The 60,948-nt window shown below is 45.0% G+C and overlaps 2 protein-coding genes and 1 long non-coding RNA gene across 3 annotated transcripts; 2 read left to right on the forward strand and 1 right to left on the reverse strand.

Annotated features, from left to right (window-relative positions):
- The first annotated feature begins 42,190 nt into the window (after positions 1-42,190).
- On the forward strand, positions 42,191-43,263 carry LOC119181215 (uncharacterized). Its single transcript, XR_012888625.1, has 3 exons — positions 42,191-42,330; positions 42,873-43,035; positions 43,147-43,263. It is a non-coding gene; the product is annotated as an uncharacterized LOC119181215 (long non-coding RNA).
- A 1,994-nt stretch (positions 43,264-45,257) lies between these two features.
- On the forward strand, positions 45,258-48,411 carry LOC119180924 (uncharacterized). Its single transcript, XM_037432061.2, has 2 exons — positions 45,258-45,559; positions 47,112-48,411. The coding sequence occupies exons 1-2, from the start codon at positions 45,273-45,275 to the stop codon at positions 47,494-47,496; spliced, it is 672 nt and encodes a 223-aa protein (XP_037287958.1). The 5' UTR covers positions 45,258-45,272; the 3' UTR covers positions 47,497-48,411.
- A 9,191-nt stretch (positions 48,412-57,602) lies between these two features.
- LOC142784507 (uncharacterized) lies at positions 57,603-58,163 on the reverse strand. The gene is made up of 2 exons (XM_075882904.1): positions 57,854-58,163; positions 57,603-57,784 (listed from the first exon to the last, which is right to left on the reverse strand). Exons 1-2 carry the CDS (start codon positions 58,161-58,163, stop codon positions 57,603-57,605), a joined length of 492 nt encoding a protein of 163 aa, XP_075739019.1.
- Between the last annotated feature and the right edge of the window lie 2,785 nt (positions 58,164-60,948).

The raw sequence follows: 60,948 nt of genomic DNA on the forward strand, positions 1-60,948 counted from the left end.
CGACAAGGATGGTGTCAGACCCGATCCTCGCAAAATAGAAGCAGTGAGCTCTTTTAAATTACCACAGTCCGCACGAGAACTTTGCTCATTTGTCGGCCTATGCTCATATTTTCGTCGTTTTGTTCCACGATTTGCGGAGATCGTGTACCCGCTGACAAACATCTTGCGACAGGATGCAACCTTCAACTGGACACCAGAGTGGGACGCCGCATTCTCACAACTTAAGTTTGTATTAACGTCATCACCAATGTTGCGTCACTTATCCATCTTGCCCGACTGAGGTCCACATGGACGTTAGTGGTATCGGTGGAGGCGCGGTGCTTGTACAACGTCATAATGGCGCAGAGCATGTCCTGGCATATGCCAGCCGTTGCCTGAGCAAATCTGAACGCAAACACAGTTACGGAACAGGAATGTCTGGCAGCTGTTTTCGCCATAGAGAAGTTTCTTTGTTATTTTTACGGGAGGACATTTAAGATAATTACCTATCACCATTCATTATGCTGGCTGGTCGGTTTGCGTAACACCTCTGGCCGCCTCCCACGTTGGGCACTGCGACTTCAGGAATACGACTTAACGGTGTCGTACAAGGGTGGCCGTCGTCACGCTGACGCAGACTGCCTCTCCCGGATTCCTCTTGCGGCTACCGACTGCGATGCTGAGAATTTCGACGACTGCCTTGCTGCTGTTACAAGCACGTTCCCCGACGCGGCTGATTTTCAGAGCGAACAACGCAACGATCTCAACTTGGATCCTCTTTTTGCCGCCGCACGTGCCTCCCAACACAGCGGTCGCTTTACGGTCCGAGACAAGTTGCTTTATGAAACTAACTACTCTAGGCCTGGAGCACGTTTTCTTCTAGTTGTCCTCGAGAGCCTTCGCTCCGATGTTCTACGTGCCATGCATGATGATGCGACGTCCGGTCACTTCGGCTTTATACGAACGCTGAACCGCATGCAGGAATGCTTTTACTTGCCCAAGATGTACGAAATGACGAAGCATTACGTCGCTAGCTGTGAGACGTGCCAACGTCACAAGCGCCCGGCCACCACTACACCAGGTACCCAACAGCCATTAACACCACCCAGCACACCTTTTGAACAAGTAAGAATTGACATTATGGGTCCATTTCTGTTATCTAACAATAACAAGCGTTGGATAATCGTCTGCGTAGATCATCGTACGCGGTATGCCGAAACCGCAGTATGCCGAAACCCTCTTTTACCGGTGCATCTGTGGTGGACTTCTTGCTTCACTCCGTGGTCCTTCGCCATGGCCCACCAAGTGTTATTATCAGCGACCGTGGCCGCCAGTTCACTGCTGATGCTGTTGAAAAATTACTACGCATGTACACGACACAGTTCCGTCATTCCACACCGTATCACCCGCAGACGAATGGCCTCGTTGAACGGACAAACAGAACGCTGACCAACATGCTTGCCATGTACGTTTCTTCCAATCACAAGAACTGGGATAAAGTGGTGCCTTTTATCACGTACGCGTACAACACCGCAAAACATGAAACAACGAACTTCAGCCCATTTTATCTGTTGTACGCCAGGTTGCCACTAAGCCCTCTAGGCACTTTCTTACTCTTCATTCTACACAATGACGACTCTGTATGAAACACCCTGTGCCTCGCTGAAGAACCCCGTCAAATCGCTCGTCTTCGTACTCTGGCCTCTGAACGTCGTTCGAAGGAACGATACGACGACCGTCACGAACCGGTTTTATTCGAAAAAGGTGAGTTGGTGTTACTTTGGACACCGCAACGCAAGCGTGGATTGTGTCAAAAGCTTCTGTAACGATATTCAGGCCCATTTGTAGTTTTGGAGCGTCTAAGCCAGCTCACTTGCGTAAAAGCTCGTCTTTTGTCCAATGGTCGACGATCGAGCAAAACGCAGCTCACTCACGTTGCTCGCCTGAAACCTTTCTACCCTCCTTCTGCATCTCAACTCGCCCTCCGAGCTTCCTCTGCTTGCGGGGGAATGTAACACACTAGTAAAAGAGAAGGAGAGGATGACGAAGGGTCTTGGTACGATCGCAGTGTGCTGCCGCAAAGGACCATCGTTCACCTCCTGTAAATAAAACCATCTTATCACAGCTCGCTGTTACAGTATGTCACATCAGATCAAAAGGATTGGGACAGTATTCCACCTTTTATCACATATGCATTCAACACCGCACAGCATGAAACTACCGGCTACAGTCCTTTCTTCTATATGCTCGACCACCTCATCATACCCTCTATACCATCTTCCCGTGTTTGGGCCACCATGATCCCTGCATATCCGAGATCATCTGTCGGGCAGAAGAAGCTAGACGCCTTGCTTATTTGCGCACTCTTGCTTCGAAGACCGCTCGAAGGCACATTTTGACCACCGACGCTGACACGTGACGTACAATCGCGGTGACCTAGTGTTGGTGTGGACACCAACTAGAAAGCGCGGTTTGAGCGAGAAACTGCTAGGGCACTATGAGGGGCGTTATCTTGTTCTAGACCATATCAGTGATTTAGTTTAAAGCATAGCGCGTCTCCATTCGAACGGCCGACGGTCTGCAAAAACTTAACTTGCTCATGTTGGACGTTTGAAGCGCTTTATTCGCCGAGAGACTGTTTGACTCGCCCAGTGGGCTTCGTCTGTGCGGACGGAAATGTTACCACTTAAGTAAGTTAGCTATGTGCACCTGTGTAGCGGGGAACAGGGTGGTGGCAGAAGAAGAGGACGTTCGGTTGATGGCAAGAGCTGGCTGGTGCGCATTGACTGCTGTATACCGTCCAGACGACGGTTACGTCTGCTCTGAATAAACCCCTCTCGTAGACGTAATAATAATAATAATAATATATATATATATATATATATATATATATATATATATATATATATATATATATATATATATATATATATATATATATATATAACGCCGCACTATCTCCGAAACGAGATTTTCCCCGACAGCGCTTAACATAATGCATCCTTATTATTCATACAAGGAACGGTGCCAATTGAACAGCCTGAAAAGGGAGATCGGACGATACTGGGCACTCCCTGAAGGCGACATGAGCCAAGACTCGCGAATATTATTCCACCACTCCTCTCTTTGCTTCAATCTTCCTGTGTATCGCGTTGTCACTTCCGAATGCAAAGCGGGAATGGTATCGCCTCCCCTGTGAGGGCAGAGGGCGCGACCTGACACCGCAGTACCTTCGATCAGAGCTGGCCCGGCGAGCATGCAACAGGTGGAAACCACACCCTCGCTGAGCTTGCGATCGGTGCGCCGGCAGAGCCATGTCGAGCTGCGGAGTACTCCTTTTCTTTCCCTAGACGCGTTGGCGACGTCGTTCTCCTCTCCTATTTTTACGCCCACCACTCGCTCTCTACGGAATGATGTCGCCAACATTCGACAAGCTTAGCTTCGTTCGCAGACGCTAGCGCCCTCTCCAGAGTGCTCACAGAGTCCGCGAAACCTTCCCTTCACTCAATCTCGTTTCTCAACGAAACCCGTTAGGCCCGGAAGAGGTCGCACGGACAATATCGTTCGTGTCATCATTATTCGTTGAGCGATGGAGCTATGTGGAGCTTACGAAAGGAAAGCGGATCGCTGCACACCAAACGATAGCGACAAACATTGGCATTTTCCCCTCCTGTAGTAGCCGCACGTGTGCGTGTGCTAACCAACCAACTGCCGTCGCCGCTGCTTATGGCCGACGTCGTCTTTGCAGCAACCGAGCTACGCTGCTTCCTCGAAGCGCACACACTCGTGCCAAAAGGACTAACAAAGGAAATTGCAAGTAGCGCGTCGTCTCCCAAATGCAAGCTTGTTCCTGTCTTTCTCTTTCATCCATGTCCTCTCGTTTAGCAGCGCCGAGGCGGTGAGGGTGAAAGAAAAGCTAGCCCTGTGGATCGATGCGGGAGAGTGAACGGCGCCTTCCCAAAAAGGAAAAGAGCGCTGGCAGCAGTGAGCTTGTCGACGCCGGACCTTTCAAGAACATTCCGCTTTCTGCCCTGCTGCGTGCGCTTTTCTGGCTGCCATACTCCTCCATACCTGCTTCTTTTCTTCTCCATCCTCATTCTCCTTTCTTTTTTGACGTCAGAATTACAAGCCACCGGCACTGCTCCTTTCATTTGCTTTCTATTTCTTTTTTCCGAAGTATCGCGAGGGCACACGCCGGCTGTTGCAGCGTGGCGAGAGCTCCTGTCTTTTTGCCTGTAGTATTTTTCTACCGTCCCCACTTCGGGAAACGAGCACTGCTGCACGCTACGGCACCGCGAGGTGAGTTTTTTACACGTGTGGCACAGCTGCACGCGAGAGACCGCGGCCTCGGCGTGAGCGCAGCTCCTTAAAATACCATTTATGCGGATCTCTTCTCTATTTTCTTTCTCATCGAGCACTAAAAAGGAAGGGCGTGGGCAAGGACGCCGCCATTTCGCCGGGCTCCTTTTCTTCCTCCTCCTCTTCCGAAGCACGCGCTTGTTCCAGCGAAAGGAGTGATGGAAAATACCGATGCCTTTCTTATAAAAGGCCTTTATATTGGGTTAAGTTCTTTCTCTCTTTTTTTTTGATGCATTCAGAAAAGACGCTTTCGAAATGCGAAACATATCTGTGAGAAGATTGGGTCTGGTTGGCATTCGGCGAGACTCTAAACAGAATCTAGTTTTTATTGTGGCGGAAGGTTGCTGACCATACGGAAGCACGCACAGCTGGTCGTGCAGAATGTGAACTTCAAGCCAGAAGCAGGATCGCGGGTGTGTTTCCTAATATCCACAACAATTTTCAAGAGGAATCGTTCTTATGCAATGCCGCGGGCGTATGTGTATTACGGCGAGCCGTATCTCTTCGGGTCCCCTGCCTATCGCTGCCGTTCGGTTAAGGCTTACGTATGAAGTAGAATTTTGAAGGTAAAACAAAACAACGTAGAAGAAAAACAAAGAGTTGCTCAGTGAATGACGGGACAAAAATTTAGAGGCACGCCGATGTTGGATTAGAAGAAGGCAGCCTGTCTATGAAATCCAAATATTATCAGTCGTATTCTGTACAGCCTATATAGAATATAGAAAATTTACTTTGCTAGGCCGTATATGCATTTGGAAAAAAAATCAACGGTGATACTTGCAGTGAGAGTCTGAGTATTTCGAAATAGAACTTGGACCAAAACTTGTAAGGTGCGATGAAAACCAATATATCTAAGCATACCATAAAATCAGAGTTCCTACAATAAGAACAAACAGATTTGATAAGCATTTGCAACTCCCTCACTTTCTCCCTAACATACTCACTCTTGAACCGAGGTGGGCAAATATAGGTAGAATATTTTTAACTCAATTTTATGTTTGCCGCGAAGTTCAGACAGGCCTCCATGTGCAGTGATGAGTATGGTGAAGTTTTTAGCTCAATGAAGTCTTGTAAAAAAACACAGAAGACTCGTAAAGAAACACAGAAGACTCGGTTGCAGCATTTATAATTTAAAAGCAGCATTCTCGTAATACTGAATAATTGGTCAGCTAGCTGCGATCTCGTAATAGGATCACGTACAGCGTGACGCCAAAGAGGCAAGAAAAAGTGTTCCACACTCGCTGCACTGCAAGCGTTGGCACTGACTGACACTCCCACGTTTGTTGCACACTGTATACCCTATAAAGTTGACGGGGGAAGAACCGCCACCGTAGCGTTAATATAAGGCTGCAGTTTTGAAACCTGCTAGAATCAGGTTATATTGTCGTCCAATTTTCTTTATTCACATTTGCACCACAATTACCTCGTATAGCATCTCCTGTACATTCCTTGGCATTACTGTCTGTTTTCATAACTATTTGTCTAACAAAAAAAAAATTGAGCCCTTAAATGTACACTTTCTTTCTAGCAATTTTCACACACTTTTTGGTAATTGGTACTAATTGGATGTGACCTGGCGTTAAAATCACGCAAAGACCGAAATAGGTGTTTATGGTTTATTTTATTTCATTAAGAAAAGAAAATGACTAATAATTCTTTCTGAATAAATGTGCCTCGAGATTCGCATGCATAACCGAATGAGAAAAAGGCATAATGAAAATTTTGCATAAGTAATGGCAAATGCCCGCATAATAAAATGGCTCATTCCCCACATTCTTCATATTGAACCAGGGTGTAGACAAATTAAATAGAACAATGCTGTGGCGTTTCAACAGGTACACTGTATAATGACTGATGACATGCATATAATTTAGAATGTATTTTGCAGAGGCAGTCAGCAGCTTTTAGGTTTCCAGAATATTTCGAAGGGTGTCGTTTCATCACCATCTCGCAGCTACGAATCCGAAATAAATGACGAGAACTGATATTTAGGCTGGAAATGCATTCACGATAAAAAACAATATTTCAGATGAAAGTACGATTTTCAATGCGCTTGGTGTTTTTGTTCTAAAGAAACGTGTTTCTTTTATTTTTGAGTGTTTACTTTTTTTAGGCCAGGTTAAAACAAGACATACAAATGAATTGCTTTTGGAATTTCTCGCCCTTTAAAAGAAGTGCGATTGAAACAGTTTTGTACCATTTTGTCTCTTTTGAATGCGTAATTCGACAAAACTTTATAGCTAAATCAAGCTTTTCGCGCATCGGCTCCTTGAAAATACTATAAAAATACCGTGCCCCAAAAAGACTACAGTACAGGTGTAATTAGTAAGCCAAAGGAACCACCATTACAAGAGTGTAGGCAATATACGGATGGCCTGGTCAGATTTTTAGCGCATAGATACACCCCACCCCTCCTACGGCAATGATATGCTTCAGATGTCCTCACAGCCCTACCTTCCATTCTAAAGTGCCTAATTGCTCCGAATTCCTTCATATCTGCGGACAACGAGATTCCTCTATGTTGAGCAGGACATTGCTGGAGCCAAATTGCTGACACCTGCAACACATTTTTTTTTACTATGTCGTTTCTTTCGTTTATTTCTCCCGTGAGCTTCGCAACGCCAAGGTTTGCATTTTCTAAATTTCCCCTGACCAAGACATCGCTTATTATTCGATTATTTCGCAATTTTTGTTATTCTTCGTTTTCATTTTAAGCACTAACGCATGGTTGGCTGGACAAAGTTTACGGCAAAGTGGAAATGCGGAATTTTCTTTTTCGTGAAGCTAATCTCGAGGCAAACGTTCCTTACCTTTATTTCCCTGTGAATCTCTCTATTAAATTTATTTTCTCTCTCCCTCTACCTCTTTTTATTTCTCTCAAAAGCATGACGGTGCAGTTCCCGGACAAATCGCTAACGCAATTTCCTGCCGTTGCATTCCTCTTGCAAGTGAACACTGTTATTTCTGTTTCCTTTTTCAATTTATTCGCCAGTGCGTTGCGAACGCTTAGGCTCTTTTCATTTTACTCGGCGTTCACGGATACTCCTCCCTCCCTTATAGCCTTTCTTTCATTCAACGGAAGTGTAGAAATTTTTCCGAGAACAGTCATTTCAAACGCTTTGCTTACGTCGTCCTCTCTCGTGGCCTAGAATTTGTTCACTTGCACCGCCACCATCTGCGTTCGCGTCCTTTCTGTGTGTGCGCTTTGCTGGTACACAGCTAAGGCGGAGAAAGCATAACGGGAATAATGAAAAAAAAACTATTACAAACAGCACTTCGACAGCGAGAGATGTCATCCCCGGTAGAGCTCAAATCTAATTTATCGTGTATGATACGCGAACGTATCTCCACAAAGCTGGTATAACTGGGAAACGTGGTACAAGAAGAGATGGTGGAGGACGTTCTTGTTATTTCTTTATTTCCTGAATGAGTTCAAACTTTGTGTTTTTTTTTCTGAAGTGAAACAGGCTTCGGCGCGTGTTAGCGTGGCTGTGGTTGCAAGTTCCTATTCACTATAACAAGAAAGTCTGCTGAACACGAGAAAAAAATAATGCAGGCCCATAGAGTGCGTCTACATAATAAAGTAATAGTGAATCGTATTCTAGTAATTCTAATAATAAGGCCAAAACCATAAAAGTCCTATCAAGCCCGGAAGCTCACCATTGCTGTCATTATCTTGAACAAAAGCAATGCAGAGAAACACATTGACATGATGTCCTGACTTCAACATGACGTGACATGTGGTTCAACATTGCGACGTCATCATTACACCACAAGACGACTACATCATAGCGCACCATCACCTGGTCTAGAAGGACCAGTCCCGGAGGAACGGGGAAGCTGCGTATGGTGCAAGAATCTTTGAAGGCGAGAGGGGGGGGGGCACGAATATATTCCACTGGGAAGAAAAAAAAAAAGCTTTCGCCATCGAGTCCTTTTGGGCCAATGCATAGGATACTACCAGTCTTTTTGCCATAATATTGAATTTAGCCCTTCATTGTCTAATAATAATGTGCGCTCTTTATTGGCCAGTGCTCCAGAACGGGCCAGAACATTTCTGACTAAGTGACCTATACAAACGTTTTTCGCGGCTGCGCTAAAGAGCTCAATTCACAAAAATTCGGCCTGCGGCGTCGTCATTTATTATCAAAACGTTATCAAAAAGCTACACGAAAACTAAATTATGGTGCCAAAAAATAAACGATAAAAACGTTCTGCGGGAAAAACACCATATGAGCGTAATGCAGTAGAAAGAAATGAAGTAATTAATAAAAAAAAACTCCCGTTGGAGTGGCAGTAAACCTAGGTCATCTGCGTGGCCAGCAGGTCTCCTATACTTGGTATTGCTTAAAACTGCTCCGAAAAAACAACGAGAGCATTAAATGAATGTCATGCAATGGAAGAAGTTTCTCTAATGCACGTAGGATTACGTGGCCGAAGTGTAGAATCAGGCCAGTCGTCAAAACATGGTAATTGTGGGGACTGTTCTTTAAAGGCCCGTGCATTACAGACCACTCCGATATAATTGATCATAATCAGGTGCCAATACACCTACAAAGGGAGCAGCTGCGTAAGTTTCATTGTTGGCTTGCGGACGCGTGGTCGGCCCTTCGATGATTCGCAAAAGGGAGAATCATGGCGTAGCAGGCACTTAAGAACTGTACGTGCAGTAGGCATTCTCTCTTAGCTTGAAACATTCCTTATTACACGCACAGTCGTTCCTTTTCTTACGGCGCGGCTGAGACCTACACCATTAACAAAAGTCAGGCTGACAAGCCAGGACGTCAATGCGCATGGAGCTCCAGTATGATATCTCGTTCTACGCTAGATCACGATGCTCAAGCGTCCTCCATGTTTTTATTCACTGCGTGATGCGTATTCACCATTCATCTGCATACCCGCCTGACGTCGCTATTATCGGGAAACTGCACTTCATCGTAACACAACTACGGTGGCGCATCAGGCTTTCATGCACTCGAGTTGACGCTTATGGCATATATAGCTAACAACTGCGGCTATGCCGTTGCGCTTCTGAGCGCGAGTTAGTGGGTTTGACGCCAGATAACGGTGGCCGTTTTCCGTTGGGAAGGAAATGCAAGAACGTTCGTGCAGTTAGATAAAAGTAGACGTTAGTGATGCCTAAATGGTCAAATTAACTTGGTCAAATAAATGGCCACATTAACCTAAATCTAAGCGCACAGGCGTGAAGAAGCATCCATTGAAAATGCGACCGCCGCGGCTGGTATTCGATCCCGTTGTCATTCTGTTATTAATATTTGTTGCTTGAGAATTTGGAGATGATATTGGCGAGGCGCTATTTATCCCTACTTCTTAGAAAATTTATTGCGCGGTAGAAAATAACGTAACAAAACATGAAAAGCCGGACAAACGTAAGCGCGAGTGAGTTTGTGTTGTGATGAAGAAAGAAAAAGAGAGGCCTAAACTACCAGTCCGTTTGCTGAATAAGCAGATGGCAGTTATCAAAGAGCTACGCCATACGTCGTCAAATATCAGCCTTGGCTTCGCGCAGGGAAACACAGTCAGCATTTTCCAGCCACGTGGTCTGCAGCACTCGTAAAACCGGGAAAACCGGGTCACAATAAATGGGGCAGGGGCCATAACACTGACTTTGTCCGTAGTATCGATTCAATTTGAAGGCGCACTAAGTCTCATTATATATAAACAAATAGTTAAGTTTCTGTAAAGCTTCGGAAAGCTACTAATACTGTTAAAGGAGGCTTGAGTAATAAAAACATAACGTAAATATTAAATATGCAATTGATAAGGTCACCTGCAAATATGCACGCCACCTTCTTGTGACGTGACAAATTTGAACGTTGCCTTATCTGGCCTAACATACATCGATCGATTGAGGTAAACTGCACTGTTCGCTTTCCTTGCTTGTTTTTAAACAGTCAAAATAGAAAAATAAGATAATTTTTTAATGATTGTTGGGTTTTCGCGTCCTAAAAATCCCGCGCACTAAAAAGGTCGACCACCCATACAGAACCGCTTAGCGTACATCGAAATGTGAGCACATGGGCCACCAATACTTTGCCTTCAAACCACTTTAATGGTCTAGTGGCTAAGATACTCAGCTGCTGACCCGAAGGTCGTGGGATCGAATTTCAGCTGAGGTGGCTGCATTTTAAATGGAGGCGAAAGTGCTGTAGGTTCATGTCCACAGATTTGGGTGAACGTTATAGAATTCCAGGTGGTCGAAATTTCGACAGTCCTCCACCACGGTGTCTCTCATAAATATATGGTGGTTTCGGAACTTTAAACCCCACATACAAATCGATCAATCAACATTTTGTCTTCATCGAATTACGGTGGCCACAAACGAGATTTGGTCTGAAGAGCTTTGGGTGAGCAGTCGAGCGCTAACTGCTACTAACGATAAACTACATATCGCAGTGGGTGTGAGGAATGTTTTCATTGAGCCACACAAATGAAACGCAAAGTAGTACTTCTACATCCAAGATATGAAACTAGCCAATATCTCAGAGCCAGGATTTAGTCTTGAGTTTTAAGAGATGGAATCATGGCGTCATCTTATTTAGCTGCGGAGATGATTAGCGCTCATTTAGTTAGAAATTATTGCCTTATAACGAGGGTCTTTAGGAAGCAGCCTTGGCGAGTGATGCAAATACTGGCATGCAATATTCTCCGCAATAATTAGTCTGTCAGTTTGAAGAAATAATTACTTTTTCTTTATTTATTACCTTTAGGTTGCCGATTTCTAATGCACGGCATGAAAAAAATTGGGGGACCCTTAAGCATCGTCTTTAGGAGTTGAATGCGATACTTCAAGAGATACTTCAAGAGAGCACTTGCCTTTACGTGTATTGCGTGCTCCAAGTACCTTGATATGTACCCATTACGTATGCGTTTTGCAGTGAGTGACCTTTCTAGTACGCTTTAAACTATGAAATTATTATGATAGTCCCATTTTCTGACGCCTGATGGCAATCTTCGCTTGTACCACGTCATACTATGGCAGTATTTCTTGTTGTATTGTGAAGCATGTATACAGCACGTGTGTGTTTGTAAAGCAGTAAACTTGTAGTCACTGTACTTCGAAGCAGAGGAAGTTATTTTGATTGTATTGCCTGAACCACAGCCGGGCTAGACTGCACCTGCGCGCACGCGCAGGTGCAGTTCTGACGCGCGCAGAGCAAGTTCTGACCAGCTCTTCAGAGGTTTGACTTCGCCTTAACGAGCTTTCGATTGCACGTCCCGTGAGAGGGAATCGGCCAAACTTATCCCCTTTGGTTTTTTATCTGCGGTAGAATTTATTTTTGCTGATTTTTAAGGAGCCACCAATGACGGTCTCCGGTCCCGTCCAGGGCTCGGCCTGGTCGACCCTGCTGAATCAGTACCACTGGAGTGTTTTCTCAAGAACGGTGTAAACAGTTTGCCTCTCGCGCTTGTGCCCACTGTTGGTGGAGCCATTAGGTTGAGTATAGTGGTTTTGGGACGTTAAATCCCACACATCAGTCATTAGGTTGAGTGAAACGGAGGTGTTTAAAAAATAGCTTCGTAACAAAAGCGGTAATTTTCCGGATATCTCGGAGGCGAGGCAATTCGGCAAGACTGGCATAATATGCAGGTCTTCAAATATGCAATGCTTAACGGACTTACTGGCCTCCACGATATTTGCGTTCAGTGCTGTTAGAGCTTTTATCTCCCCTCATCTTGCTTGCGTGAAGGGCATTGTTCACAGTGTTCCAACTAACAATAGTCCTGAAACATTCATAAAGATGGTCTCTCCGGCTGGCGTGATATCTGTCTGCAGACGCAGCATACCTGCAGGCGATACGCGAGTCCCTACTGAAAGCATGATCGTTACCTTTGCCGGTCTCACACGCCCCTCTAAGCTGAAGGCCTGGCCTTATCTATTCCGTATAGAGGCATTGACACCTTGCCCACTGCAATGTCATAACTGCTGGCAGTTTGGACATAGTGCTAACGCTTGCAGGTCCTCATTGAGATGTGCGAGATGTGGTGGGGCACATGCTGCATCAAAGTGTCAGGTAGACAACTGCAGGTGTTGCCTATGTGATGGAGCACACACAGTCATGGACAATAGCTGCCCTGCTCGTGAACGCGAAACACAATTTCTGGATATAGTGGAGAAGCGCCGTTATTCTCAGTCTGAGGCAACGTCCTTCATTAAAATGCGCGAAGTGGAGTACGCCACTGCTACGTCACGCCACTGTGGGTCCTTTGAAGTGAAGGTTACCTCCGCAATGTTGGTAGCGATAGATAAAGCCATGTCGATGATTTTGGAACGGTTTTTTAACACCTTTGCTGAAGGTCTGATCGACATGCTTGCCGGCAGGTTAAACGGCTTTAGTCCCTATTTCACTGCGCACACTGTCATGGTTCAGGGTGAAGCTGGGCACCTCGACAATGAACAAAACAATCGATGTCAAGAAGATGTCCGCCCAGAAAAGCTCGTCAGCTCTCAGTCGCCGACCCCTGCGGGGTCCAGTGGGTCATCTGGTGACATGAGGCTTGGTAATATCATTCATAAACGACGCAGTGCTCCATTGTCCCCAACCAGTTCACCAATGTCAAAACCTAAAAAAAGGTACTACTGATAGCAACAACGAGCAGGACGTTTTGCGTTCTGCGGTTTAGTCAACTATATAAAGTCCACCATAGCACCTGCATACGTTCTCCAGTGAAATTGTGGTTCCGTACATTCCACTTACACAGATACTTCTTATTTTATACAGCAAACAAATCCTAATATCACTTTACTTCAAGAGTCTTGGCTTTTAGTAAACCAAAAACTTACTCTGAATAATTTTTGAACTTTTGGACTGGATCCGTTAGGTAGAGGTGGTGGATTATTGGTCCAAATCTCTTCGGAAATGTATCATCTTGTTACTGTAACATTTGAACATATTTGTCCGAATTGCGAACTGTTATAAATAGATTGCTTGTGACCGGACTCCTACAAAAGTACGATGATCAATGCGTACTTTTCAAATGAAGTAAGACGCACAGATCACCTAGACTTTATCATCAGAAATTAGTTTTCTAATTCAATTTTATTAGCAGGGAATTTTAACTCGCATCACACTTCTTTGGGGTTTAAAACAGATGAATGTGGCAAACGATTGTATAATTGGTTGCAGGATAATGATTTTCGTTGTCATAACTCTGGACAAGTCACCTTTCTACGTGGAATTAGCTCATCAACATTAGACCTGACTTTTTCGTGTGGCCAGTTTAAAATTTCATCGTGGGAAACGTTTGGTAATGAGACGAGTAGTGATTATATACCGATTACACATGAAATAATGCTGCTACACGTCACCTCTAGTATCCGGTAACAATTGTTCTTCAACTAGAAATATATAAAACTGTTTTAAATTCTCCACTTTCGCGGCTGAGAGGAAGTGTCGGACAGCAACGTGCTGCTTCAGTATTAGCGTGTTTAAGTGACCCTGTTTGGCTGGCAGAGTTTTTTCTTATTGATTGATCTATTGGGATTAACATCCCAAAACCACCATATGATTATGAGAGACGCCGTAGTGGAGTGCTCCGGAAATTTCGATCACCCGAGTTCCTTAACGTGCACCCAAATCTGAGCACATGGGCCTACAACATTACCGCCTTCATCGGAAATGCAGCCGCCGCAGCCGGGTTTCGATCCCATGACCTGCGGGTCAGGAGCGGAGTACCTTATAGCCACTAGACCACCGTGGCGGGGCGAGTTTTCTGTTATGTATGGCAGTGCACCATCCAATTTAGCTTAGTGGAATGAAGATCGTACGCTTGCGTGTAGGTGACGTAAAACTGCTTGGAAACGTTTACCCCACAACCGTACTCCGAAAAACTGGTTTTATAAATTCCACGCGGCACTGTTTAGGCGTACAGTCGCTATAGCTAAAGATAAACACAAATCTGACTTACATTCGCGTTTATCGAAACCTGATAAAAGATTTGCTGTGTACGTATTTCTACGAAACAAAAAAATCGAGACAGGTACCAGCGTATTCGCATTTAGTATGCTGTCTCCTAAAGAGGCAATCAGTTTTTTAAAGGGCATCGCGAAAGGACCTGAAGCGCGTTTTACTTCGTCATGCTTGAGACCTACGGCATTCAAAAGCTCAACATCTTACTTTCGGGTAGGTACTATGGCGGAACTGGCAGATGTCATACTAACTGTAAATCAAGCGGCTCCCTGTCCTGATCGGATTACAAACTCCATGAACAAATTAATATTTAATTTTTATCCCGACGAGCTTTTGATTATTGTTAACTGCTCTTCACAGCACACATACATTCCAAGCGTATGGTAAATTGATCAAGTTGTGTTGCGAAAAAATCACAGCCTCGGATATGTCCCAGACAACATTCGGCCAATTTCGCGTAATTCAAACTTAGTTGAAATAATCGAAAAAATTCTTCATAGCAGGCTCAGTGCATTCATCGCTCGTCACGGTATCCTTTTGCCAAAGCAAGTAGTATTTAGACAGGGGTGCTCTATATGGTACGCGCATGCTCATTTGGAAAGCCGAAAATTCGCCTTGGAAAAGTATTTGGTGAGCTTTCTGCATTAGTCACATTAGATATTGCAAAAGCCTACACAGTACATTGATTTGAAGATTGGTGGACTTCGAGGTACCCAAGTACATAATATCTTGGAATCAAGAGTTTCCCTTTGAGAGACAATTCTTTTGTTGCCACGAAAGAATTACTTCTGCCTCTTATAAGCAAACAAGAGGCATTGTAGAAGGATCAGTTCTTTCATCTCTTATATAAATTATCCTAATATCATCAATTGCAGTACATAGAAATTTTCCTCTTTACGTCTACGCAGATGATATTGCTTTTTTTCTCGTCATCCCGATATATTAATACTATGCATCAAATCTTACAGTCGTACTTGAGGGAGCCTGAGGTATAGCTTGGAGGACTGTTTTTTTCGCTTAGTGTTAGCAAATGTGCTCTACTTGAATTTACTCTATCCACTCCCATATTTCGTTCACTGTATTATCGAAAAGATGCGATTTCACAAATAACGGCATTGAAAAATTGAGGTATTGTTGACGTAGGCAATTTAAATTGGCAGCAACAAATAGACTCAAACACCCGTAAAGCAGAACGCACCCTAGGACAGCTAGGCCTGTTTTTAAATAAAAGTTCAGAGAGGCGCAGGAATACGTTCCTTATCACATGTAAAACTTTACGTAGAATAAAGTCCGGAGTTTGTGCGTTCTGTTTTCCGGAAGTGCTGAGTACCTCTTATATTGCCAGAAAGGCAAGCTGTGTGGCTGTGTCTTGGGCTATCCAGGTGTGTTGAGAACAGCGTGCTTCGTTTGAAAGCTCGAATCATTCCACTTGCAGCAAGATTTCGACAGCTTACTTTGCAAACGTTCTAAAACTCTACGATGCGCCCCTCCCCCGTTCAAAGACAGTTTTCATCAAATCTCCAGTTTCTTTCTTTAAGCGCCCGTGGTGTCGTTATCAAAGACACTATGTCATCATCGTCGAGTCTCTGTTATGAAATCTTCACGTTTCCCTCCAGAATTGAACTCCCCAAACCCCTACGTTCGATCCCAGTTGACTTAGGTTTTAATGACATTTTTTCAAAGAATGCTAAGTTTCTTTCAAAGTATGTTCTGAAGGGCCTCATTTAAGACCATCTCAGTCATTTTCCTTATTACGTAGTAGTTTTGATGGACGCAACGTAAAATCTTCAGAAGGCTGAAGTAGGTATTTTTTCACATCAGCTTGATTCGTCTTTTGCGCTCCGATTGCCTGATTTCACGCCAATTTATATCGCAGAATTCCTGGCTATTTCATTGACTCTTCAAAAACTAAGTTCTCAGCAATAAAAAGTGATTATTATTTCGGATGATTTGTTTGTTTGTACATTTAACGTCCGCAAAGCAGTCTCATCTTCTCAGGATATTTTGGATTCTCGTACCGCGTATAGCCTATCAAAAGTTCGGTTTTTTTTGGGTCACGTGCATGCTGGAATTGCACTAATTGAAGCTGCCGATTCGCTCGCTTCAGCATCTCTGAATCTTCCGGTTGTACTAGTAGCTCCAAATTTTTCGAGTATTACTGCTGAAGTATTCAAACGGCAGTCATTCTTAAAAGTCAGCGAAACATCGCTCCTACAATCTGAGGAATTTCGGCACTTACAATCCACAGGGAACACCACAAAATGCCCTTCCCGTCAATGTGAAGTGACCCTCACAAGCTTTCGCTAAAGAGTTCCTCGGTTAAAATAATATCTCCAGAAATCAGGATTTTCATTAACTAACCTAGGTGCAGTTTGAAATGAACCGAAAACAATAGGTCACTTTCTTCTCACATGTCGCCGCTTCGCCTCAATGCGCCGAATAATTCTTAGAGACCGATTGGTATGCTCGGATTGGCAGTTAATACATTTACACTTTTATTATTTAAAGCCAGTCAGTTGGGTGCGGGCCGCAGTGCTATATTGTTGGCGCTAAATAAATTAATTCAGGTAACCGGAAGGATACGCTGCTAGTGGTAGCACCAGATATATCCAATTCTTTTTCCCCCTCTTCTTTTTTGCTAGTTTGTTTTTTATATTTTGGTTTTTCGAACATTTCTGCCGTTCTCGCATTTTTTTATTTTTTTAAAGGAACGTTATTATTGTTCTTGTCTAATTTCTTTTTTTTAGCAAGCGTTGTGTAAAAAACTAACATTATAATGTACAATGTGGTCAATCCCGTTTGTGGGTATGAGCCAAGATCTTCTAGGCTATAATACAAGACAAGCAGATGCTGGCTGTGGGGTAGAACACCCGCTTTCCACGTAAATGACCCGGGTTCTAGTCGCACTCATACACAAAAAAATACTTCATCATATCACTTGCATCGTTCTCAATTTTCGGTCACGCAAAGATGATAATTTTTTGCTCGCAACCAAAGGCACCGACACTGACGCCAGAATTTCGGAGAAACGAGCTCTTTAACGCTAATGCGTTGAAAATATTCGCGAAGCTTGCACTAGTCGCTCAAAGGTGGAAGCAGCGAAAGTGGACGATTCTGAAGGGTATTGCCATTGCTTGGCCTTAGATAGCTCATGCTACTAGGTTGTTGTTACGTTGCTTCTCAGTGAAGAATTGTTCGAGCTAAAGGACAGTCACAGACGCGGCACGGTTGTATAACTCTGGAGAAAGAAACTCTCTCTGAAACCCAGTGTTCGCACCTCTGATAGACCTGCAGGCACGTCGTCATTGTCGTATGTCTTCCATCGCTGGAAGGGCATACATCTCTGTTGATGATGACGTTAGTTTTCTAGCAATTCAAAGGTAGCGTCAAAATGGCAGTAACTGGAACAAGAACTTTCAACCAAAGATTTAACTTGTCTTTCATTAAGTGATATTTTTACCATGCAACAAATAGTCGGAAAAGCCTTGAATAAATGCTCGGGTCAGCCCCAGACAAATACATTTCTGAATTACATATATGCGTAGAATATTTCGGAGATGTAATTGCAATCGCTTGCTCTTTTTCCCCCTCCAGATCATTTGCTAATTGCGTAAAACTAGGTTGATTTTGCATCACGAGTAGTTATCTGACTTCATGAGGTGCACTTAACGTCCTTATTAACGTTTCTTTGCTCGTTCATCCGCATCACGTGTCTCAAACATGTGAGCCGCATTCGCTCCGTGGACCTTCGGGTGGTGGACCACTCTTACTGAGTATTCTGAACTTTGCGTAAGTTTCACTAACTGTATTTCCTCACCTGTGGCTCTTAATGACGCTAAGTTCGAATATGCTACAGGGAGGTTAAGAGCCCAAACATCTTTTTTTTTGTTCGTGAGGGATGTCATACGGGGGAACACAACATTCTTATAACTAAAGAGGTGTCTAGGTTTTAGTGATTCTGAAGATTGGTATTGATATGTTGCTTAGGTTCCCTGCTAATAAATATCTTTCAAAATTACCCCAACAATAAATGATGGAAAAGCCTAGCTTCCTTCAAATGATTTATTGAAACATCTTCCGCGCATCACATTCTTCGCTGTCGGGCCCCCTGATGAACAATTTTACAATATGTCTGGGCTCAAAGGGGTATTGACACCTCGTTTCGAAGGCGAGTTTATGCTATCAAACAAATCTTCTGTATACAGAGATGGCTCTGAGCAAGAGTTAGGCTCAGAAAATCCTGATAAGATATTTAATTTTGATATTATTGCCAGTTTTCTCGCGGTCCTCTTACCAAAATCCCCACTATTTTGACGTTAGGGTACAGTGCCAATCTTGATGACGTCACGCAGCGGTTTGGTTGGTTCTGATGACGTCAAGCGTGGAAACACAAAAAATGGCAGCTTGCACGTCACCGTCTCGATCATCTGCTCGCACCGTGTGGTCGCGCAATCATTCAGAGTTCCTGTGAAGCAAGTAAACGGCTTCTGAAATAGTGTGAGTGCATGAGCGTACAAAATATACGCTTATCAGAGGCTAAATGAATCATTTCATTTCGATTTTGTTGTAATGACACCGATGTTTTGCCCTGTGAACTCTGGTGTCACTGAAACGGGGAAAAATAGGTGGAAGTTCCACCGATTCCTGTCCGATCCAGTGCTGAGACAAGTGTGTGTCGACTTTGGCTGCCATGACTGAGGCGGAGACTGAATACAATTAAGCGGAACACTGCTCTGTTCACTCCACTTCACATCTGACTCGTACACGTGTTTACTGCTATGTGTTTAAACTTAGCCGCTGTTTTTGTTTTGTTATTGTCTTGTTACTAACCACACCAGTGGCCTCATCACTTTTATTTTTGTCATTGCAGTCAGTGTTTGATATGTGAGGTTTGACGCCCCAAAACCACCATATGATTATGAGAGACGCCGTAGTGGAGGGCTCCGAAAATTTCGACAACCTAGGGTTCTTTAACGTGCACCTAATTCTGAGCACATGGGAATACAGCATTTCCACCTCCATCGGAAATACAGCTGCCACCGAAGTGAGTATTGTCGTGCCTAGGTATGCCGTGTACTTTGGTTGTTGAGACATGATGACGTGCAATTTTGATAGTGTACGGACTCAAGGAGACATTATGCACCTAAGCATGTCATGCTGATGTCGTCTTTCAGGTTCGTCTTTACTTCTTACCTAGTTTAGGAGGTTAAAACACATAAGCCTAAAACTTGGAGAACATGTATACTGCCATGTGTGCAGACTTATCCGCTCTTTGTTGTTATTTATGTTACCAACCATGGGCCTGGCCTCATCACTTTTATATGTGTCATCAAAGTCAGTGTTGTTATCGTGCTTGAGTACGCTGTGTACATCAGTTGAATTGTATGTGCGTTAGCGTAAGTGTTGTTCTTCTGTGGAGCTCCTCATTTTGTATCTGTTCTGCACACAACCAGAAGAAAGGACAGTGACATAGGCTGCTATGGCTAAAGAAATAAATTAAGTTGAACATTTTTTTCATTGGACTCCATCAATGTTCATCAATAATCAGGGTACTTAAAACCACGATACCTCTAGACGGAAAATTCGGACGCACAGCAGAGTCGACGGAGCTGGGCAGGACCACTCGCTTTTCTTCTCCACCCCACCACGGTGGTCTAGTGGCTAAGGTACTCGGCTGCTAACCGGCAAGTCGCGGGATCAAATCCCAGCTGCGGCGGCTGCATTTTCGTTGGAGGCGAAAATGCTGTAGGCCCGTGTGCTCAGATTTGGGTGCCCGTCAAAAAACCCAACGTGGTCGAAAGTTCCGGAGCCCTCCACTATGGCGTCTCTCATTATCAAATAATCGTTTTGGTACGTTAAATCACACATATCAATTTTGCCTTTTTCCAGGTGATGCCAGACCCATCTGACAAACTGTCAATAAGCTGTGTATCGATATCGCCTGAAATATGAATGCAGTACGTAGTAAAAATGCAGTGGAAAGAGAAAGGGTAGACATATACTGCAACTGAAATAAATGTGTGCACAGAGTCATATTCCAGACCCATCTACTGTCAGGGGCCTTTTGGGGTAAACAAAATTACGAAATAAAGTATCGTTGTCATGTAGCATACCTACTTTTTTTGGGTGGGGAAGTAGATATATGCAGAAACACTTATTTTTTTTAGCATACACTCTCTCTACACAAAGGGTCAAATGCACTACCAAGGAATATGACTTACAGTGAAAAAAATTGCAATGAAGTATATAAGTCAATGAAACAATGGGAAAGACAGCAGCTATTCAAAGCTTGCCGTTTTCATTTCACATACTGTGATTTTTAGTTTGTTCCTATTTCGAACTGCCTCATGACTGGAGGTGTGCGACGTGACTAAAATATGCACTTTTTTCAGTTTTCTTTATTTAGTTGGACCCGTGATATGGGATACGCACATAGGAATATTAGCAAGTACCATGCGCCTATGCACGTTTTACGTGCGTGCCCGACAGGTCATACTTGCGACCAATGACTTTGCAGAAAGTATACCAAAGGCGTTCACTTTGCATGCAAGGAGTGCTGGGGAATCTGCCTACTTCAGCTTCAAAAGCAACAGCTAACTTAGATCAACAGTAGCAGAAATACTTGTGAATTTCAGGCACGTGAATGACGCCTGCTCGATCTTCCATCAAGGAGTTACATGCGATTTCGAGTGCGTGCATGTCGAGGCACCCATGCCGGAACGTCTGGTGCGCTGTGACACAGGCTGCCTCATCTAGCACTATGGCACTGACTTTAGCAATTTCTCGGCAGCACACCGCTCTCCATCTGGTAGCAACTCGCAGAGGCACCAACGCAGGTTACGATATAATTTACACGTTTTGGGACAAACAAAAGGTTCTCATCCCGCATGCCCTGAACGGCTGCATAGAAAATGGGCAGGACAAAACATGCATACATGCGGTGTCAAATCTGCGCCGAGAACCAATATTTTAAAGCAACTCGCACCATTAGGAAGTAACACAAATGCTACTGACATCCGACGAACGCTCGGAAGATGCCCGTGCAAGAGAAAACAAAGAAACAAAAAACCACTGAATTCTTATTATTCAACGTCTACGATTCGGAAGCCTTCCTGCATGGCGCTATCGCTATCAGACGACTCTTCTGACGAACTCGCAAGAGGGTCGAATGCGGAATGTTTAGCGGGTCTGCGAGCTCGGCATCCTTCTCTTTGGCGAAATCGTTTCTGTCGTCCGAGCCGGTAGAGAAATATTCGTTCATCGTAGAAGGCGTGACAGTTGCCACAAGTGCGGCGCGCAGCAGACGACCATGGAGCTATGCGTGCACGATACGTCAACGAGACAGAGGTGACGTCATCCCTGCCTATCATAAATTTGTAAACGTCTTCTGCTATGCCTTTCAAGAGATGTCCGACCCTATTTTCTTCAGACATCTGCGGGTTTATAATCTTGCAAAGCTTAAAACGTCCTCTAAATAAGCAGTGCACGTTTCTCCAGGAGTCTGCGCTCTTCCAGCAAGAGTTCGCTCAGCGCTTTTCTTCTTTTAGTCAGAGTCACCAAAACCCTTCTTCTGTTCTTGAGCAAAAAGACCCCATGTTGTCAAGGACTCATCGTGGTTTTCACACCACATCAGGGCAGTGTCCGTGAGAAACAGCGCGACGTTATCCAGCTGATCGATAGAGTTGCAGTGGTTGTACCGGATCACCCTTTTGTAGTGCACTAGCCACGCGTCCACATTTTCTCCTGCCATTCCCGCGAACAGGTGGGGTTCCATGTAGTGATGCCTAGGTGTAGCCAGCGTAGACCTGCGCGATGTTGAGACGGCTGATTACTGACCTTCGCTCTGGGCCATGATGACAGTTGTCGGCAGCAGACCAGCAAGACGCCTCCGGCGAACTCCGAACAGCTGTGGCTCCATAGTACGTCGACGTGCCGTACCCCGCACCTTCACCACTCTGTTACGTCTACAAGAGGGGTTTATTCAGAGTCGACGTAATGGTCGAGTCGACGGTATACAGGTGTGAACACGCACCAGCGAGCTGATGCTGATGCTGATGACCTTTGATGGATGGCGCTTACCCATAAAGGGGGATGGGCCAAGAACCGGGCGGCAGGATACTTAAACGAAACTAAACTGAAAATGAAGCCAATCTGAAAAAGTAGCTTAAAATAATACTACCAAAAAACAAAAATGTGTGCTGAGCAAGCGAGCAAACCATCTTTTGTTTTTGAAAGACATAACTACGAATAATAAACTAAAGATCTGAAAAGGTAGTGGTTCACTAGCATGGTAATCTTCTAGTTGCGTTGATGTAATCAAACACAGCGGAGCATACATCCCTGTGGCAGTAACCAAATGAAGTTCCGCCAAGTGATAAAATTACTGGTAAATTTACTTGTATTCCTAGCTTTTGTAATGGGGCTACTAAAAATCTTTTTCTCTGATAAGAATAACGATGACAGAATAAAAAGAAATGTTCAATTGTTTCAATTTCGTTGCACCAAATGCATAGCGGTGACGCCTTGAGCTGAGCTTTATTAAGGTAATAATTTAGTTGTGGAACTGCACAGCGCAATCTGGTATAAGTGACCTCTAACTGGCGAGACACACACCACTGTTTATTCCAGCAATAGCTCAAATGCTCGAAATCTTTAAATTTATCCAAATTACCTTTTCCCCATTGCAGGCAAGCATTTCGGAACCTTAGCGCGGTTACGTAAGCCGTATCTGGCAAAACTGGGATGGTGGGCCCACCCAGGGATACTGCTGCTAAAGAGTCTGCCATTTCGTTCAAATATAATCCGCGGTGGCCTGGTACCCATAGCAAATGCAGTTTTTTTACGTTTTTCGGTACTAAATGCCGAAACGTATTCATCAGCTCTGAATTTACTGCCGTAGAAAGTGCATTACAAACTGATAACGAATCTGTAATGATAACTGCTAATGATTCGCTTGAGGGTAATTTTCGTAGGGCAAGAACAATGGCCAATAATTCTGCCATGAATACCGGGGTATAATCTGGGAGTCGAATCGAAAAAGAGCAGTCCAAAGAAGGAGAGAAGATGCCAACCCCAGCCTTTTCTTTTGACACAGCTGCATCAGTCGCTATGATATTGCTTATCTCTAGGTGGGCTAGATAATCTGCTAACTGGTTATTTAAATACCTATATGCCAATTATTTCGCGTTATGAGGAAATATATCATCGAATTGTATGCTAAGCATTGACTTTAGGTTGTGTATTGGACCAATATGTCTAATTTTTACATTCAGTTGCTTTAGTAGCGCTTGTGCAAATACTATTTGCGGGGTGTGTAGTCGCGACCAATGGGTTTCGAAAAATAAAGTCGGTTCTTGAATGAAAGCGTAAAATGAGAGTCTTTGGTGTGAACTGTATATCTTTAAGAATGCTTGCACAGTAAGAATTTTAAACCTATTTAGCAGAGAAGGTAGGCGAGCTTCAATATACAACACGTTATTTGCAACAAACTTTGGTAGACCCAGACACAAACGCAACGCTTCTCTTTCCAGCAGTATTAGGGGTCTCATTTTATAGGCTGCGCTGCCGGAAAATAGTACACATCCGAATTCCATGATGGGCCGCACATAAAGTTTATATATTATTATTAGCACATCTCTTCTTAAACCCGCTTTACCGTTTGCAAGCTTCCGTAGCCACCCCATGGCCCGTGTTGCCTTGGAGTACACATCATCAATGTGACTTCTCCAATTTAATGTGTCATTATATATGATGCCCAAATATTTAAGGGAATTCACCTGCGGAATGGGCTCATTACTGTACATTAACGAGATGTTGATAGGCTGCAGAAAAGAGAATGCAAGGAGCACACTTTTCTTTACGTTCAGGGTCATATGAATATTTTTAAGCCATCTTTCTATCATATTGAGATAATTTTGTAGACTCTCGTGTAATGATTGAAGGTCGGTATTACTTGCGAAGAAAGCAATATCGTCCGCGTACACATATAACTGAATATCCTTAGTTGATGGAATGGAGCTTAAGAAAATGTTAAATAAAACTGGCGACAGGACAGCCCCTTGTGGTACGCCACGTGTCTGCCTATATCTATTCGATGAGTACCCATCTTTAAAGCAGTAATATTCTCTCCCTCTTAAAAACTCCGACACCCACGCAGTGATGTAGTTGGGAAAGTGGTGATATGCCATCTGTTTTAATAAAATTGAGAGCTTTTGCCACCAACCGAACGTCCTCTTCTTCTGCCACCACCCTGTTCCCCGCTACACAGGTGCACATACCTAAAATAACATATGTGGTAACAATATTAATAAGTATGCACCTAGCCGTTGAAGGATGCACTGGGGGCCGAATTTCGCTATTTGGTTCAACTCTTAAAGGCCAAGCTTAAAGGTCCCCCAATTTTAAGTGAAGTCAAGTTGCTGCGTGCCTTGGCGCAGTTGTCTTCCCTTAACCGGAATGTATCGGTAACCGCACGCGGTGTCTGCCGCATTGAAATCACCCCCTACAATAAGCGTCTGTGACCTGGATACTTCGAGCGTCTTTTGAAGCAATGCTGTAACTTGTTGACGCTGTTTCGACAAGCTGGTTTGAACGTTCAATAAGAATATGCTTTCTGTCCTCCGTTTAGTGGGGACCAGTTCGGCGAGAGCGTGATTCATCTCGACGCTGTTTAGTTTGTGGTCAACGATCATGAGACGCTTCCTTAAGAGCTAGCATAAACCCTTTCCCTCGATTTTGCTGCTATGTGCTTCGTAGCCTGTTAAGGTAGCCACGTTTGTAAGCGTTTCTTGAAGTGTAATTAGGTTTGGTTTTCTTGCTGAGTGCCAGATGTGCTGCTGTAGAACTGCATTTTTTGGCGAAGCCACGGCAATTTCACTGCCATATGACTATTTATTGATTAGCGTTAGCCATGATGCGGGTTTTAGTTACCCGGCTGCCCTGAAAGGATGCTCGGCCCTGCATCGCTGCGCGCCATTATATGTCCGTGTTGCGTGAGCACGGGGTGATTCATTGTCTTCTGCATGCTTTCCTCGAGTTTAGTGGGCCTATTTGCGAGCCCGAGGACTGTTGCGTGTAGCGTCTGAAAGGAGCTTTTATGGTGCAGACCATTTTCTTGATGTCCACAATTTCAGCTCGTAACTGGCTCTCGGAACCTTCTTCATGAGCTTCTGATTGAATCGCCCGTTCTTTTGAAGCTGGAGCACCTGCGTCTGAATCTAAGTTTGAAGTGCCCGCGTCGTGAACGCTCGCCACCACCGGGTGGTTTTCGGTATGTCTCTTTTAGGGGCGAAGCTCCTTATAGCGGCACCCGTTCGTCCCCCGTAGTATGTAACAAGTATAACATTTTGACCTCCAAGGTGGTGTCGGTGAGAGACTTCTTTTGTGCATTGTTGAACAATAAAAAATAGTGCTCAATGTACATGTTGATGGCTGCTAATGTAGAATGAGAGACAGGAGCATTTGGTTTTTAGTTAACGCGCAGGCTGCGATCAGCATTAGCAGCCATTGGCATGTACATTGAGCTCTATCTGAGAAGAAAGAGTTGGTACGTTATACTCGCTGGGTGTAACCTCCTTAGCTTTAGAAAGGTTTAGCGAGCGTTGAGCCGCAGTGCCATGAATACAATGAACTTGTATATACCATGAAAGAACTCGAGGTGGTTAAAAATGGGAAGTAGATACGAAGCGCAAGCCGTAAGAAAGTAAAAGCCAAAATCTCCACCCCTCATTTCCCATTAGCAGCAATTGGCATGTACGTTGAGCACTATCTGACTGAAAAAGTTTGCTACGTCATACTCGCTGGGCGTAACCTCCTTGGTTTTCGAAAGGTTTAGCGAGCGTTCGGCCGCAGTGCCATGAATACAGTGAACTAGTATATACCATGAACTCGAGGTGGTTAAAGGTGGGAAGTGGACCCGAAGCGCAAGCCGTAAGAAAGTGTGCGTGTGCCACCTCTCGTTTAGCCCTTGGAATGTCCGCTGGATGGCGGTGCTTCTATATGGGGAATATATGATGAAAAGATGTGAGATGGTGGTACTTGGAGTGTGTAATAGATGGATGAACGGACACATAGACAGATGCATGGATGGACGCATGAACGGACGCAGGGACGGCTGCATGGACGAACGCAGGAACGGACGCACGAACAGACGCACGCACGGACGGGCTGATGTGACCATGGATGGTCACACTGACGGATGCATGGACGGACGGAAGCAAGAACGAATGGACGGACGAATTCTTCGCCCCACTCTCCATCATTCACTCCGTCGATATGCTGCCATTTTTTAGCCAGCATGTCACGCTCGCGTCAGAGTTGTTGCACATCCTGTGTCAGCTTTTGGACTAGCTTGCGCATTACCGCGTTCTCTTTTCTTAGTTCATTTATAGTGGCGATATTGATCGAACCATGAAGTGTAGCTATAAAACATTTCACGCGAATGGTTTTGTGCAACTATGACATGATACGTCGACGCGCATCTTCGAAGCGAGTTTATTTGTCGGTTTTTATTTAAACGCCACGCGCGCGTCTAATGTGTCTCTAGGGAATGCCAGTTGGTACAAATACTGGAGCGTATGCACGTATAAAGAGCACCCGAAGGGTGTTCTCAACGCACCTTCAGAAACATTTGCTGCTTGACCAATTGATCAGAAAGTGGCAAAAAGGAGACGGAACGCGCTGCTTCTGGACACCTCGCCAGTACAACTCTCACTTTTAAGAAAGTTCCGCGCACTGCACTACGATTGTCCAAATGGACACACTAAAGGAAAAAAACCGTCATCACAGTGCTGCAAGTCAAGCGTTCGTACCAGTCTGGCCATGGTATTTTCTTGTGTCAGCACAAGCCGGGTGTAATCACTCGTCACAGCGTTACACCCTGTGGTCACTGACAGGGTTCATGGAAAGAAGCGCATTCACTGTGTCACAGCATGAACAAAACACATTCGAAAAAATGGACTAGTTTTACCTGGACGAACTACGATGTACGACGCGAGACACCAAGGCTAGTGGTGTAAAATATAGGACCGCACAACTTTGCCAGTTTAATAACGCACATCCCGCTTGCTTTTATATACCGCTTTTATGTACCGCTTTTGTTTCTATAGGTAATCATTTATTCTAGGACTCATTCTCTTCCATTTTGTTTCGTTTACCGTATTTACCGTTATTCACCGTAGCAACTGAACCCAAACATCCCTGTTTCAAAACTTTCATGAAAGTTTTGAATCTTCTCGGGGGCACTCGGGGAACATAAGAGAAAAGGAAAGAGGAAGGTGTAGCTACGTTGGAAAGCTGTTTCATCTAGGTACCTTAATATTCCAGCATCTACCGTAGCACCCGCTGCAGTGCCGTTCAACTTGTGACGCCACCCGTGCGCAACGCTGCTGCTTCGCATCCTATTAGGGTTCCTTTCGGCAAGATGGTCTAAGTTTTTTTTTTTGCGGTGAGGCATTCCGCAGCTTCAGAATAGCTACTTTTTCTTCCATGTGAAACATCCTTTACGATCGCCCCGAGAAAGATCACGGTCAAGCGGCAGGGGAGACGCGACCCGCTTGGCATTTTCCTGTGGTTCGAGCATGGCATTCAATCACCAGCCATGGGATGACGACTTTAGCCAAAGTTGTTTGTCACAATAGCGACGCCTTTCAGAGGCGAAGCTCCTTATAGCGGCACCCGTTCGTCCCTCGTAGCCGTTGTAGTGTTTAACAAGTATAACATTTTGACCTCTAAGGCAGTGCCGGTGAGAGATTTCTCTCGTGCGTTGTTGAAGAATAAAGGATAGTGCTCAGTGTACATGCCAATGGCTGCCAAGGGGGAATGAGACACAGGAGCGCTCGGCTTTTAGTTAACGCGCACGCTGCAATCCCCATTAGCAGCCAATGGCATGTACTTTGAACACTATCTGACAAGAAAGTGGTGCTACGTTATACTCCCTGGATGTAACCTTCTTAGTTTTAGAATGGTTTAGCGAGCGTTGAGCCGCAGTGCCATGAATACAATGAACTAGTATCTACCATGAACTCGAGGTGGGTAAATGTGGGGAGTAGACCCGAAGCTCAAGCCGTAAGAAAGTGTGCGTGTGACACCTCTCGTTTAGTGCTTGGAATGTCCGCTGGATGGCGGTGCTTCTATATGGGGAATATATGATGAAAGATGCGAGATGGTGGTACTCGGAGTGTTGAATAGATGGACGAACGGACACACAGACAGATGCATGGATGGACGCATGAACGGACGCAGTGGTGGATGCATGGACGAACGCAGGGACGGACGCACGAACAGACCCACGCACGGACGGGCGGATGGACGCATATACAGGCGGAAGCAAGCACGAATGAACGGACGGATGCTTCGCCCCACTCTCCATCATTTACTCCGTGAATATGCTGTCATTTTTTACCTATCACGCCTGTTTGTCTGATTATGCTCTCGCCCCTAGCATCTACAGCTACCAAAGTGATTTGTGAATTAATGGACGATGGACGTTAAACGTCGGGATGGAGAGGTACTGTCAAGCCTCAACGTGGTGAAGCCACGATATACACAGCCTGTGTAACCTCTCCTACATTAATGTACAAAGAACATTCAATCACCGCTGTACGGGCACGTTACACTTTCGTGTTATGCCAATCCTTAGACGAAGAGACCAACATTTTATTTTTCATCTGATATTTTGTACCTTCGGGACTGTGAGGGTTGTACGATCGAAGCGATGAAAGGTTATCCTAGAGGTTATGTGTTGAACGTCAAGAAGCCAGTTTCTTGTTTTTTTTGCGCTTCCTTACTTGATGTTGTGCGTTTATGAACTCACAAAACTTTAGCAGTGCTTGTGATGTCTTCAAATTCAATTTATTATTACAAGAAAAGGCGCCTAAAAATAAAAAGCAGCTAATTTTGTTTTCGAAGCCTGAATGAATTATAAAGTTTTATTAATGTGTGCCAGTTTCATTTGGGGGAGGCTGGGGGAGGAGGGGATTAACCCCACACTCTAAGCCGAAATTCGGCAAAGTTGGACTAACTGCAGTCGTTAAACCAATGGACGAACGGTTCGTCCAACAGGGACTAAATGTGTGACAATGCGTGTCTTGCGCAAACGCCCGGCAATGAAGGGACCAACGGAGAGGGCAACTGCGCCGCGATCGCCTCCTGTCGATGCTGCACTGCAATGCTCGGCGTGGTCGGCGATCATGAAAACAAGTTAAATAGGCTATACGCCACTGTGAAAGTGAAGCACTATGAAACGAATAGAAGATGTTATTAGAGGAAAGTAGTACAACACGCTGTCAGGGCACACAGCAAGTGCCCTCGCGTTTCCACCATGCCGGCACGGGCGAGCCGAAGCCAAGTGAAAGTCTCCGCAAACACGGGCAATGCCCAGAACTCGCTTTAATGTGCTGAATAAGTTCGAACTACGGTGAACACTGACAATGCTAATAAAGGTAAGCTGTTCATCAGCGGTCGTGTACCCACACAGTGACCACAAGTTCAAAGCGATATATAGGAAAAGTAGGCTTCGTACGTCATCGGTATCAAGCGGGCTGCCGGTGTGAGTGCATTGCCGGCACAAGCGAAGGAAACGTCGCGTACAAGTTCACAAAAATAGTAGCTCAGGCAAACTTATGTCTTTTTATCCATGCGACAATCGTTATCAAAAATCCAACGTGTAGGCGATCGCGGATACGACTAATCGTGCGGCCAGCGGTACACAGGTTGTGCCTTACGAGCACGATGAAAAAACCGTGCCTGCGAACGGTCTCGTCGCTGTAAGTATACAGATATCTACATCACTCCGTAAGACACAGCGAACATGGGGCACTTACCTATTGTTCATTTGTGACTATAAAATAACGACGACGAAAATTTCACGCGAGCCGCATGTTGCGATCGCCGGCGGTCGTTTAGCCGTACTCGTCGTAAGCCTAGCGACGTCGTCGGCAAGCCGACACGGTATGGCATCGGCGGGGCGCCTGCGGCTGCTTCGCCGGCTTTCCCGCACAAGCGCCGCTGCTATGTTTGTGTTTGCGGACTCGTGCGCCAGCACTGCGAACGCTGGTTCGGCCGACATGATCGAATACCAGCTGATAATTCGTAGTCTCGGGCTGGAAGCATGTTGAATATTAGATGGATCCATATTAAAAGATCGGTGCGCATCGGTGCTACGAATTAGCCGATGTAAATTTTCGCGTTACGGTATCAATGTTTATTGTTTTTTTAAGCCGAGTAAAAGTCGCCCACTGGCACTAGATGGGAGGTCAAAATACTGTGCTATATATACCCGAGAGTCTGTTCTTTGTAGTAGAGCGCGGGCAGTCAGTGTTTGCGGTGTTTTACTTTGAAATAATAGTGCGTATGTACGTGTGTGTGTGTGTGTGTGTGTTGCATGAATAACATACTATGATCTTCAGTGCTGATTAAATTGGAATAAACATGAAATATACTGCAAAAACGCAGTGTCGCCGCCATTTTTTTTGCCATTGGTCCAGACGGTTCAACTGTTAGTCTCGCTGGATCATTCTACTGGGGCCAACATTTAAACCAAGTGGAGTAAGTGCTTGGGGTAACAGTTGAGCTCTTGCAGTTACTCCCGCAGTTAGTCCAAAATTGGTTCAAAATCTGTGGCAGCGCATTTAGACCCCTAAAGGACCAATGGCATACCCCACTTTAGTCTTTTTCGGCTTAGAGTGCAGTCCCTTCCCATCCTTCTTCAGTAAAATATAATTTTTTTTTCTCTGGAACACAGCGGAGAGTTCTTCAGAAAAGGTTATGTGGCCTAGCCGTGTGAATGGATAGTTTTTATGTAGGATAGACAATAAGACATTGAGATAAATAGGGTGAGAAAACAGGAAAAGATAGAGAGAGCATAAAAGGAGGGAAAAGCAGAGAAGTTAACCAAAAATTGGGGTATGTGGTTTGCTACCCTTCAGGAAAGGAAAGGGGAACAGGAAAGAAAGATGAGAAAGAAAGTGAAAAGCACAATAGACGCATGAAGAAGAGAAAAAGAAAGTGGGGATGCAATAGCCTGTTCAATAGCCCACTACCACGCGAAAACTTCCTTGAGGGTAAAAGAGCAAATGTGGCAAAGAGGCGATCTGGTTGATTCTGAAAAATCGCGGCATATCTTTATAGTATGGAGAAATTAGTCCCGGTTGATAAAAGCCGCTTTGATGTTGGAGGCGGCCTTCATCAGAATTCTCTTCTCAGCGTTCATATTTCGTCGAAACAGGATTACAGAAAGAAGAGCCGATTAACTTCCGGCTTCATGAATTACGAAACAGCCAACGAGAGCTCCACACAAAAAAATCATATTCACAGTGAAGGTGACGTGTAGCGGATAGAATAAATGCGCTTTCTGAAACCTGCTCGAGAATAGCAGCGTTATGATACAAGACAAAAGCAGTAGCAATATGTTCTTTTCATTTTCGTCATTATATATACGTTACCGAGAGCATATTATAACAAGAGAAACCAGTAGAGGGAAAAAAAAAGAAGGCACTCTGTCAGCCTTTACGTCAAGTTGTAATTGGGTATAAGCGGTTTAACTGCATAATCGCCGCAGAGTATGGGATACATACGTCGACGTCGCGCTCTTGAAGCTGTGGCCTGAACCCTATGTTAGGCGGCTTGACTGAGGATTTATTTTGACCTGTTTCCTTCGAAAAGGCCGTGCTTTCTTGGTTACATCGATCAAAAGACTGCGTCACTCCGCTGTTCTTTAAAATGGTGGGACTATAGGGTAGCAGCTACTTTGCACAGGTGATTTTTCTAGAGCTAAATTGCAAAAAATCAGTTTCCTCTCTTTCATTTTCCTCCCTCATTCGCCGGTAGAATGTTGGGATAACAAATTGGGGGCCAGGCAACTGCGGTTAACCACAATAGAATACGGGTGGCTACCCCGTGATCCACAGTTCTTTCTTAGCGAGAAGGGGCAGCCCGAGAGTAGGAGAAAAGAAACACGACTAACGACTGAGGGAGGGTCGGCTCGCTTACAGCTCCCGAGGAGTTTCTGCGTGTCTTCCCCAGTGCTAGCCTTCTCCACAGCTCGAGCTCCTAACGAGCTGTTCTTAGGAACCGCGCTGAGCGCACGCAGCCGCCGATTTGCATCGTGACTCGCACAGCGAGCCCTGTTCTCGGGGCAGCTTTCTTTTTTCCTTTTTTTTTTCTCAACACTTTCTCTCCTGTTCCTTTCTCTCTTGCACGAGCTGAGATTCAGTCCTCTCTTATACCAGATGCTGAAGTTCACGCGGTCGCGACGCCCAGGCTAGGTTGCTGCGAATGAACGGCTCTGGCGCTATCAGTTTTTTCTGTTTATTTTTTTTTGTCACGAGCAGTAATTTACACTCTCGGGTGCCACCCCGAGCCTTGGCGCGTGGTGCTGTCAATGGTGTTGGCAACGGGATGTTCGTGCGAGGGGTGCGGCTGATGAGCTCGAAATTACGAGCGAGACGCCTACAACCCACGCGCCGATCCGAAGCGCTTGTCGCCAGACGCACCCTCATCGCCTCTTGACTTTCATGGAGTAATGGAAACTTTTCTTACTTTTTATCGCTCTCTAATCGTTCGTCGTTTTTTTTTTCGCTGCCCGCCTAACGTCACTCCATGCGGCTTTTGACATGTTGCCCGTCTATTTTCGGAAGCTACGCAACCAACCACTACTCTGACATTCGAATGTTATTAACGCGATTGCGGTAAATAGATCATTTAGCAGAAATTCCGGCGCTTACGGGGGCGTCATTGGCATAAGCGAAAATTCATCTTGTGCGTAACCGAAATATGTAAGAGACACAAGTGAAATAAACAATAAAGTTTCCAGATCTTACAGAGAATAATCCCGGTTATTTGCGTGGCAAGCCGTGCTCCACCCCCAGCCATGCGGCTGGTTGGATATATGGTGACAATGACTTTCACGGCTTTCAAATGCACTGAAAATAGCGTTCAAGCTTTGAAAACACATGTGCCCTGTATGCAGGCTTCCCCATCCCGAATTAAAGATTCTTGAGTAACATCATGTGTACAATAAAATAGTATGCACTAAGTGTTCGAAGTACACAATAGAGACGGGATAACCCTATCGCTTTAACTCTTGAAGGCGCAGCTTAAAGGTCATCTAAGTGTTCTTTCGTAACACGAATCAGGACGAATGTAGAATGTGAGAATATGGCCACTTTGGAAGGAGCATTGGTTGCTCGTTCATGTGTGCTTGTGTGTGTGTGTGTGTGTGTTAAGGAGAAAGTCTTGAAATATGCAATGCAAAAACCTTTTTACTTATTGATTTGATTGCGATTATCACTCTTTTACATATGACTGTTCTTGCTAACACTCTTGGGCATTTTTTATTAGAGAGTGGTTGCATAAAATATTGTCACGCGGTCGTGACTTCGGTGAATGCGACATGCAGTCGGTATGTCCCGGATAAAGCTATTTATTTCAGCTGAAAATAGCAATAACAAGTACAAAATCATGCAATAATACTGTTCCCAGGTTCGCTGACGCATGTAATATGGCTTGAGGTGCATGGCATGGGCACTGACCTCCAATAAAAAAAAAATGGCAGCATATCCACGGCGTGAATGATGGAGAGTGGGGCGAAGCATCCGTCCGTCCATTCATTCTTGCTTCTGTCCGTCCACGCGTCCGTCTGTGTGACCGTCCGTGCGTTCATTCGCCCGTCCATGCGTGCGTCTGTTCGTGCGTCTGCATCTTCATCTGTGCGTCCGTCCCTGCGTTCGTCCTCGCATCCACCCCTGCGTCCGTACATGCGTCCGTACATGCGTACATCCATCGGTGCAGCCATCCGTGAGCCCACCATGCATCTCTCTGCGTGTCCGTTCGTCCATCTATTGAACACTCCAAGTACTACCATCTCGAATCTTTTCATCATATATTCCGCGTATGCACCGGCATCCAGCGGACCTTCCAAGACTAAACGAGAGGTGGCACACACACTTTCTTACGGCTTGTGCTTCGGGTCTACTTGCCACCTTTAACCACCTCGAGTTCATAGTATATACTAGTTCACTGTATTCATGGCACTGCGGCCCAACGCTCGCTAAACTTTTCTAAAACCAAGGAGGTTATGCCCAGCGAGTATAACGTGCCAACCCTTTCTTGTCAGATAGTGCTCAATGTACATGCCAATGGCTACTAAGGGGGAATGAGACACCGGAGAATTCGGCTTTTAGTTGACGCGTACGCTGCGAATTTTTTATTGTTCAACAACGCATAGAAGAAATCACTTACCGGCACCACTTTGAGGTCAAAATGTAACACTTGTTACAAACTACTACTACGACTACCAGGGACGAACGAGTGCCGCTTTAAGGAGCTTCGCCCCTAAAAGGCTGGACGACGCGCCCGCGCTCTCCCATGCGGGCGCTTGTGAAGCCAGCGGAAGATCCCTTTGGTGTCCCGGAATTTGGCATCTTCTGGGCGTTTCGGACGTTGTGGTGGTTACAGACGTTGTTCGTCACTATGCTTGTATGCTTGTCGATAGCGGACGAGAAAGGATTAACATGAACAATTTATTTGATGGCGCGGGTGGAACGGCTGACGGCGCACGGATATGCTACCGTGTGCAGCGCCGTTGAATTGGACGTCGCGGCCAACCCAGCAGTCAGGGTCGCAACTCCGGAGGTCCAGGATCAGGCCACGGCTCACGAAGACCCCACCCAGTAGGTCTCGCCCACGAACCTGCTCCCGGCCACTGCACCCAGACAGGAGCGGTTCAGCAGGCCCCGTCCTTGGACCTTGTACAGGCCGACGGACTCGACCTCGAACAGACACACCGGAGCTCGACCTGGCCGACATTTACGGGTCCCACGTCCGGCTCAGGAACGCTGCCAGGAACTCGTCCTCTCGAGCGGCGCACCGTTTCGTCTAAATTCGTGGCCTCAATCCTCGAGCTCTTTTTCCCACGTTCCTTCTTCTTGGCCAGGGCACCGCCAGGTACCCTCGGGTGCACACGTCAGCTCATGAGCTTGCGGCCCACGTCCGAGTCTGGCGCGTCGCTCGGTACGGCTCGGCACCGCTCGGCGATCCTCGATTCAGCCAGAACTCCCCTGGCACCTGGATCCTCGGCCACCCTGAACCTCACCCGGCTCCATGGTCCTCCGTACACACGCCCGCGTCTCGCCCGGCAGAACGTCTTGCTCGTCCCTTGCCGATGTGCGACGCTCTGGTGACACCAGCGCTTGATGGCGTGGGTGCGGCTACGGAGCAGTCAACCCGCATCGGAGACGCGATGCTCCATGCTGGGAATGGCCAGCCCATCCAGCAAACAGCTTGCGTCGAGACGCGATGCTCGGCGCAACCGTGACCATTAGCCAGGCCACGTTCATCGCTGCGCCGAACGGCTGACCGTGGAGACGTCTCGCCGAGATCCGCGATGCCCTCGGCAAGAAAAAGAACAGCAGGCCAGGCCACGCCCCGAGATGCAGTACTCGTGCCGGCAATGCCGCCCCAGGTGTTGGTTGGACGGCAGCAGCGTGGACGGCCGCGTTCCCTGGCCGGAACCTGGATCGCCTGCGTCCGACGCTTCGGCCCGCTGTCTTCCGCCTCTCATCAAGCCAGGTCCTGAATAACTCGAGTTCTTCCTTTTCGTCGTCTTCATCATCCATTGGGTGTTCCTCTTCAGAATCTTCCTCATCGCTCAATCCCGGTTGGACATCCACACTATCTTCACCTACATGCACTTTGCTTTCCGATGTGTGACGCTCTGGTGACACCGGCGCTCGATGGCATGGGTGCGACTACTGAGCAGTCAACCCGCAACGGAGACGCGATGCTCCATGCGGGGAATGGCCAGCCCGTCCAGCGAAGAGCGTGCGTCGAGACGCGATGCTCGGCGCAACCGTGACCAATAGCCAGGCCACGTACGTCGCTGTGCTGAACGTATGACCACGGAGACGCCTCGCCGAGATCCGCAATGCCCTCGGCAAGGAAAAGAACAGCAGGCCAGGCCGCGCCCCGAGATGCAGTACTCGTGCCGGCAATGCCGCCCCAGCTGTTGGTTGGACGGCAGCAGCGTGGACGGCCGCGTTCCCTGGCCGGAACCTGGATCGCCTGCGTCCGACGCTTCGGCCCGCTGTCTTCCGCCTCTCATCAAGCCAGGTCCTGAATAACTCGAGTTCTTCCTTTTCGTCGTCTTCATCATCCATTGGGTGTTCCTCTTCAGAATCTTCCTCATCGCTCAATCCCGGTTGGACATCCACACTATCTTCACCTACATGCACTTTGCTTTCTGATGTGTGACGCTCTGGTGACACCGGCGCTCGATGGCATGGGTGCGACTACTGAGCAGTCAACCCGCAACGGAGACGCGATGCTCCATGCGGGGAATGGCCAGCCCGTCCAGCGAAGAGCGTGCGTCGAGACGCGATGCTCGGCGCAACCGTGACCATTAGCCAGGCCACGTACGTCGCTGTGCCGAACGTATGACCACGGAGACGCCTCGCCGAGATCCGCAATGCCCTCGGCAAGGAAGAAAACAGCAGGCCAGGCCATGCCCCGAGATGCAGTACTCGTGCCGGCAACGTCACTCCAGCTGGTAGTTAGACGGCAGTGGCGTGGACAGCCGCGTTCCCTGCACGGAACCTGGATCGCCTACGTCCGACGCTTCGGCCCGCTGTCTCCCGTCTGCCGCTGCTCCGGCTCGTCCCCAGACACACAGCCTACTGCCACGTAATGGTCGCACGTGGCCCAATCGTGGCACGCCACCTCTATGGGCCGCCACTGGTCATCAGCTGATTGGCGCACAGTTGCCTCGTAATCGCACGTGCCTTCTCTTCTTCTTCATTTCTTGTTGTTGCCTTCGTGCCACCTGCACCTTCGTCGTCGTCGTTTTTCTCGAATCCTCACAGACGTGCAATTCAAATATTATCTGGTGGCAGTTGTTGTAATGATAAATCTATGTTGCCTTTTAGATGCGGAGCATCTAATACTCGAGGCTTGTAGTGCGGCGCCATCCGCAAGCTTCCTCCTCCTTCTTCCACCATCTGTGCATCCCTTCCTCCTCTACACACCGCGCGCGCTTCACTCCTCCACCATCTGTGCACCCTTCCTCCTCTACACACCGCGTGCGCTTCTCCTCTTCACGAACATTCGCTAGCTGTATAATGTAGCGCGCATGCGCCGTCACGCTTCGAGAACATCGGCAGCTGACGCGCGTGCATGCGCCGTCGCGCTTCGAGAACATCGGCAGCTGACGCGCGCGCATGCGCCGTTGCGCTTCTCCCCCTTCTCGAACATTCGACAGCTGACAGTGCATGCACCGTCGCGCTGTATATATACTCAAGGTCGGCGCTCGCTCGCTCAGTTGCCGCTCGTCGGTTGGTTTGTACGGCGCGTCGACGTCCAAGGTCGCGGTGAAATGAATTCCAACGAATCCACAAACACAATGATCGACGTCCCTTCGACCAGCGCCGCCCTTTCGCATACGTGTGTACGTGTTCACTCATTTAACACCCCCTCCTACAACCACGTTAACCAATTTAGCCATCGACCCAAGTAAGTCGCAATTTAACACACCATTTCACAACCACGTTAACCAATTTAGCCATCGACCCAAGTAAGTCGCACTTTAACACCCCGTTAACCAATTATATGCTCCGCATCCTCCTTAGTGTTCCCCCGAGGGAAGCTGCGGGCAATTTTTTTTCAAATATAACATTATCCTGGTCATCCAACGCTACACAAAAAATTGGCAGCGTATCAACGGAGTGAATGATGGAGAGTGGGCCAAAGCATTCCTCCGTCCATTCGTTCTTGCTTCCATCCGTCCATGCGTCCGTCTGTGTGACCGTCCATGCGTTCATCCGCCCGCCCGTGCGCTCGTCTGTTCGTGCGTCCGTCCCTGCGTTCGTCTTTGCATACGCCCCTGCGTCCGTTCATGCGTCCATTCATGCATCTCTCTGTTTGTCCGTTCGTCCATCTATTCAACACTCCAAGTACCACCGTTTCGCATCTTTTCATCATATATTCTCCATATAGAAGAACCGCCATCTAGCGGACATTCCAAGGACTAAAGGAGAGGTGGCAAACGCACACTTTTTAATGGCTTGTGCTTCGGGTCTACTTCCCACCTATAACCACCTCGAGTTCATGGTATATACTAGTTCACTGTATTCATGGCACTGCGGCCCAATGCTCGCTAAACCTTTCTAAAACCAAGGAGGTTACGCCCAGCGAGTGTAACGTAGCAACCTTTTGCTGTCACATAGTGCTCAATGTACATGCCAATGACTGCTAATGGGAAATGAGAGACAGGAGAATCCGGCTTTTACTTTCTTACGACTTGCGCTTCCTGTCAACTTCCCACTTTTAACCACCTCGAGTTCATGGTATATAGTAGTTCATTGTAGTCATGGCACTGCGGCTGAACGCTCGCTAAACCTTTTTAAAACTAAAGAGGTTACACCCAGCGAGTAAAACGTAGCAACCCTTTCTTGTCAGATAGTGCTCAATGTACATGCCAATGGCTGCTAATGGGATTGCAGCGTGCGCGTTAACTAAAAGCCGAATGCTCTTGTCTCTCATTCCCCATTAGCTGCCATTGGCATGCACATTAAGCACTATTTCTCATTGTTCAACATTGCACAGAAGAAATCTGTCACCTGCACCACCTTGGAGGTCAAAACGTTATACCTCTTACACTACAACGGCTACGAGGGATGAGCGGGTGCCCCGCCGCGGTGGTCTAGTGACTAAGGTACTCGGCTGCTGCCCCGCAGGTCGCGGGTTCAGATGCCGGCTGTGGCGGCTGCATTTCCGATGGAGGCGGAAATGTCGTAGGCTCGTGTGCTCAGATTTGGGTGCACGTTAAAGAAGCCCAGGTGGTCGAAATTTCCGGAGCCCTCCACTACGGCGTCTCTCATAATCATATGGTGGTTTTGGGACGTTAAACCCGACAAATCAATCAATCAGGGATGAACGGGTGTTGCTATAAAAAGCTTCGCCCCTAAAAATGACCGACGCTGTAGCGATGCCGTCCAAATACGGCGCGCTGCTGTAATGTACAACTAGGGCACGCAACGAACCCTACGATTAGGTTTCACTTGGAACGCCGACGAACGCTGCACAAAAAATGACAGACACTGTGGCAACGCCGTCCAAACAAGGCGCAGTGCTGTTATGTACAACGTTTTATTTCAGGTGACAAAAAAGGATTGTCACGGCATATTTTTACAAAAAAAGAGTGAGCGAAATGGTAGCCAGGAGCGCTAAAGTTTGTCTTTTGTCTGTGATGTGGAATAAAAAACATCGTCAGGATGGGATTGTCTTGAAGATGAGTATTTCGAACAAACCATGACCCTGCCAAACGGTCACTGCAAAGTCTGCTTTTTGAAGATGGCGTCCATTTGTCTCTATTCAAGTTACTGACCCACTTCTCGTGGAAAACTGTTTATTAAAAAACAGTCACGTTCAACACGCCTTGGTAAAAAAAAAGCGGGAAACTACCACAATTTCTTCGCAGAATTCGGCAAAAAGAATGTTTTTTGTTGTACTTATCCGTAAAATGTCATTGCGGCGACTTTTGCGGTCAATTCATAAAATTTACTTCATTACAGGCCGCTATTTTATCAAAACTAGTAAAAAAGCCCTCTCGCCAAGAGCAGGTGACTGTTTATTGCTCCTAAAGCTTCCAGAACTTCGCAAAGTAGCGACGTACATGGTTAACTGCGCGCCTCCTCACTCTCTTTCCCCATACCTCTCCGAGGCCGCTGTCGCGTCGGCATTGATCAACTACTGTCACGTGAAACCGCGGGGAGGCTCCCTCTCGTTTACCATTGCCCGAAAGTGCTCTGGGGTGCGGGAGCGTGGACGTGCTAGTGCGCAACGCCTGTGCTTTTACCTGTGCTGCATAGATGCGTGCTTGTCATTCAACTTGCATTGTGTTCGGACATACTTAGTGCACAGAGCGAACCTCAGTGTCAGTTGCCATGAATATTTTGTGCCTTCGGATGCCGCAACAATTCATGCGAAGGCAAAAAGTTGTTTACGGTTCCGTCCAGCCAGCGCAACAAGTTGCGAAGTATGGCTTGGATACACCAAATCGGGATATTGGCAAATATTGGGTAATAAATGGCATATTTCCAGCTAATGTATTCAATCATGAATGGCATGACGTGTGTTAATCTTTTCAGCTCAATCACGGCAAGTGAACGCAATACGGGTGTCAGGTCGTATTGTGGCTGGTGGAACACTAAAAGTAATGTTCTCAGCAGGCGTTTAACGTAAGCTAGCATGAGTGAAATGATGTCGCAGTTTAGCTTATCGGACAAAGTCTAAGAAACTTGACTGCATTAAGCGGGTAAATCGATGTCTGCACTCTTGAACCAGCATGATACCGCCAAGATTTATCGCCCAAGTGTTTTTGGCACTCGAAAAACATTTGACACCCTTCGTGGAGTCCTATTTGCTCATCATAAACAACGGTCATCTGGCTAGATGGCGTTTCATTTTGGGATAACTCGCCACTGGCCACTCCCCCACCCCCCTCAAATGTCTTTTTGAAGTTAGCTTGAAAAAGACATAACACGCGTTCAATTTACGACTTGCTAGTACCACACGCCCAGTGATAGTAGGAGGAAGGACACGTGAGATTGCTCGCTCTTTTGTGACGGGGTAGAAACACACCCCAAAATGAGCTTTTTGTTTTGCAAGATTGTTACAGAGCCCACACGAAAATTCAAGCGCAGAGATCTCGTGAAAAACAGAGCGAGTGAGTGAGCCAGATACCCATCATTGATTTGTGGGCAAAAGACGTCCCAAATTTGCCTGTTGTCTTGTGGTGTAAATTACAATACGTGAATAGACTTGTAGAGTGGCATTAGCTCTACAATACTCAACCAATCATTCAGGGCGGGTACCTCTTCTGCATACTAGCAACTCCAGTGTGTCATCACCTCGCGAGGATGACGCGGACAATGTATGAGTTTCAGAAGGTCTCTCACAGAATGGAACGTTAACTTCCTACATAATAAGTGTTTCTTTCTTTTTAAAGCAGTCGCTGCAAGACCAACCGGTAGTAAATAGGCAAAATTTGCGTAAATATTTTTATACAATGAATGGCACTGCAGTGGTGTCATGAACCAACGTAATGCTCGTGGCTCGTGTATATAGCTTTAGGATTAGTTATCAAAACTGAAAATACTGCAGCTAATAAATTTGCATAAGGTATCGGACAAAAATAGTGTACTCTATAAAAAGTTACATCACTCCCTTGGAGCTCTTTTAAGTATTTCTTTTATTGCTGTGATTGCCTCGCGAGCGCCACGGTGACAACGGGACATACGGAGGCGGCCGAAGAAGCCGCGATAGCCCAAGCATTCGCCACGGTGCCGAACACTACGATCGTAATCAGCGACTCGCAGGCAGCAATCCGCGGCTTCGCGCGCGGCCGCGTCTCGCGGGAAGCGGCCCGCATCTTTAAAGTGCCAACCACTGGCACGCGTACGCCTGCGCCTACGCGTCAAAAGCGTCTAGTCGCGCCTATGGAGGAAAAGGGCGCGCAACCACTGGTACGCGTCGGCACTCGCGCCTGCTCGCGTCGCGCCTAGCTAACGCGCAGTGTTGCTAGAGCTTTTGATGTGAAACTGCCAATGCATTGCCTGAAAAGATTGACTTTTCAAACATTTGTTACTCGTATTCAAGCCATGGAGGAGCTTTTTTAAATCAAAATAGTATATTTTATATTTGAATTGACACTTTTCTTAATTATTTAGACTGTTCATTAGACATCAAGCCAATAGTGTCGACTGTATTCGCGTGTCATCCACATCAACATCAGCTCTTCGCGCCAATTTCTGTTCTTTCTCCGTGTGTGCTCCTGTTGACGGGTGGACGTGTGTTTGTTTCACGAAGCTTTCCTCGTGCGTTTCTCGCAACCATGCCTGCGGTGTCGGCAGTTTCCCGCAGGAATGCAACAGTTTTCACTTCGACACTCGTGCTCCTCATGCTGCTCATAAAAAAGAGGAAGCAAGTACGCGAGCAGCGGCAGCCTCGCCGTTGGTGGATTCGCCCTGTTTTCTTGGCGCGTAAGCAAGAAGGCCTCTACCACACTGCGGTAAGTTCTTCAGCTCTTTCTTGACCTCGTTCAGTCTCATTTTAACGTGACGTCGTGCTGTTCGATCACTCCTGACTGAAATAAACAGCAATGACACCTACGACATAAAAATGAAAGCAAAATAAATAAAGCCAATAATACGATATACCAATAAACATGCAAGGAAAAAAAAATAAACCAAGCGAGTGACGACCACGCCTTTGACAATAGAGCACTTATAATACGTATGTTGTATTCAAACCCCATGACCTCTTGAAGCGTTTTGTTTTAGTAGCAAGTGAGTGCACAGCCAATTGAGAAATGTTGCATGTATGCCCCAGCAAACTTCTATGCATTTACTCGGAGGGCATATTCAGCTATAAAATGAAATCTGCAGAGAAAATTCCACCGAAGGAATACTGTATTATATCTGAAATTTCACATGTGCTTGAATGTTCGATCAGGGATTCGGCGTTAAGAGAGGTACATTGCTGGTTCCCGTTCATTTTTTTTTCTCTGTAAGAATCTGTTCAATCACTGTAATCTGCTTTTGTTTTCAACAGATGAAACGGATGCGCGAAGGCGATCATGGATTTTTTTTAAGTTCTATCGAATGACGCCAGCACTTTTTGATGTGCTGCTCAGATTCGTTGCTCTGGACCTGACAAAAATCCACGTGTCGAGGGAAACTCTCGAGCCTGGTGAACGGCTTGCAATAACCTTGAGGTTAGTGATATTGAGGTAAAACATGCCACATAGCATTAACTGAATGTAAGTGCCAAAAAAGATAGCTTTGAATTACTTTATTTTTTTATTGTTTCATGTTTATTGTTTCAGTTACCTTGCATCAGGGCAAGATATCCCCTCTGTTGCTCTGGCGTATCGAGTGGGAATCGAAACTGCCCGCTTGTGCATTCATGAAACGTGCGAAGCAATCTGGGAAAGGCTAAAAGACCATGTCATGAAGGTAAGCGGTTCGCAATTTCACTTTGATGTTGGTTACCTGGTAGGTAAGCCTGGAAGCAGCATGGATAGGTTCAGCCTTAAATTGAAGTGAGAACTCGTAATCAGAGAGGAGATGGCACATATTTTTTGATTGCTGCAATACATGTTCACAAAAGCTTGACTGACGGCAACTGGTGATGTCTAGTGATGTAAAGAGAATTTTGTTGCGTTGAGGTATACGCATAGATTTGAGCCATCACGGTGGATAGACAGCAATGAATTGTTTCCCAATACAAGCAGGGAACGCATGATAGACCACAATATGCATTGCAAACTTATGCATCCAGAATAAATGCTCACTGCCACCCTGCTGGTTTCTTGAAACACGACTCTTCTGCCCAAAGAGTAGGCCACTCTTTTGTGTATTTGTTACTTCTAATATCTTGCATGTGTTTAAAAAACCTGCAGGTACACTCATACCACTCACTGCACCTAACCTTTTGTAATACTTGGCTGCACTTCCCAACTCTTTGTATCCTTTTTTCGCAATCTAACATACCTTCTCACAATGTGATAAGCCCAGGCCCACTTTTTCTCTAAATTCCTACCAGGATACCAGCAAGCTCTCCTTGCTCTGTGATCCGCCAGGATGTAATGATGATGAAATGTGTAGTTGTACTAGTCGTGCGTTTTAAACGTTGTTACAAGACGTCTGTAAATTGAACTTATTTTACAGCATAATTCAATATTTTTCTTTCTTCTGTGTCTGTGTTTTTCTCTTTTTTTGCATAAGCACTGCAAATTCATCAGAGTTCCATATTCTAACTAGCCCAGCACCATGTTTAAGTTATTTTTTCTCAGCCATGAATTGTTGGGGAGCTTAGTGGACTCACCTGGATTCTCTCTGTGCATCCTCAGCTAAATTTTTCATCTATGCTTACACAAATACTGTAGCTGATAAGTGCAACATGTACATAGAAAAGGAGATCAGAAAACTGAAATCACCAGATGGGCAAAATGAGGTATTAGTCTAGTTGATTTCTGGACGATTCTAAACTGCAGTAAAATTACAAGGTTCACATGGTGTGAAGCACACGAGTGGTGTTGCGTCTTTCCTAACTTCATGCATCTTTTGTAATTTGGTGTACTGTGCAACTTTAGTGCAGTAAATCACCAGATTGACTGCCTCTGTTTAATGAGGGACTCTTGTAATGAGAGAAAGAAAAGTGGCGAGAGTCGCATGACAGCAGTGTAAAGTACGTGGCTTTTATTCGAACAGATTCTGCTGAACCCCGTTTTGAAAATCACTGCTTCTAATAATGTGCTCTCTGCATATTTGTTTTGTTGCATTATAGGTTCTTTCTTGTTAAAGTACGACATTTTTTGTTTGTACTTCCAGACACCTACCAAAGCAGACTGGCACTGTATTGCCAAAGGATTTCATTCACGGTGACAGTTCCCGAACTGCTTGGGTGCCGTTGACGGGCAGCATGTTGCTATTGTATGTCCACCAAAATCTGGCAGCAAATTCTTCAACTATAAGGTAAAAGCTCACCTGGATTCTCCCTGTGCATTCTCAACTAAATTTTTCATGTATGCTTGCTCAAATACTGTAGCTGATAAGTGCAACATGAACATAGAAGAGCAGATCAGAAAACTGGAATCATCAGATTGGCAAAATTAGATATTGGTCTAGTTAGTTTTTGGATGATTCTAAACTGCAGTAAAATTACAGGGTTCACAAAGCCAGAGTGGACACATGGTGTGAAGCATACACAAGTGGTGTTGCGTCTTTAGTAACTTGGTGTACTGTACAATTTTAGTGCAGTAAATCACCAGACTGACTGCCTCCGTTTAAGCAAATATTTGTTATATATGCCACACTTTTGAAGATACGTGAAACCTTAACAAAGATAGTAATTATTGTACTGCTGTTATTCACTGTGGCTGTACAGATAGGTCCTGATCTGGATTTTTTGTCGTGTTTATTGTTTCAGGGCACATTTTCTATAGTGCTTATGGCTGTGGTGGACAGCGATTGCAAATATGTGCTTGTGGACGTCGGTGCAGAAGGCCGCCAAAGCGATGGGGGAATATTCAAGGAATCATCCTTTGGTTGTGACCTCTCTAAAGGCCGCCTTGACATTCCAGCAGTTGGCACCCTACCAGGCACTTCCACATGTGTGCCTTATGCCTTTGTGGGAGACGAGGCATTCCAGCTTCGTAAGGACTTCATGAGGCCTTACCCCGCAAAATGCCTCAATGACACTATGAGGATTTTCAACTACAGGCTCAGCCGAGCAAGGTATTGGATTGTTTCTCTGATTCGTTAACCTCATGTCTTCATAGCCTTAATTCGCAAAAAGGCCCATCACGTGCGATTGAACACGATAGCTTAACCTGTGGATCTTAGTCAACCAAGGGCATTTGCAGAACTTTTCTGCTGTGGGAAGGAGTGCTGGTGCACCGAGTTACCACAAAATAGGCACTATTTTCTGTTAAAACTGCGCACATGAAATTAAGCTTTCAAACAGGGCAGTAGTAGCCAAGTTTTCGGAGATACTCTGCATTATCTTAGTGTTGAGAAGATTGTGTCCGTCAAAAATAAAGCGTTGCGATCACTTCACGAAAAAAGCTCTCTGTGCAGGGTTGACTTGTGCTAAATGGTCACCAGCAAGTAGCACAATATGTTGGATACATCTACCTGCAGTTAGTCTTTGTATAGTAGGTGCACACACCATGTGTTTCAGTGAGAAAATTATATGATGAGACTTGTGATAAAGTCATTGCTGCATTTCATAAATGACTTATGCTGTTCACACTCATCATAAATACTTGTGTAGTTACAGCATTTGAGGTTGATTCTATTGATGAAAGCTCCTCGAATGCTTTGACTACGGCCAGACATTGCTGAGCAAAGATCTTAATCAACTTGCATTTTGCAGATCCCCTCATATTACCATGCAGTAGGTTGGGCAGCAACTTCCGTCTGAGCGCACATCATAAAAAAGTGTTACTGTACATCTGATGACCCCCGCAATGTTTCACATTTCACGGAAAAATTGTAATCGTTGATCACATGATCAAATTTGTGGCTTAGACAGTGGAAAAAAGGTGCATTTGGAAACTCCTTCTGTATTATTCTATTCACTCCAGCTTCTATTCCAGCAATTGTAGAGCATCTGTCGTACTACTATTATTTCACAAGGTTCAAAATAATCAGCCCAGCATCGGTTAAAAACTTCAATGTTGTAGTGGTGATACAAGCAAAATTCAGTAGTTAACATTTGAAAAAATAAAAGATGCAGAAATGGACAAAGAGTGCCTTTTGCTAACACTGAGTACACAAGCCAAAGTTCATAGTGCTACTGCCGTTGACAGTAATAAGCCCTCGTCTGGTGTTCCATCTTTCTCAGTCATACGTGATTGTGCCGACAACGGGTTAATGAAAATAAATTTGGTTGAACACTTGCTGTCTCTATATACTATTACAGTCCAATACTCAAGTGCAGCAGCCTGTAACAGAATAGTGTAATGAAGGGACAGCTGGTACATCGTACTACAAGGAAACAGTGAACGAAGATGGCGACGGCGAAGGAACTCGGAACTTGGATTGTTCATTCCATCATCCCATTTTCGCACTGTTTTCTGACAGTGGGCTGTAAAAGATGGAGAAAGTATTGCACTAAATGGGAAATAGTCTTTCATCACATTGTGACAAATGGCTCATCTGTCGCAACTACTCGGCATTACCACACCACTACTTTTATCTTGCAACCACTTTCCATTGCCTTGAAGGCACCATGGTGTGTCGCGTCTTCATTCGCTGTTGCAACATTTTTCTTTTTCGTCTGCAGACGCTGTGCAGAAAATGCCTTCGGCATCACTGCTGCCAGGTGGAGGATACTGCTTCGCACCATAAACCTGCAGCCCAGCCATGTGGACTTCGTGGTGAAGGCCGCCTGTGTCCTCCACAACTTCCTTACTCTGTACAACCCACATGCCCATCAATTCTTGGACAGAGAAGACAGTTTCGGAAACGTTGTTGGAGGGCGCTGGCGGCATGGTGTGCAACATGTGCCAGACAACAGTTTCTTTGCCATGGCTCCAACACAGGCACGAAACTACGATGGTGATGCAGGTGCTGCAAGAAGGTTGTTCGCCAGCTACTTTTCTAGCACGGCTGGCCAGGTTCCTTGCCAGTGGAATCTACCAGGACTGACAAAGAAGCAGCCCTCCTAGACACTTGTTCTTCACTGCCAGTTCGGGCAAGGACGCACAGCTGCGTCATCACTCTCCTTTCTAGCATGGCACTGCTTGCCCATTCTTCAGTGTGACAGCTGCTCTTAAGGGGGTATGGTAGGGTGAACACAGCAAAAAATTGAATTTGCAGTCTTGACACCAAAAAAATTCACTGTACTCTGAGGAACGAAGCTGTTGAAGCCAGACGTTGAGAAGCCACTTAAATTCCGCACCGTAGTGTGCCACGCAACCTCTGGCGTAAGCAGTATGTGGATGTAAAAATTTGTTTTTCTCAAAGTGCGTTTTATGTAAGTTTTTCAACTTCAACCTACCTTTTCTCAAAATGTACTGAATTGATTTTTATAAAACTTTGTATGCGTGAGCTACAACAAGTAAGCAAATATGGCTACATTCCTTTTGCTGTTGCAGAGAAAAGGTACAGAAAAGGTACCAAACTTTTTTCTCTGTGGAACTCAAACTAGATTTCTCAATTTTTCTCAATTTCACTCAATCAGACTTGCCAAAATACTTCACTTACTTTGGCTCAGACTCGCGGCTTGATGCCAGTGTGAGGGTTCTCTCATGAGTGACTTTGCCTACCTATTATTTGACTCCTCACGCAAATCAGCGTTTCACTTTTCTTGTTTTCTGTGCTCCCTGGCTCATCTTGTCATACCTTCTATTCTCCTCAAATTTGAATGTGTTCTTGTAAATTATTCTTCTGTGAAAAATAAATTTTTATTTTACTAAGTCCACATGTTGTGAATTAAAGCGGTGTCATTTTGACACAAACTGGGGCAATGTAACATTTTCAGTGACTCTGCAATGGTCTTGTGCCTTTGCAAAACCGTATGTTTAGCGAGTGCTACGAACTTCAATCGGACAGAGCACACAAGCTACCAAGGGGATGCTCAATGTTACAGGGGGGGAGGGGGGGGCAGTGACAAGTTATACGATCACTGGGACCATAACATATTCATAACTTTAACTGCCATTGAATACTTTGACTGCATAGAAAGCCGTGGCTACCGCAGTACATAAGCATCTTTCTACAAGACATAGCAGCACCGCTGTGTGTCATGAAACAGTGCATCGGCTGTTGCTCAATCGATCCACCATATTGTACACTCAGGGGAATAAAAAAAAGGATCCCTGTCAACTACACTTGTACGGCAATCAATGAATTTGTTGGTGTGATTGATGAAACAAATATCGGTCAGCTTCTTGTGTTTAACTCTCTCATTCCTCTGCGCTGCGACACAAATGTAACCCAGCTTATTGGCAACCATAAAAACAATGTTAACGCTGTGTCAACTTCCTACTTTCTTAGGCCCTTGAGATACCGTGCACAATGAATGTACAGTATCCCAACAATAAGTTTATTCCTGTTGCCTTCTGGGTCAGCTTGTTGTGTTTAACTCTCTCATTCCTCTGCGCTGCGACACAAATGTAACCCAGCTTATTGGCAACCATAAAAACAATGTTAACGCTGTGTCAACTGCCTACTTTCTTAGGCCCTTGAGATACCGTGCACAATGAATGTACAGTATCCCAACAATAAGTTTATTCCTGTTGCCTTCTGCAACCATGCTCGGGTTTGACATTACCGACTTCTTCAAATGCTCAGTGACAGCAGTCACTGTATCAAGTGGATAACCTATATCTAAAAGACCATAACCTGTGCTCGTGAGGGCCAACTTAAGGCAAGACATAGCTGAATCGTTTATAACCTTTAATTGCTTTGATGAGAAATTTAACACCGGTTTTAACTCCAGCTTACTTTAAAACCAAATTAAATTATATTAAGACATATGTCTAATAATCTACAAACATTTAGGTTTCAATATTTGTCTTTTAAAACCCAACTTGGACAATGTCTGGGATCGATGGGTTCGAAGAATTATATTTATTCTCGTCTCATAAATAAATGCACTTCATCAGTACAATATCTATGGCGTGCAAATAAATCTGGCTCATACATATGGAAATGGCAAAGCCTTTACATTTACAGAGAACTTGTAATTGTCCTTTTGAAAGGGTATTGACAAAAAATTTTCACTGTTTTTTTTACAACCAAGGAAAGGCCAAGCACTCAGAAGCCTAGAAAATGTACCGCAATGCGCAAGTGTGCCCTGAAAAACTAATTATAGTGTTCTGAAAGCTAGTTTGAACTCCTAGTGTCCCCTGTCATTGCAACAAAGTATGACCTTTTCGTTACGTGCTAGTACAAGATATGGTCACATTTCCACGAACCAAGCAGCCATCTTAGAAGTTCCAGTACCAGATATCATCACAACTAGCCAGAATGCAGCGTGAAGTCACCAAAATTAGTACTCAAGTCCCGAGGTCAACTTAGTGTCGATGTTGTAAGGTGCCCTGCGAGTAATTTGATTTTAATGTTGAAATGAAATACCTTATCAGAATTTGCCGAGTGTTATACTTTCTCAGAGTCGTCTGTGTATACAGGAGATTAGTTAGTCAGACTAAACTCGCCTTAGAAATATGGTGTCGGTACCCCTTAAGGTATGCAGCAAAAGCAACTGTACTTTTCATTTACGTTAGTAACTTACGTGTTGCAAACATTTTGCATGAGTGAAGCCGCATTAGCAATGAAATGCAGGCGCAGTGTGGCATAAATGCTTTGTGTCATACTGTATGTAGCTGATCACAATACAAGCATATAATTCACGAATGACCATGTGAACAAAGCATACCTTGGTAATTATTACTGAAGTAACTTTTATTATAAAGAACAGACATCATCAAAATGACGTATATTCCCCAAATTCATTCTGTGCAACCCTGATAATATTTACAATACACAAATAAATATAAAAATAAGTCACAAGATTAATGACTAAATCACGTATTTCATGACTAAATAAAGGGGCCATGTCACAATCACTCAAAAACTTCACTTTCAGTGAACACTAAAAGTAAAAGATATATTATTCCCAGACTGGTTATAAAAAGCAAACCTTAAATTATTACAATAAAAGAAAACCTTGCCCACCCCCAGCAACTAGCCTTTTGCCACGACGAACGTGACAAAGCACATTAAGGAGTGCAGCCGTTCTGTTATACCAAAGTTTCAGCTGCAGCAAGTATTCTAATTTCAGTGCGGAATGAAACAAGGCTAAAATAACAGGTTTCACATACAGTTGACGAAGAACTGCTCGCAGGAATGCAGATGCTCGAAAAGTTAGCTGCTTGTTACATAATTCCTCACGAGTGCTGCCCCACTGTCCAGCCACTTGTGCATTTATGAAACACTCAATTACAAAGTAAGTGTTCATGCAAATTCGCTACCATTCTGCCAGCTAATTTGTGAATGCGAAACGATTAACCGACAGAACATGTTCGAAAATTGGGTGTTATGACCCCTTCAAACACTCCCGCTTCCCCTGATCCTATAGGTATAAAGCAAAGTATCGAAGGTAATGTTTTTTTTTTTTAGTGACAAGACTTGGAGATTATTAGTCTGAATCACAAAGCAGATTTTTATAGGCATATGAGAGCATTGAAAGACAAGCCCTTTTTTTGTAAAATTTTTTTGCAAGTCAAATTAATATTTAAAGTGTGCATTTTGAGTACCAAAGTGTACTAATGAAAAAAAAATGATAGTGCTCCCTGAAGTACCAAAAAATAAGTGTGCACTCAAATTCCACATTCTACAAATTCTAATCTTTTCAGGCACAGAAAAGAAGCTTTACCCTGTGCAATGAACCAAAATAAATCTCTTCAAATGAATATTAAAAGCACAGTGATTAAACAGGTTTCAAGAAAATCAACAAAAACATTTTAAACAGGTGCGGCACCTACACAATCAGGAGCGCTAAGTCTTGCATATTTGTAACTAGTTACACTCAAGCAGCTGTTTGCCTTTTTTCTTTCTGTAGACATTATTTAAATGAGAGAGCAAATCTAATTGTTAACAGGCTGACATATGTGTCCTTGAGTGCGAACAATGCATGCACAATGCTGTGCATTAACCTGGTGAGAAGTGTATGGTTTTTATGACTAAAAATGTCAAGTTGACAATGCTAACAAAGCATTATTACATATTTGCACATTTAATATGAGGGCTAAAAGAGTCATAAAACGCTCGATCTAAAACGACAATGCGAAACCACCGACATCCACACGCACTAACTAGGCGACGTCAGCATAAGTAGTTCTTTGCCTATCGAGGATTGCAAAACTCTTCGGTACTTGCGAGTGCATGCAATTCAAACACCTATCAGCGCCTTTGCCATAAGCAATTCATTCATTCATGTTACCCTACAGGCCCCAGAAGAGCATTGAGTAGGGGGGGTTACAGAAAAATCACAATAACATAAAGCATAAAAAGAAATTATATCGAAGAAAACAAAGAAAATTACACAATGGAAGGGAGAAGAACAAACACTATAAGCAAATGCAGCAAAAAACAAAATAAAAAAATAAAGCATCGTTATACAAAATCAAGAGAACATATAAATTTGCAGTAGCTCACGAAATTTGACCGGATCTCTCACAGAAACAATTTCATCCGGAAGGCTATTCCAAACTGCGATGGCGCGTGGCAATGCAGAATTATTGAATGACTGAGTGTTGCCGAAGATGCGTCTGAAACTGAGATGATTATGAACTCGACTAGATGTACGCGAAGGAATGTCAAGCGATAGACGGCTGGTCCACGAGTTGTAGTAGTACTTATGGAGGAGGCATAGACGGGAGACAGAGCGGCGGGAATCCAAGTTAGTAAGGGCAATATCGCGTTTGATTTGGGTGATGCTGGAGTGGCGGTTATACATTGAAGTGATGAAGCGGGCTGCACGATTTTGGATGGATTCCACTTTATATATTAGGTATTGTTGATGCGGAGACCAGATCGATGAAGCGTATTCCAGCTGAGGACGTACAAACGTTTGATAGGCCTGCTGCCGAATGGTAGATGGGGAATGATGCAGATTCCGGCGCAAGAATCCCAGGGTTCTGTTTGCTTTCGCGCATATCTTGTCGATGTGAGTACACCAGGCAAGATTAGTACAAAGATGGACACCACGGTATTTGTATGTAGATGAACGGGGAATTACAGCTGAACAGATAGAGTAAGAAAAGTTAAAAACCGATTTCTTATGGGTGAAAGAAAGTACGCAGCACTTAGATGTGTTAAGCGTCATTTGCCAACGGTCACACCACTGATTTATTAAGTCGAGGTCCTTTTGTAAATGTACGTGGTCTTCTTCAGAGTTAATAGTTCTGTACACTACGCAGTCATCCGCGAAAAGACGAATTGAGGAAGAAATGTTACAAGGCAAATCATTAATATAAATCAGAAAAAGAAGAGGGCCTAATACACTGCCCTGGGGTACACCTGATGAAACAAATGAAGTAGACGAGCTGAAGTTATTGACAAATGTAAACTGCTGTCGATTTGACAAAACATTTCTAAGCCAAGATAATGTTGATGAGTCGAGTTTAAGTGCAGACAGCTTAGCTATTAGGCGACAATGGGCAACTCTGTTAAATGCTTTCGCATAGTCTAAAAAGATGAAGTCAACAGTTTTATTACTATTCATGCCGTTATGTAAATCAGACGTAAATTCTAATAGCTGAGTATCACAAGATAACGCTTTCCGAAAACCATGCTGATTTAGAAAGAAGTTATTTGACTCAAGATGGCTGTATATATGAGAGGTGATGATGTGTTCAAGCAGCTTGCAACAGATGCATGTTAGCGAAATGGGGCGGTAGTTATCGGGTGTGTGTTTGTTACCATCCTTGAATATCGGAATAACCTTTGCTATCTTCCAGTCAGTGGGAAGTTGACCAGAAGATAAAGACTGTTGAAAAATGTGGCATAAAATTTGACTGGAGGAAGCGGATAGGCACCAACTTGAACTCTGTAGCTGACGTCATATTAAGCAGCATTCTTGTGGGATGCCTCTTGCACGCGCTCACAGATGCCGTAGAGTTCTGCGTTTCTAGATAGTCAAAGCGTCTATGCAGGCTCATTCAGGCTGATGATATAGTTAGAGCATGTGGCTACTGATGGTGCCGCATTGTCGTTGTTAAGTGACCTTTTCACAACCTCTTTAAAGAGTAAACAAAATATCACATATCAAGCTAATCTTATGATGCACACAAAACAGGCACTTTCAGTTTTTTCTTCGCAACTGTTGGGTAGTGTAACATTTTTCCTTGCATCTTTGCAAAAAAAAACTGTTTAAAGAGAAAGTTCATGCAGCAAAATAATGAGTGATTCAGTTAACATGACAGAAAATGTAAAAAATGACATTTTAAAAAGAAATTTGCACTTGGCCCCGTACCTTAATAAAAAAAAATCACTTCAGCCATTGAAATGAAAAAGAAACTAGTCCACATACTCCATTACTAATTGCATGATCTTCACTTTCAGCTCTAACTGTCGCTTTTCTGGCATCTTCTCAAAGTATTTAGCAAGGCACAGCCCAAAATATTCATGTTCGTTTCTTGACTCGGTTTTCTTCAATGTCTCACACAAGTCTTGCACATTTTGAGTAATTCTATCTAACTCTTCTTCATTCTTTCTTTTGCGACTTCTTCGCTGGGTTGGTGTTGACCCGGCACTTCCATCGGCGACAGCAGGCTCTGGTGCAGTCCTCTCTTGGGTGTTTGGGCAAACAACCCCTGGAGGCCTGAAAGCATCATCGTCTGAATGTGCAGAAGCTTCCGACAGTTCTAAACACTGGTCTTCAAACTGGACCATGTCCTGCAGAAGCTCCTGCACATTCATACCTATGCGGGTAGTAGGGCTGTCAGGCCTCGGTGGTTGCCTGCCAGCCTGCAGCTGGCTTGCAGGCCTTACTGGTTCACCCGGACTGCAGACAAAGCTTGAAGTGCTCTGCAAGCTTGCAGGGCTAACATAATTTCCAGATGTCCTGCAGGCAGCAACAAGTGTGAACGTTATAACCTTACATTGATGAAAAGCCAGTTAAAGAAGTACCCGAATGTAAATATTTAGGAATTTATTTAACAGAATCATTTCATTGGAACAGGCACATAGAACACATGATCTTAAAGGCTAGTAAAACATTGTATTTTATTCACAGAAACTTTCACTGTGCAACAAAAAAGGTAAAGGAAATTCTCTACTACCTGCATGTAAGGTTTATACTTGAATATGCTTGTGTTACCTGGGACCCAGCTCAAAAGTATCTTGCAGAAACAATAGAAAAACTCAAAACCAGGCAGCTCGTTTCGTCCGCAAAAATTACTAGCTATTTGTTAGTATATCAGATATAAAGGCCACATTAGGCTGGGAAACTCCCCTGCAGTAATGCCACTATGGCATTGCAGGAACTCTAAATAAATAAAAATGAAATATAATTTCACCTCTTTCTGCACTGAAATAGAACCAAGGATTAAACTGTGGTTTTTCCTAAGCACATCACTTGGTATTTCACACACTGCCACACTAAAATACTTTGCTATATCTGGTTTTGCGTGTTTTCCAGACCACATACAAAGGACCCATCAACTTATTTACTTGCACTTCAAATAAACTTTGGCATTGAGGCAATCTAAGGTCAAACAATGTAAACATAACTAAAATCACATTAACATACTTACATTTCATTTTTGTAATCCAGAATTTTATGGCACGAACCACATACAAAAAAGAAAACCAAGAAGCTAACTGTGCTGGCAATACAACTTGAAATGGCACAGTTAATGATAGATGAAGTGATCACAATTCATTTTACACCAAGCAAAATTCCTGGCATAGTACCTTGTCTTGGCAAATAGATGGACAGGGATCATTATTGGCAAAAAAAACAATATGAACAACATTTTCATAAATTAAATATATAGCAAACCATATTAGCCATACCAGAAGCCGGGCTGATTGACCAAACAGTAATAGGTGTTTTGCAGCAGCGGCGATGTCCTTATGCATAAAGCCAATGATGGGCAGGCAACATTGATGTAGTAAACTACACATACTCTGCTACTATAGCACATGTAATTCACCAATAGCTGCAACAGATGCTAACAGAGAAGCGTACATACCTTATAGCAAGGATGTCAACAGTACATATAAGATGGATTCCTAGAGTCGTATTAGTGCTTTCACTGGAATATTCAGTCAATTTTAAGGTAAAGAAAAAATGTAAGTATTGTTTATTCTTCGACGAACTACAACGTTTAGTTGATGCAATATGACCATACATGTGGTGTAGGAATAATGTGAATGTCTGCGGCAACGTTAAACGTAAAGGCACAATTATGCAGTTTACTTACAGCCATTATATTTGTTCATGATCTCGAACACAACTGTGTGTGTGTGTATGTATCATATATATATATATATATATATATATATATATATATATATATATATATATATATATATATATATATATATATATACTGTACAATGTCAATTTTTATTTAAGTGGGCACGTGAGCGTGTGGCCTGCCAACTCTGGTGGCTGTTTGCAGCATGTTCAAACGGGAGCGAGAGTTACCACAGCTTCTTTTTGCGTCATCTAGTGACGAGCAAAACAAGCAGTCATAGGTGATATAAAACTGGTGGCAAACTTAAACCCCTCCCCCCTTTTAAGGCATAACAGGTCAGGCCTGGCCTCTTGTGGGTTCAATATCTGCTGGAGCCCCGATATTTTTGCATTCGCCTCAATACTGCCAATGTCAGTTTTCATTACCACTCTCACATTCCAACAACCAATGTCTTCTTGCCACTCCTAGGTAAATATAAATTATCAATCACCTGTGGAGCATATCGTGGCTCATGGTATCCAATTAAATTATATGCCATATAAGTCTGGAGAAAAGGCTTTGACAGCGAATGCAACGGGATTTTCACTTTAGCCATGCCATGACCAGGTCAAAAAAGAAATTACAGCTCACTCAGATTCAATTAAGAAATACATTTTGCTATGAGGACTCACTCCGACTCAGACTCGCCACAATGAGAGTGCTCAGTCTCACTGTACTTTTTCAGAACCGAACTGAAGTACGGACCCAAGCTCACCAACATAGCTACTCAGTCAGACTCACAGTTTCGCCTGAATCTGGGTTAATTCACGAGTTCATTAGTGCAAAGTTATCTTTTTCAATCTTAGTTTTAAAGCTCCTTAACGCAAGCAACTCGCATAATCGATTCTCTATAATATGCCTTTAATCTTGTACCTTCAAGAACGAGTTCTTAGTGGTTTCAATTCGATGAGGAGATTTTTATGAAATATGCGACTCGTGCGGCATATCTTGAGGAACCACCTACCCTGAAAAAATTGGTGGGGAGGGTCGTGTCACCCTTGCACCCCTAATTCGCTCTTTGAATCAACAAATATTGTGCAGCACATTCTTGAGGTATCTGTGAAAAGACTTAGTACAAAGTTGAGTTGATGTAACACTCAATTAATGAAAAAAAAAGTGTCAGTGTTCCCTGAAGTAGCAAAAAATAATTTTTGGGGTTCAACATCTCTAAATCACCATGTCATTACGAGAGAGACGCCGTAGTGAAGGGTTTTGGAAATTTCGACCACCTGGTGTTCTTTATAATTTGCACCTATATCAATGTACAAAGGCCTCAAGCATTTTCACCTCCATTTAAAATGCCGCTGCTGTGAATGAGATTTCATCCTACACCTGTGGGTCAGCAGTTGAGCACCACGACCACAAGACCACCGTGGTGGGTGAAATAGCGAAAAAAAGGGAACATGTATGATGCAAAGAGGGCTCTCTGAATATGCACAAAAAAACATTTGTTTTTCCATTTGACAACACTGCTCAACAATGGAAAAATGCACACCACTGTGTCAGCAAAAGGTTTTCTCAAGGTCTTTAATGTGGTTGTCATTAATGTTCAGACCTCTATCAGTATTGTCAGTACCACACTGCTTAGATTACTATAGCTGTTGAAACGGATAATTTTTTCATATCACTGCACACTGCTGCCTTGGCCACATGTAACAGTAATCAACACTTGAACTTCCTACATGCTGTACACTGCATTCAATATATGCATACCTGAAAATCACAGAATTTTCAGTGTCACAATAATTATATTTAAAAAGATGACATTTAGCAATGCTCATGACAACGATTAATAAAATGACTTACGCCCTTGTTTGCATGGTATCCTTGAGAAAGCATAAAAGCTGGAAATATGGCCACGTGATGGTGATACACTCCCCATCGTCCAGGCCGGCACCGCTCTTTGCTTTTTTATTTGCTACGAAGAGCCGCCGGAACTTGTCACGTAGCGACTTCCAGCGCTTCTGTACAAGCTCGGCGGCGTCTGCGCAATGGAAAATACAAAGATTGAAGCGCTTATGCATGTCGCACGAACGACCAAGTGCTAACTTACCATCAATATTTACATTCGGTAACACGGCTGCAGCTACCTCCCGCCACATCGCGGCCTTCACAATTTTGTCCTTGTGCTGCCGGTGGCTTGCCATCCATAATGGTAGTCTATGCTGCACTGCAGCGATGAGAACCTCGTTGTCGATGAAGGCACCGTCCATTGCTTGCTCCTCACACAACTGCAGCACTGCACGGCTGAACACAAAGCACCGCGCTTGCGCAGCGCATGTTCCGGAAGTGAGACCATGAGCGCCGTGAACATCCGGTGCGACAGTAGTGTTTCGAAGATTTTCAAGGCCGAAAATTGTCATGCCTGCCTATTGCATCGACTACTAGTGGATGTAGTTTTGCAGGAGCACATACAATCAGCTGACAATTGTCACAGAGGACAGTTTCACCGCTGCACGACGACGGCTAACAGATCACACAGTTGCATTTGTCGTATGCTTCTCGTTAACACTCACACCGGTGCTACAGTGCAATTCATTCACGTAAACACGCACATCGAAGCTTCAGTAGAATTCGTTCACGTAAACACGCACATCGGAGCTACAGCTGAATTCGTTGGTGTAAACACGCATGCCGGATCAATTCGTTCGTGTCAGTGACACCACGCACTACAGCTCAACGGAGTTCGTACGCCGATGTAAACGATGATCACATGTCACTAGCTTGGCATCACACGCTACTGCAAAGACATCAGACAAGCCTCAAGCACTCTTTCTATGTAATATTTTTTTTTCTTTTTTCAGCCAGCTGAGACGTAAACAACTTAACTTTCGTTGTCTGAGTTTGTCCCCGTCAGCTTCCACCGAGGAATGCAAACGAAGCACACATCTTTTTCGGCATCCGGCTAGTGTCGATCATCCTGACTTCTATCATCGGAAGCATCTTACCACCACAGCCCACTGACTTCGAGCACAACGTATGGAGATGAAAGCACAGGCGCAGTACAATCGCCGATACGATGTTTTCACACGGCCAACGACCACACTGAAACTGGCAGGCACTCGTTAGCAAGCCGGCAGGTACTCGCTGGATTTGTCGGCGTCACTCGCACTCGGCACGAAATTGAGTCACGCTGGTAGCACTAGCAGACATTCGTCGTGTCATTCTAGATGACGAAGCGGTCATACAGGAACGTTTGGAGTAGTTTTCGTGCTTGCCTCTAGCACTCGGCCGTGCCTTCGAAGCGGCAGCCATTAGGCCCAGCACTCGGAGTCATCGCGGCCTCTGGTTGGTTGGCGCCGCTGTACGCGTGGTGACGTAGCGTACGCGAGGCGAAATATCAAGCCCGGCTTGATCCCTCGCGCCTGCTCGCGTATGCCCCTCTGAAGCCGACGCCGAGAGGCGCATTTGACGCTTTTGACGCGTAGACGCGAGCGAACGCGTGCCAGTGGTTGGCACTTAAGATGTGCGGTGATGGTGACTCAGCGTCGCGATCGCCACAACAAAATTTAACAGTCTTCCTCCTTTGGACCCCGGCACACACCGATGTCCCGCTTCCGGGCAACGAGGCGGCCCACGCCGCGGCTCGAGGTCTCACTCGCCGAGCCGCGGCACATTCCGTGGCCGCCGCCTCCGCTCCCGAGAACGGGGCTTCTGATCTGCCGGATCGAGACACTTTGACAGGCACGCAGCGACAACACCGACCACAATGGTCGTGGGGTGATCGTCTCATCACGTTCCGAGATATTACGCAACACTACAGACTGAAAAGGCGAAAGTTATCTTAGTCTTTTCTCGTCTTTAAATCTGTCCTGTCTTCTTCTCTCTCCCATTTACTTCCGATTTTTCCTGGCGGCAAGGGTTAACCTTGTGTAATTACTCAACCTTGAGTAGTTATATTTGGTTATAGTGGCAATGTACGGCTGGCGTCTGCAGCCTTATGCTATTAAGTGCTTCAGCGTCCCCTGGTTGGACTCCATGGTGGGTGGTCGCCATTGCTGCCGAAAAAAAAGTACACTACTATGGGAACACCTGCATTTCCCCGTCTCCTAGATCGTCCTCCGCCTAAGAGGGGACGCACCGATGACATCTCAATTTTCAGCCAACCCAAACAATGCTTTCCCAAATTACATGTTGTGCACAGCAAAAACCCAACAAAACATGCCAGAGCCATATCACCATTTCTTGTTGCTAAATCTCTGACCGAGCTCTTTGGCCCAGGATACAAGGTTACAAAGATGGCTAGCGGAGACCTTCTCCTTGAGCTGCCTGAAAAACACCACTATGAAAAACTTGGCAGTCTCGTAGCATTTGGTAATATCCCAGTATCTGTTTCACCTCATAGATCGATGAACACCTCACGCGGAGTTGTTTCAGAAGCAGACCTTCTTGAAATGTCTGAACAGGAACTGCTTGAAGGGTGGAAAGAGGAAAATGTCACGGATGTGAAACGAATCGTCATCAGACGCGACAACAAAGAAATACCTACTAAACATTTAATACTCACTTTTGCATCTAGCACACTGCCTTCATCTATAGACACAGGCTACATCAAACTCTCTGTCCGTCCCTACATTCCCAATCCGAGACGGTGTTATAAATGTCAACGATTTGGTCATGGTTCGCAGAACTGCCGGGGTCAGGAAACTTGTGCAAGATGTGGTGGCCGCGGCCACCCATCTGATAACTGTGTTACCACGCCTCACTGCGTGAATTGTGACGGGGAACACGCCGCGTATTCGCGTTCGTGTCCTAACTGGAAGAAAGAAAAAGAAATCATCACTCTTAAAGTCAAAGAAAACATCACATTCAAAGAAGCAAGACGAAGAGTGTCGCCATTTTACGGCGCAACATATGCTGATGCGGCGCGTCAGGGGGCAGCGCCGCACCAGCCCTCGCCACCCCTTCGGCCTGCGCAGAGCGAGCCGTCGGCTGTGGCACCTGCCCCCAAGGTGGCTGTAGCCCAGGCTACACCGCCTACTCCCAAACAGAGACCGGAGACTCCAGATTCTTCGGGTCTTAAGGCCTCCCCTCACCAGGCGAGGCCCAAAATTCGAACTAACAACCCGCATGTGCGGGCATTCAGTGCCTCCGAGGAGGCAATGGATACATCGGCACCCTTGGTGCCGAAAGAGCGGCGTGGCTCCT

The sequence above is a fragment of the Rhipicephalus microplus genome, unplaced genomic scaffold (assembly GCF_043290135.1).
Source record: "Rhipicephalus microplus isolate Deutch F79 unplaced genomic scaffold, USDA_Rmic scaffold_14, whole genome shotgun sequence".
NCBI classification, from domain to species: domain Eukaryota; kingdom Metazoa; phylum Arthropoda; class Arachnida; order Ixodida; family Ixodidae; genus Rhipicephalus; species Rhipicephalus microplus.

Bases quoted from the DNA above. Each gene is read 5' to 3' on its own strand.
- LOC119180924 (XM_037432061.2), top strand. From the start codon at position 45,273: ATGGCTGTGGTGGACAGCGATTGCAAATATGTGCTTGTGGACGTCGGT. The intron at 45,560-47,111 runs GTATTGGATTGT...TTTCGTCTGCAG, and splicing joins TACAGGCTCAGCCGAGCAAG to ACGCTGTGCAGAAAATGCCT.
- LOC142784507 (XM_075882904.1), bottom strand. From the start codon at position 58,163: ATGACAATTTTCGGCCTTGAAAATCTTCGAAACACTACTGTCGCACCG. The intron at 57,785-57,853 runs GTAAGTTAGCAC...TCCATTGCGCAG, and splicing joins ACCGAATGTAAATATTGATG to ACGCCGCCGAGCTTGTACAG.